We start from the raw sequence: 60948 nt of genomic DNA, 5'->3' as shown, positions 1-60948 counted from the left end.
ACTTTAAGCATGTGAATACAGGATCAGTCTGTATAAAATTATCTTATTTCTCTTAGTATTTGTCACCTGTGCCTTGTGTGTCCATTTTTGAAAATTATGCCTGTTTCCAGTTTTCTTTTATTAGGAGCTGGAGCAGTAAAATTGAACAAAAAACCCCATCAAAATTCTAGGTACCTGTATATGAAAGATATTAATGGAAAAACTAAAGGAATTTTTCACTTCCACAATTAATTAATAGAAGATTTAAGTCTAAACATAAGAGACACTTATATTCAGGTGACAAAACAAGTCATCTTAAACAATTCACTTTGGAAATGTCCAATAATAAACTAGACATTTACAGAATTGCATGTCTAGCTTACTAGATGTCTATCGATCTTTCACGGAGGATCCTGGTAGATCTATTATTTCTATAGCTCCTGCCACCCAGGAGGGTGAACTAGATGACCTCTTGAGGTCCCTTCCAGCCCTCCTCTTCTATGGTTCTATGACCATTTGGCCTGAATTTCTGAGGTGCTCAGCACCCAACATTCCCATTTAATTCAGTTGGAATTGTGGGTGCTTGGTACCACTCAAAAATAGGCCTTAAAGTTCCTAGATGTCGCTTCAGGCACCTCCTATTTTCTTCTCATGTACTATTATTTTACTTAAAAATAAAAAATGTGAGCGCCAATAAATCAGTTCTGGTCCTGAAGAACTTAACACAAAAGATCAACAATGCTGCTGAATGCCAGAGGTGTACAAGCCTGAAAGCCATCTTTGTTTAGAAATTAAGTTACCAAAAGGCAGGGTGCAGTGATTTTAATGAAGAGCTGGGGTATGTCATTTTTTGAGTGCAGTACTCTGCAGCCTGTGCTTAATGTAAATGCACTCTAGTGGCCCAGTATACAACTACTACTAGTAGAAATAACAGAAACAACACTGTTTCCTTTCAGTGCATCCCAAAGGGGCTAAGCATTTAGGGTTCAAATGGACGTTTTTAGGATCACCCAGACCAGTAATGTGTTCTGTCACCACTTGCCCTGGAACCTTGGGTGCCTTTATACTGTGCAGCTTTGGTTCAGGTCCCTGAAACCAGCAGCCAGCCCACAAGCATGGTCTCACCCTGGCTTCCACCAGCCTAGTTACTCTTTGAAGGATGACACCAACAGTCCTTCTAGTCCCAAGACTCCCCAGTCCCATCCTTCTCAAGTGCTTAATTACCAGACGTTCAGACTTTTCCCCTCTGGTTTGTCATCCCTGAAGGTGTAAAACCAGCCTCCATTTATCAACTCACTTTGGCACACACACTCCACACAGTCTGCACGACAGAGACCTGTTTGAGGTAAAAATAAACTAAAGGTTTATTTAACAGAAAAGCCACAGATTCAAAGATGCAGTAATAAGGGAAGCAAACGCATGTAAGTTACACAGAAACTAAACATAAAAACACAATATCAGGCTTTATGCTTCTATACTAGATAAAATCCCTTTTCTAAGACAAGTTACCTATTTCTTTGAACAGTTTCTTAGTGTACCCCTATCCATAGGGGGATCCAGTGTTCACACACAGCCTCCCACCTCCAAGACTGTACCTCAAGTTCTGGATATCTTCAGTTTATACCCCTCCATTTTAAAGATTTTGCAGTTTTTCCCCCTCAGCCACTATAGATATTAAAAGTGGAGAAAACACCTTCATTTCATAGTTTTCACAGAATCATAGAATCATAGAATATAAGGGTTGGAAGGGACCCCAGAAGGTCATCTAGTCCAACCCCCTGCTCGAAGCAGGACCAATTCCCAGTTAAATCATCCCAGCCAGGGCTTTGTCAAGCCTGACCTTAAAAACCTCTAAGGAAGGAGATTCTACCACCTCCCTAGGTAACGCATTCCAGTGTTTCACCACCCTCTTAGTGAAAAAGTTTTTCCTAATATCCAATCTAAACCTCCCCCACTGCAGCTTGAGACCATTACTCCTCGTTCTGTCATCTGCTACCATTGAGAACAGTCTAGAGCCATCCTCTTTGGAACCCCCTTTCAGGTAGTTGAAAGCAGCTATCAAATCCCCCCTCATTCTTCTCTTCTGCAGGCTAAACAATCCCAGCTCCCTCAGCCTCTCCTCATAACTCATGTGTTCCAGACTCCTAATCATTTTTGTTGCCCTTCGCTGGACTCTCTCCAATTTATCCACATCCTTCTTGAAGTGTGGGGCCCAAAACTGGACACAGTACTCCAGATGAGGCCTCACCAATGTCGAATAGAGGGGAACGATCACGTCCCTCGATCTGCTCACTATGCCCCTACTTATACATCCCAAAATGCCATTGGCCTTCTTGGCAACAAGGGCACACTGCTGACTCATATCCAGCTTCTCGTCCACTGTCACCCCTAGGTCCTTTTCCGCAGAACTGCTGCCTAGCCATTCGGTCCCTAGTCTGTAGCTGTGCATTGGGTTCTTCCGTCCTAAGTGCAGGACCCTGCACTTATCCCTATTGAACCTCATCAGATTTCTTTTGGCCCAATCCTCCAATTTGTCTAGGTCCTTCTGTATCCTATCCCTCCCCTCCAGCGTATCTACCACTCCTCCCAGTTTAGTATCATCCGCAAATTTGCTGAGAGTGCAATCCACACCATCCTCCAGATCATTTATGAAGATATTGAACAAAACCGGCCCCAGGACCGACCCTTGGGGCACTCCACTTGATACCGGCTGCCAACTAGACATGGAGCCATTGATAACTACCCGTTGAGCCCGACAATCTAGCCAGCTTTCTACCCACCTTGTAGTGCATTCATCCAGCCCATACTTCCTTAACTTGCTGACAAGAATACTGTGGGAGACCGTGTCAAAAGCTTTGCTAAAGTCAAGAAACAATACATCCACTGCTTTCCCTTCATCCACAGAACCAGTAATCTCATCATAGAAGGCGATTAGATTAGTCAGGCATGACCTTCCCTTGGTGAATCCATGCTGGCTGTTCCTGATCACTTTCCTCTCATGCAAGTGCTTCAGGATTGATTCTTTGAGGACCTGCTCCATGATTTTTCAGTGGGAGTTCCCAGAAGTTACCTACTACAGGACAGGCCTAACAAAGAAAATAACAGAACGCCACTAGCGGTCACCTTCAGCCCCCAACTAAAACCCCTCCAACGCATTATTAAGGATCTACAACCTATCCTAAAGGATGACCCAACACTCTCACAAGTCTTGGGAGACAGGCCAGTCCTTGCCTACAGACAGCCCCGCAACCTGAAGCAAATACTCACCAACAACCACATACCACACAACAGAACCACTAACCCAGGAACTTATCCTTGCAACAAAGCCCGTTGCTAATTGTGCCCACATATCTATTCAGGGGACACCATCACAGGGCCTAATAACATCAGCCACACTATCAGAGGCTCGTTCACCTGCACATCCACCAATGTGATATATGCCATCATGTGCCAGCAATGCCCCTCTGCCATGTACATTGGTCAAACTGGACATTCTCTACATAAAAGAATAAATGGACACAAATCAGATGTCAAGAATTATAACATTCATAAACCAGTTGGAGAACACTTCAATCTCTCTGGTCACGCAATCACAGACATGAAGGTCGCTATCTTAAAACAAAAAAAACTTCAAATCCAGACTCCAGCGAGAAACTGCTGAATTGGAATTCATTTGCAAATTGGATACTATTAATTTAGGCTTAAATAGAGACTGGGAGTGGCTAAGTCATTATGCAAGGTAGCCTGTTTCCTCTTGTTTTTTCCTACCCCCCCCCCCAGATGTTCTGGTTTAACTTGGATTTAAACTTGGAGAGTGGTCAGTTTAGATGAGCTATTACCAGCAGGAGAGTGAGTTTGTGTGTGTATGGGGGTGGGGGGGATGTGAGAAAACCTGGATCTATGCAGGAAATAGCCCGACTTGATTATGTAAAGAGTTGTCACTTTGGATGGGCTAGCACCAGCAGGAGAGTGAATTTGTGTGGGGGGGTGGAGGGTGAAAAAACCTGGATTTGTGCTGGAAATGGCCCACCTGTTGATCACTTTAGATAAGCTATTACCAGCAGGACAGTGGGGTGGGAGGAGGTATTGTTTCATATTCTCTGTGTGTATATAAAGTCTGCTGCAGTTTCCACGGTATACATCTGATGAAGTGAGCTGTAGCTCACGAAAGCTCATGCTCAAATAAATTGGTTAGTCTCTAAGGTGCCACAAGTACTCCTTTTCTTTTTGCAAATACAGACTAACACGGCTGTTCCTCTGAAACGTGAAATTAAAGGTTTGTCTACCCTGCCGCCTGGAGTGAGCTTCCCAGCCTAGGCAGGCTGATGGGCTTGCACAAGTATACTAAAAATAGCAGTGTGAACATTGTGGCTCTGGGGGAGACTCAGGCTAACCACCCGAGCTCAGACCCAGGGGGCTAGGTGGGCTTAAGAGCTCAAGCTGCTGCCCGAGCCATTACATCCCACACTGCTATTTTTAGCCTGCTGGCTCAAGCCCTGCTAGTGCAAGTCTGTCTACCTGGGCTGGGAGGTTTGCTCCAGCTGCAGCGTATACATATCCCATCGGGTCAATTGTGGTTTTGCCACAATCCCTCTATAGTGGCCAGCATGTAGGTGTGATATCTCAGGAGCAGAACAGGAAGCAGATTGTGACACTCCGAGTCATCATTTGCCTCATGATTTCCTCCTGCTCCACAGGGGTGCGTGTAAACCTGCTCCAGCCCCTAATTCCTGGTGTGGCATACATCTCCTGTTGCGATGGTGCAGCTGGCCTGGCCTGCATGTATTTGGGTGGGGACAGGTGGCACTGGCGATCCGCCCTCTTCCTGCCCACATGAGCCGGGGGTATAGAAACCCTGTGGGGACTTCTCTCCCATCTGTGCTACTTGTGATATGGGTCATGTGGGTTGGCAGCATGGGACACAACCTAGTTCTACACTAATAAACTCCTGAATAGAAAACCATAGGGTTTGGAACACTACTAGACATTGCCTGTACAATCCTAAAAATTAGCTGAAAGAAAGGAACAGCTTTCATACTATAATGCTACACTATTTAATAAAGTCTCTAGGATTTCAACCAAGAGGTCACTGATGTTGCATACAAAAATATTTAGTTTTTAAAACTATATGAACTTGACCAGATGCATGTAGCTTGAAGTAAATCTTTGTTTCCTTTTCTGTAAAAAGGGAGAAAGTTACACAGAGGAATGTTATAAACTGATTTCAATGGGAACAGGAACAGGCTCCAGATTATTAATTGTTATGTGTATTAAAACTAGTGTATGGAGGCTCCAACTGAGCTAGGTCCCCACTGTGCTAGGCACTGTGCATAAGCCTACTAAGAGACAGTCCTTGTCCCAACGAGCTTAAAAACTAAATAGATTAGACTGACAAGTGTGGGAAAGGGAAGTATGATTAACCCACTTTCACAGATGGGTATAGAAAGATTAAGTAACTCCCACAAGGGCATCAGAATTTTCTACCAGGAATTATAAGGAGGGATTCTACTACGCTAGGAATGAAACCCAGCTCTTGAATCCCTGTCCAGTGCCTTTAGCACAATACCATTCTTCCTCTCTAAATTCATTTAACCCCTGACCTAAACTAGACAACCTCTGCATCACTAGAAAACACTGCACCTGAGAGTTCCAAATTTCACATAAAATAATCAGGTGAAACACTCAGTCCTTGACTATTCATTGTCACTTTTAGAACAGAAGTTTTAATGATTTAAAGTCAAATCCCAAATCTCAATCTGGTCTCAGAAGAAGGCAAGGAAAACAGCCCTGAGAAACTGCTACAGTTGAAGATAAAAACCCTGAGTCTCCAGTGCCTTGTACCTTGTGCAGTCATTTATACCTGTGCAAAATGGAATTGAATCACTATCATTTTGATTTAGTAGCATTTTACATCCACTTTGCACATTAGGTGCAAGACAGTGTAGAATCAAGCCCAAAGACTGAAAACTCAACACTATTTTTCTTTCTTATTAACATAAACACATAAGCAAGTCTGTTTACATAACATAACACGAGCAAGTCTGTTTACACTGTCTAATTCCATACACAGCCTCTATAACTTCCAGTCACGGGTTATTTTTATGCCTCTACGATGTAATTAATCTATTTATGCTGGTAGTGTGATGATCCAGTTATTGGGTACCATGCATGCAGTACCGATAGATTGCTTCATAGCTAAACATGCATTATTAAAAAGGAAATAAAAATGCATTAGCCTGCTGTCATAAATATAAAGGGAAGGGTAAACCCCTTTGAAATCCCTCCTGGCCAGGGGAAAGCTCCTCTCACCTGTAAAGGGTTAAGAAGCTAAAGGTAACCTCGCTGGCACCTGACCAAAATGACCAATGAGGAGACAAGATACTTTCAAAAGCTGGGAGGAGGGAGAGAAACAAAGGGTCTGTGTATCTGTCTATATGCTGGTTTCTGCCGGGGATAGACCAGGAATGGAGTCTTAGAACTTTTAGTAAATAATCTAGCTAGGTATGTGTTAGATTATGATTTCTTTAAATGGCTGAGAAAAGAATTGTGCTGAATAGAATAACTATTTCTGTCTGTGTATCTTTTTTGTAACTTAAGGTTTTGCCTAGAGGGGTTCTCTATGTTTTTGAATCTAATTACCCTGTAAGATATCTACCGTCCTGATTTTACAGGGGGGATTTCTTTATTTCTATTTACTTCTATTTTTATTAAAAGTCTTCTTGTAAGAAAACTGAATGCTTTTTCATTGTTCTCAGATCCAAGGGTTTGGGTCTGTGGTCACCTATGCAAATTGGTGAGGCTTTTTATCCAACATTTCCCAGGAAAGGGGGGGTGCAAGCGTTGGGAGGATTGTTCATTGTTCTTAAGATCCAAGGGTCTGGGTCTGTAGTCACCTAGGCAAATTGGTGAGGCTTTTTACCAAACCTTGTCCAGGAAGTGGGGTGCAAGGTTTTGGGAAGTATTTTGGGGGGAAAGACGCGTCCAAACAGCTCTTCCCCAGTAACCAGTATTAGTTTGGTGGTGGTAGTGGCCAATCCAAGGACAACGGATTTTGTACCTTGGGGAAGTTTTGACCTAAGCTGGTAAAGATAAGCTTAGGAGGTTTTTCATGCAGGTCCCCACATCTGTACCCTAGAGTTCAGAGTGGGGGAGGAACCTTGACACCTGCTTATTTCCAAACAATGTTTTTAATAACATAAGCAATTGTTGAAGCAAAAATATTGTCTCATTTTGTATTTTTAACCAACAAAGAAAATGCTCTGGGACAAATTAAGACAATGGTAAACAGATAGATTTATGCAAACACATATGTAAACTCTGGAAACAGGTATGTTTAAAGGAGGACATCTCTTCATTACCACACTTTAGAATAACGGTTAGAAGTACATGCACAGTCCTATCTTGTGTGCAGAGGGGCTGGAAAAACGCACAAGTACTGGCCAAAGCTAATGGAATAAGGGAAAATACACTGTATACAATACAGGTTTCAGAGTAGCAGCCGTGTTACTCTTGAGCGAAAGCTTATGCTCAAATAAATTGGTTAGTCTCTAAGGTGCCACTAGTACTCCTTTTCTTTTTCTGGATACAATACACTTCATGACCCTGCTCGTGAAACTTGCAGAAGCCTCCTCTATGGATATTTCTAAACTTGAAGCTGGAGGTGTGGTTCCCATCTCAAAGAGACATACCCATTCTAGCTCTCATCAAACTACCGTGCTAGAAATAGCATGCAGCCATGGTAACGTAAGTGGAGGGACAGGTTAGCCACCCTGACAATGTGCCTATGATTTCTGATGAACACGTACATGGGGCAACTAGCCTGTCTGCTGTTCATATTGCCACAGCTACATTCTATTTTTTAGCATGCTAGCGTGATGAACCTAGGTATGTCTCCTCGAGCCACGAATCACACCCCTAGCTCCTCATGTAGATGCAACCTGTTTCTACAGAGGCAGGGGCGGCAGGTAACTTTCCACACCATCATTTCCCTGTGAGAATGTAATGCATATGCAAATTCTGACAACATCAACCTTATCTTACATACAAATGCCACGCACATATTGAAACTGCTCCGAAAGGGGGCTTGTAGTGTCAGGAGACCAAAGGATCTTAAGGTGTGCTGCTTCTCTTTTGCCTCTCTCCCCTGGAGTTTGCACTGTAGGCTCCGGGAGCATTCCCCCATTTCTGAATGTCTTTTGGAGGCTACACCCTCTGATTGCAAGGGCTGGATTTGTCCACCACAGTACAAACAGAATGATCAATCAGGAACTCTGAGTTTCAACTTGCAGAATTTCCATTCCCCTCTATGGGTTTTTCCCAAGGAGAGGATGATTTGGCTCTATAATTTGAACACCACCTACTCTGACTTTTTTCTCAAGGGCACAGAAACTTTTTGAGCACCAAAGTAAATTCTCTGCTTTGCAGTTAACTGGGTGACTCATTTTACTATTAGCATGTGGGCATAGATAAAGAAAGAATGAGGGTTTCAAACAAGTTTCCAGTATTGTTATGGCATGACATATCTTCATGTGCATATGAGGAATGTTTGATGTCTTATATTTCTTCAGATCCCAAATCAACAAAAATAAGAGTAGCCACCATGAGCTGTATTCCCAGAACAATATTGTCAGTAACTTGCAATGCTGATATGAGAATTCAGCTCAAAAATAGTTTCAGTTTCACTGTAGAGAAATGCCACATGTAATCTTTCAGATCTCATTTCTTTTTTAAAAAACTCTCCAAGATTTTTTTAGAAAGGTGAAAATTAAAATGGTGGAAATGAAGGTAGACAGTTTAAACAGAATTTCCAAAAGCTTTTGGTACAAGAAAATAATTAATACACGTGGAAAAAAATATGGTTAGGGTAACACAATTTTTCATGCATTATAAGATGTACACAGCTTTATACATGCATGTTTTATACAATAAAATGAACAAAACCTGACGCCTATTATGATAGGGGGCCCGCTTGAGTGAATATAAACTTTTGTTTGAAACAGGGCCAAACTCTACTTACTTCACACATGCATGTCATCCACTGACTTTACCAAGATACCTTGCTTGAGTACATAGGCCTGGAATGAACCTCCTGAGTCACTGAATCCAATCCCTAACAATTTCAGGCAACCCCGTCATACAATCCCATTTATAAATTTAATCACGCACCATTTTAAAACTAGCTATGTTTTCTGCCTCCATTACTCTTATGGGACGGCTCTTCCAGAACCTCACTCCTCTGATGGTTAGCAACCTTCTCTAATTTCCAGCCTAAATTTACTCATGGCCAGTTTATGCCCATTTGTTCTTGTGCCAATGTTGTTATTTAAGTAGTTCTTCACCCTCCCTGGTGTTTACTTCTTGATGTATTTATGAAGAACAATCATGTCCCCTCTCAGCCTTTGTTTTCCTAGGCTAAACAAGCCATACTCTTTTAGTCTCTTTTCATAAAAGTCAGGCCTTCTATTTCCCTGTTTACCCTAGTAGCCCTTCTCTGCACCTGTCCATTTTGCATTCATTTTTCTTGAACCTGGGTGGCCAGAATTGTACACAGTATTCCAGATGAGTTTTACCAGTGCCTTGTATAATGGGATTAATACTTCTCTCTCTCTACTGGAACTGCCTTGCCATACACATCCTAGGATCACATTTGCCTTTTTCAGAGCTGCATCACATTGGTAGCTAATAGTCAGCCTGTAATCAACTAATACATACAGAAATTTCTCCTTTTCCACCACTTCCAACTGATGAGACCTCATCTTATAGCAGAAACTCTTGTTATTGGCCCCTAAATGCATGATCTTGCACTTTTTAATATTATTTTTCATCCCATTTCTATTACTCCAAACCTCAAAGCAAGCAGGATTTGGGCCAGATTCATAACAAACTAATTAACTTTCTGAATGCTATTTTACTATTCCCTCCTTAAATATTCATGAAAGATACAGTGTATGTATTTAGTTCTATACCGTATGATTAGGAGGCTTTTCAGAACAAATCTCTTCTGGGATCAAAAAAAGACATGCTATTTCCCTAAAATGTTACAAATTTGTTGTACTGGCTTGAAATTACTACTACAATTCTAATGTTAAAAAGGAACAGACTACTTTTACTATACATTTAGCTGATACAGAAATGTTTCAAAATATCTCACTGATTAGTGTTACTGGAGAAGCTGCCTATAGAAGTCACATTTAGAATCATATAGGAGCATCGTGATATACACAGAGATACAATGTGTCCGAAAGATCAGATAATTGCTAACGTGGGATTTTCATCATAATGGCTACAGCTTTTACAAACAGCACATATTTAAACAAAACCCACACAAATATAATTGCTTTGCTCAAAGCTAAACCAAATTACTTATAGTAATACTGTAAACCCCAGAGCCTTTGTTCAACATGTTAAACTTACCTATCAATAGAAAAGAATGAAACAGAAAATTAGAGATCACTTTGCACTGTGGCCTTGTGATGGGGCGTATAAACCCTGAACTAGAATTGAAGGGGTTAAAGAGCAACTCTGACCTACAGAGCATGCACCAGCTAGAGGTGGAATTTAAAAGGGAGCCAATCAGCTCAGAATTGGCCTGACAAATCAGGAAGAAGGACCTGCCTTGGGAGTGCCTGAAGAAGGATGCTACAGAAATCATCTCTGGTGGAGCAGGAGCCTGCTTAATGAGCCCAGAGGGGCTGAAGGTGCAACTGATACCTTTTCTCTTATGACTTAGTGACAGACTGGAAGCCTTTGACAAGAGAGTGGGTGGTAGGAAGTGGCCCAAGGAGGAAGCCTTAGGCACTCCTGGGTGCTAGACATTTGGTAATGCTTATAGGTAAGGCTACGTTTTAGTCACAGGTATTTTTAGTAGAAAAGTCTTAGACACGTCACAGGAGTAAACAAAAAATTGCGGCCTGTGTCCAGTCCATGACTAACTATATAACCCTAATTAAAACTTTGGCGTGGGTTGCTCTGGGGGTGGTGGTCCAGGGGTGCCATTGGTGCTGGGGGGGGCCCAGGACCCCCGCTGGTGCTAAGGGAGGGGGAACTGGGCAACAGCACATGACCCCGCTGGTGCGGGGGGGAGAACAGGCGGTAGCTCACGGCCTGGGATACCCACTGGTGCTGGGGTTGGTGGGGGGGGTTGGCAGGGCTGATAGGCTCCCTACCTGGCTCTGCATGCCCCCACAGCTCCTAGGGGGAGGGAAGGCCAGGGGGTTCCGGGAGTGCTGCTCCTGCCACAAGTGCAGCTCCCATTGGCCGGGTACCACAGCCAATGGGAGCTCCAGCTCGGGCAGCCTCTGAGCCTCACCAGCTGCTGCACAAGTCACAGAAAGTCACGGAATCCGTGAGTTCCGTGACAGACACGCAGCCTTACTTATAGGCCCTAGGTTGGACTTCAGTGGAGTGGGAGGGCCTGGACTCCACTGCCAACTCATTAAGAAAGGCAAAAAAATCCCTCACCTTTTAGACTCACCCCTGGAGGTACAAAAGGAAGGAAAGGATTTATACCTTTTGCAAACCCTGGCTGGGATTTGACACTTATGAGGTGGGCCATGTCAGACTGGAGGGAGAGAGGACTGAGTTGTAACCTGACTGGAGGGTTGAGTCAACCCCCACTAAACGACAGACTAACACCAGGTCTGAAGATGGTCTAGGGGAAAGAGTAGAGCCTAACTCCCTAAGTACTGGGCAATGCCACCTGCAAACACCCACTCCCACTCATCATGTTCTCTATAACTCTGGTGGTTGCAAAAGTATCCACTAGCAAAGTACAGCAACATCATACCCTCTTAATCACAAGACATATCAACATTCTTGAATGGGCATAAACCTCTAATACTAAATCATGATGCACATCCAATACTTTATCGGTGGAGAGTATCTCTCCATCTTGGATAGTTCTAACCCATTTATCCCCAAAGCACGAGTCCTGTACAGCTTATTAGAAAGCACTAACAATGTCCACTAGGTTATTACCCCCCTTCCATGGTGGATATTTTAGTTTGGTTGCATTTTACTGTGTTTTTTTTTAATCTCATGCACTGTAAACTCTTTGAAACTCCTCCAGACAAAATCACACACTCCTGAATAGTGCAACTGATTAGATTATAAAAGCTAAGAATTTCTGTAGTAGGGTCACTTATTATACATTGCCTTCTCTAGCAACTACATAGCAACATGTATATTAAAGCAACAAAAATAAAACAAAATCTGCCTCCCAAAAAACAACCTCATCCCTGCCCCCCCCCCCAAAAACAAAAAACCCCACAGCCAAAACAGTCAATGCTCCCCGACAATATCCTCTATGCAGGGTGCCTTCTTAGCTGATATAAAGCTAGCATAAGGGCTCTACATCAGCCCCCTGATTTATGGGTGGATCATGGGTGTGTTGAAGATGTGGCTGGAGTGCACTGTAGGATAGCTGTTCTTTGTCTGATAGCCACTGATGGTTATGGAAAGCAGAGCATCATTTATAGAACTCCTGAAGCTGCTCTATATTAGGGGCCAGGCAGTTTCTTGCACAGCCCTAGAATGAAGGGAGCACAAAGGTGACTTATAATTTGGCTACTGAGAATCAGGTCCATTGATTTACTGGAGAATAAAACTTGATCAGGTACTGAAACATTAAAATTCTGAGGCTGATAAAAAAAGAAAAGGGAGGGGACTTTATATCCTTTCTGAAAACTGTCTTCCAAGAACTCAAACACACCTGATAATTCTACTTCTACTAAGAGTACAAATTGCACTGCCTTTATACAACTGTCATATACAGCCACAAGATATTTATTTTTCCTAGATCTTGGATCTGGCACTTTACGCTCAAATATATGCTCGGAGTCCACTGAAGCATGACTTTCTTTTAAAAAAAAAAAAAAAAAAATTAAAACTATCTTTCCAGAAGAACTCTTGGGGTTTTTCTTTTAAAAATGTTTTGTAATTTACTTGCCTTCTTTTTATCAAATATTATCAATTGGTACAACAGATACTGTAACACACTATTCTTATTTTACATGCTTTTTTTTTTTAGAATGAAAAAATTAGTTGGGATAGATTTAATCTACTAATCACAATATACAGTTTAAATTGGAGGCAACAATTTTACACCCAGCCAAAGTGTCAGATAAGTTTCATATACAACAAAAAATACCTGTTTTGTAATCTTAAAATCACATTGAGACTCATAGATTATACGAAGACAATACCTGGTGCTGATTTAGATATGGACAATCTTTTGCTTCTAACTCATTGGGTATTATTTGTTCAACTCATGAAATGAGAGGAAAGATAATTTAAAGCTAAACACACACATTTAAGGTAACTTTGATTTGTTTAAATAAGCACGCAGTCAAGGCTGAATGTGCAGCCTTTATTTTGTCCCTTTGCATATATGCATGCAGTGCCATACAGTTTCTGGGCCTTTCCTTGCTACTCCCAAAATGGTCAGAGGGATTATTGCTGAGCAATTTAAGTTCCTGTCCCCACAATCAGAGGCTAAGCATATTGCCTTTTCAATATTTTCAGCACCTCCCGAAATAAGAGGGACATTTTTTGAGGCTCTGACTATAATGATTAGTGCATCTATCATATCTAACTCTCTTTGGATCATGGTGCTGTACTAAATTAGGCTCCTATTTCCTCTTAACAATCAGTTTGTATCTCATAATGATGTCTGCTCTTCTATTACATATATTATCACAAGAGTTCCACTATACCATTCCAGGTGCCTTGATTTACATACTACTATTAGGTGAACTGATCTATCACCATGGTGTTTAATTTAATTTATATACTGGGAACACAATTAAATTTAATTTGTCCCCATACTCTACTTGCTATCTCTGTTGTGAATGCCTAAATAGTGTCAAGGCATATTTAGATATTTCTTACAACTTAATGCAAGGGTTTGTGGGATATAAACACGAGCTAAAAATCACTCATCTCTTAATTCTGTCTTTTCTCTCCATCTCTTTTAGAATGCTTTTTTTCCCCAGGATTTGCAATTTAGCAGTTCAGCTGGAGTCTCGTCTAACATTTGAATGAAATGTTTGTTTTATGGAAATCTCCATTATATTGCCTTAGGAATATTGCCAGATTACATCTCCACCTCATTTCTGCTGACGCATAGGTCTTTATTCAAACCTTTGTGTCATCTTGTTTAGACTATTGTTGTAGAGCCCTTTTATGCTGTTTTGCCCTGCATGCCATTAATAGACTTCAGCTGGTACAAAATGCCACAGCTAGAATTCTGCTTGGCATCTGATAGTAAGAGCATAACTCCAGTTTTGATCAGTAGACACTACGTAAGTGTTCTTATTTAAGGGCATAGGTGTATGGACCTAGACAATCTGCAGTATGTCAAGAGGCCATGCAATGTTACACTATGAAGATTTTTGATTAAAAAGATTACAAAAAGAAAGCAAATATCTGAAACCACCAAAGGAAGCTTTATCTCCAATCTAGATCTAACCTCCTCAGCCCCCAAACAGTGCTGAAAAATAAGCAGTTTCCAAAGGAGGGGTGATTGACTCCACGCAGACAACATGAAATGTAAAAGTATACGAAGATTTAGTCTGAGACTTTAAATGGCCAAGTTATGGAAACAACAACAATTAGTCACAAAAATGAAAATGTTCTTTTTCTAATTGTAGCATTACTAAATCCCTTGTGAGTGAGTCTGTCTATATTTTCCTTGTTATGTTGTCTTACATACTTATGACAAAATCTGATTTCATTGGTAAAGCCCCCCTTTCACGCTGATTTTGGGCTCACAGATGTAGAGCATGTAAATCCACATATTTTCTTTTCACAACCTTGCTATAACAAGGCAAACTTTGGTCCCTTAATTCAGCGGGAATTTTGTCAGTGATTTCAGTGGGATCATGGGACCAGGGACTCTGACGTGAAATTGAGGTTGGATTATCTAGATTAACACAGTATGCCAATATCTTCTTCAGTCATAAATGAATCATTCAACTACCTTTTGGCTTTACATTGAGGGGAGACAGGGTAAGAGATATTATACGTCCCCCTCCCTATTCCCTTGTATAATATTAAACACTCAAAATTCAACAAGTCCTAACTAATCCTATTTGATTATAAATATTGCTGTTTAACTCTCTGCTTAGTTGCTTAAATCTTCACTTAAGAACAGATGCAATGATTTTAAAATGCCCTCTGTTTATTATCATTTAATACATAATTATAGCAAATTTTTAACTGATCAATTTTGTGCAGAGTACTTATTGCAATATGTTCTGATTTTTGAAAGGCAATGTGCCTGATAATAGTTTCCAAAAAAGTTATGCAACTATTGAAAAAATAATCAGAGTCAATATTTCTAACAACGTCATTTCAAAACCTAGTGCTAGAAGGTAATAGCCTGGTATTGCTACATATAAGGAATCAAGATACTATACAACCTATTACTTCAAGCTTGAAGAGAAACAGGCCCCATGTGCAGTAGAAGCAATACTGTGTTAGCCAAAATCATATTTAAATATTGTCCTTCTAGTAAGGATGGTTTCAACACTCTGCCTGGCCAGTGTTGACCAAGGAGAACTGTTTTACAAACTGTGCTCTATATTAGGTCAGGTTTCTCTTCCAGGGTAGACACTGTCCTAAATCCAACAAAAATATTTGTAGTTTCATACCAGCACTTGTACTCTAGACTCTGCTCCGGGACACTTGCTTGTTTTCTTTGTGGTATACTCCAGTTTCTTCTGATTCCTTAATTTATCTTCTACCTGGAGTTTTCACCAACTCCTCATCCTTGTAAGATAACCAGAAACATGCAAAGGAAAAGAATAAAATGATTAATGAAAAATAAAACCCTTGAAATATAAAATCTTGAATATAACCCTAATAAAAAGAAATGCCACAGTTGCAGGAGTGGGAAAGGACAAGGATGAAAGATTTGAAACAGGAATGTACCAGAACACACAGCAAAATATTTTTAAACTGAAAATATTTAATGGATGCACATGCTGCTTACTCATCACAATATAATTCTCTACAGTCTATTTGCTGCCATTCTTAATTAACTGAGTGAAGTTCAGAACTCAGTTAAACAAGAATGGTGGCTATCCAGCAAGTTGATAGGGTCCCATGCATTGTTTAGGCATTGGAACAAGTTTGCCTCCATATTTGGTACAGACCCAGGGATCAATATGCACATACTTGGTGGAGTTCCTAGGGAGAATTCCTACAGAAATGGCAGAGTGAGTGAAGCAGGAGCATCAGGGCTTCCAGCCAATACTCCACAACGTGCATGAGCCTCAGTGCATACACAACTGTGGTAGGAGGGAAAAGTCTAGCAGAAGCAAAAGCACAACAGCAGCAATGGGGTCATGTGACACCTCTGATTATTGGGCTAAACTGTCACCATCATTAATTCCAACAGTTTGTCTTCTCACCTAAGGAGAGCGCCAAGAGTTGCAGAAGACATCATACAAAAGAGGTGTGATCTTCCCTAAATTACAAAACTGTCCCATACCAGACACTCAGGAAACAGCTCCAGTTGATATGATACTCAGTGATTCCTAAGAAATGTCTTCCATTTGGGTAGAAAAGCATAGGAAACTGTATTAAGGCCCAAGTCATATTTTAAAGAAATGTTTGGGTGAATACAGTAGGTCCCACTCACTCTAGTGAGCCTGAGTAATCCTGTTTGTTGAGATATTTTAAAAAATGTTTCTAAAATCTTTAATTTGAAGTATCTTGGATTTGTTTCTATTATCCCACTCTTCCACGTGTGCCTTCTCACCCCTCATGCATGAACTCCCTCCACAAACTAATCCATAACACCACTGCTGTGTCCTCCTCAAGTTCCATAGGCATCTGTTGTGATGACTATGGAACACAGATGGCTGATAATGGTTAGGAAGGTGGGGAGCTGGGACAGCTTTTAAAAACAACCTCCACAGCACTTTTGTACCTACAAATTACACACCCAGCCAGTCTATGAAAGACATGGTGGTATTACTGTTGCCTCTCCTAATCCCAGTTTGTCTATCACACCCATTTGTTTAGACTGAAAAGTCTCTGGGACAGGGACTTCCTCTATATTTGTAAAACACCAACCTCAGGTTGGGGGACTTAAGACACTACTGTAATATAAATAATAATTACAAGCAAAGAAAGTTAAAAGAGCTCAATCTTCTTTGTGTGCATGTACGATACAGCCTTCACTGACATCACCATATAATATTTTTCCAACACCTATCCATTCAGTTAATGGTTGGTTATTCAAATTTTTTTTTAGTTTTCTCATACAGTGTGCAGCCTCAGGCCTTATTTACAGCACACAATCCAAACCCTGCACTAAATACTAATATTAAACTTTCTCTTACTATGTTGCTGATTGTTATAACATCTGAAGGCTTCACAAACATCAATAAATTTATCTTCAAAACATGCTGTGAAATTAGATGATATTATTATCCCCATTTTAAAGATGGGGGAAACTGAGGCACAGACAGATTTAAACTCAAAATTGTCAACAGGTTCCTCCAGCAGCAGAATACGGACCCTGGACTTCAGAAAAGCAGACTTTGACTCTCTCAGGGAACTGATGGGCAGAATCCCCTGGGAGAATAAGATGAGGGGGAAAGGAGTCCAGGAGAGCTGGCTGTATTTTAAAGAATCTTTATTGAGGTTACAGGAACAAACCATCCCGATGTGTAGAAAGAATAGTAAATATGGCAGGCAACCAGTTTGGCTTAACAGTGAAATCCTTGCTCATCTTAAACACAAAAAAGAAGCTTACAAGAAGTGGAAGATTGGACAGATGACCAGGGAAGAGTATAAAAATATTGCTCGGGCATGCAGGAGTGAACTCAGGAAGGCCCAATCACACTTGGAGTTGCAGCTAGCAAGAGATGTTAAGAGTAACAAGAAGGGTTTCTTCAGGTATGTTAGCAACAAGAAGAAAGTCAAGGAAAGTGTGGGCCCCTTACTGAATGAAGGAGGAGGCAACCTAGTGACAGAGGATATGGAAAAAGCTAATGTACTCAATGCTTTTTTTGCCTCTGTCTTCACAAACAAGGTCAGCTCCCAGACTACTGCACTGGGCACTGCTGCATGGGGAGGAGGTGACCAGCCCTCTGTGGAGAAAGAAGTGGTTTGGGACTATTTAGAAAAGCTGGATGAGCACAAGACCATGGGGCCGGATGTGCTGCATCTGAGTGTGCTAAAGGAGTTGGTGGATGTGATTGCAGAGCCATTGGCCATTATCTTTGAAAACTCATGGCGATCGGGGGAGGTCCCGGTCGACTGGAAAAAGGCTAATGTAGTGCCCATCTTTAAAAAAAGGGAAGGAGGAGGATCTGGGGAACTACAGGCCAGTCAGCCTCACCTCAGTCCCTGGAAAAATCATGGAGCAGGTCCTCAAGGAATCAATTCTGAAGCACTTAGAGGAGAGGAAAGTGATCAGGAACAGTCAGCATGGATTCACCAAGGGCAAGTCATGCCTGACTAATCTAATTGCCTTCTATGACAAGATAACTGGCTCTGTGGATGAAGGGAAAGCAGTGGACGTGGTATTCCTTGACTTTAGCAAAGTTTTTGATACGGTCTCCCACAGTATTCTTGCCAGCAAGTTAAAGAAGTATGGGCTGGATGAATGGACTATAAGGTGGATAGAAAGCTGGCTAGATCGTCTGGCTCAACGGCTCCATGACTAGTTGGCAGCCAGTATCAAGCAGAGTGCCCCAAGGGTTGGTCCTCAGGCTGGTTTTGTTCAATATCTTCATTAATGATCTGGAGGATGATGTGGATTGCACCCTCAGCAAGTTTGCAGATGACACTAAACTGGGAAGAGTGGTAGATACACTGGAGGTTAGGGATAGGATACAGAGGGACCTAGACAAATTAGGGGATTGGGCCAAAAGAAATCTGATGAGGTTCATCAAGGACAAGTGCAGAGTCCTGCACTTAGGATGGAAGAATCCAATGCACCGCTACAGACTAGGGACCGAATGGCTAGGCAGCAGCTCTGCGGAAAAGGACCTAGGGGTTACAGTGGATGAGAAGCTGGATATGAGTCAACAGTGTGCCCTTGTTGCCAAGAAGGCCAATGGCATTTTGGGATGTATAAGTAGGGGCATTGCCAGCAGATCGAGGGACGTGATCGCTCCCCTCTATTCGACACTGGTGAGGCCTCATCTGGAGTACTGTGTCCAGTTTTGGGCCCACACTACAAGAAGGATATGGAAAAATTGGAAAGTGTCCAGCGGAGGGCAACAAAAATGATTAGGGGACTGGAATACATGACTTATGAAGAGAGGCTGAGGGAACTAGGATTGTTTAGTCAGCAGAAGAGAAGAATGAGGGGGGATTTGATAGCTACTTTCAACTACCTGCAAGGGGTTCCAAAGAGGATGGATCTAGACTCTTCTCAGTGGTAGCTGATGACAGAACAAGGAGTAATGGTCTCAAGTTGCAGTGGGGGAGGTTTAGGTTGGATATTAGGAAAAACTTTTTCACTAGGAGGGTGGTGAAGAACTGGAATGTGATACATAGGGAGGTGGTGGAATCTCCTTCCTTTGAGGTTTTTAAGGTCAGGCTTGACAAAGCCCTGGCTGGGATGATTTAGTTGGGGATTAGGTCCTGCTTTGAGCAGGGGGTTGGACTAGATGACCTCCTGAGGTCCCCTCCAATCCTGATATTCTGTGATTCTATGAATTTGGGGTACCTACTTGAGATACCCTAAAAAATTGGACCCTGGGTACTTGGCACATTATAGCACTCTTTATGTTCCAAGTACAGCTCCATTTGGCTTCAGTGGCAGCTGTGAGTGCTTTTCACTTCTACAAACCTGGCTATAAGTGTCTCATATTGGGCACCCAGGAAACAGGAATATACAGTTAGCGGCCAACTCAACGTTTTCCTTAACATGACTTATGGAATCATAGAATAACAGAGTTGGAAGGGCCCACTGGAGGCCATCTCGTCCAACCCCCTGCCCAGAGCAGGACCAATCCCAACTAAATCATCCCAGCCAGGGCTTTGTCAAGCCTGACCTTAAAAACTTCTAAGGAAGGGGATTCCACCACCTCCCTAGGTAACGCATTCCAGTGTTTCACCACTCTCCTAGTGAAAAAGTTTTTCCTAATATCCAACCTAAATCTCCCCCACTGCAACTTGAGACCATTACTCCTTGTTCTGTCATCTGCTACCACTGAGAACAGTCTAGATCCATCCTCTTTGGATCCACCTTTCAGGTAGTTAAAAGCAGCTATCAAATCCCCCCTCATTCTTCTCTTCCGCAGACTAAACAATCCCAGTTCCCTCAGCCTCTCCTCATAAGTCATGTGTTCCAGTCCCCTAATCATTTTTGTTGCCCTCCGCTGGACTCTCTCCAATTTCTCCACGTCCTTCTTGTAGCGTGGGGCCCAAAACTGGACACAGTACTCCACATGAGGCCTCACCAGTGTCGAATAGAGGGGAGCGATCACGTCCCTCGATCTGCTGGCAATGCCCCTACTTATACATCCCAAAATGCCATTGGCCTTCTTGGCAACAAGGGCACACTGTTGACTCACATCCAGCTTCTCGTCCACTGTAATCCCTCGGTCCTTCTCTGCAGAACTGCTGCCTAGCCATTCGGTCCCTAGTCTGTAGCGGTGCACTGGATTCTTCCGTCCTAAGTGCAGGACTCTGCACTTGTCCTTGTTGAACCTCATCAGATTTCTTTTGGCCAATCCTCCAATTTGTCTAGGTCCCTATGTATCCTATCCCTACCCTCCAGCGTATCTACCACTCCTCCCAGTTTAGTGTCATCCGCAAACTTGCTGAGGGTGCAATCCACACCATCCTCCAGATCATTAATGAAGATATTGAACAAAACCGGCCCCAGGACCGACCCTTGGGGCACTCCACTAGATACCGGCTGCCAACTAGACATGGAGCCATTGATCACTACCCGCTGAGCCTGACAATCTAGCCAACTTTCTACCCATCATGTAGTGTACCCATCCAGCCCATACTTCTTTAACTTGCTGACAATACTGAATACTGTGGGAGACCGTGTCAAAAGCTTTGCTAAAGCTTTTGACACGGTCTCCCACAGTATTAATACTGTGGGAGACCGTGTCAAAAGCTTTGCTAAAGTCAAGGAATAACACGTCCACTGCTTTCCCTTCATTCACAGAACCAGTTATCTCATCTCAGCCCTGGTCTACACTAGGACTTTAGGTCGAATTTAGCAGCATTAAATCGATGTAAACCTGCACCCATCCACACGATGAAGCCCTTTATTTCAACTTAAAGGGCTCTTAAAATCGATTTCCTTACTCCACCCCTGACAAGTGGATTAGCGCTTAAATTGGTCTTGCTGGCTCGAATTTGGGGTACTGTGGACACAATTCGACGGTACTGGCCTCCGGGAGCTATCCTAGAGTGCTCCATTGTGACTGCTCTGGACAGCACTCTCAACTCAGATGCACTGGCCAGGTAGACAGGAAAAGAACCACGAACTTTTGAATCTCATTTCCTGTTTGGCCAGCATGGCAAGCTGCAGGTGACCATGCAGAGCTCATCAGCAGAGGTGACCATGATGGAGTCCCAGAATCGCAAAAGAGCTCCAGCATGGACTGAACGGGAGGTACGGGATCTGATCGCTGTTTGGGGAGAGGAATCCGTGCTATCAGAACTCTGTTCCAGTTTTCGAAATGCCAAAACCTTTGACAAAATCTCCCAGGGCATGAAGGACAGAGGCCATAACAGGGACTCGAAGCAGTGCCGCATGAAAGTGAAGGAACTGAGGAAAGCCTACCAGAAAACCAGAGAAGCGAACGGCCGCTCCGGGTCAGAGCCCCAAACATGCCGCTTCTATGATGAGCTGCATGCCATTTTAGGGGGTTCAGCCACCACTACCCCAGCCGTGTTGTTTGACTCCTTCAATGGAGATGGAGGCAATATGGAAGCAGGTTTTGGGGACGAAGAAGAAGATGATGATGATGAGGTTGTAGATAGCTCACAGCAAGCAAGCGGAGAAACCGGTTTTCCCGACAGCCAGGAACTGTTTCTCACCCTGGACCTGGAGCCAGTACCCCCCGAACCCACCCAAGGCTGCCTCCTGGACCCAGCAGGCGGAGAAGGGACCTCTGGTGAGTGTACCTTTTAAAATACTATACATGGTTTAAAAGCAAGCATGTGAAAGGATTACTTTGTCCTGGCATTCGCGGTTCTCCTAGATGTACTCCCAAAGCCTTTGCAAAAGGTTTCTGGGGAGGGCAGCCTTATTGCGTCCTTCATGGTAGGACACTTTACCACTCCAGGCCAGTAACACGTACTCGGGAATCATTGTAGAACAAAGCATTGCAGTGTATGTTTGCTGGCATTCAAACAACATCCGTTCTTTATCTCTCTGTGTTATCCTCAGGAGAGTGAGATATAATTCATGGTCACCTGGTTGAAATAGAGTGCTTTTCTTCAGGGGACACTCAGAGGAGCCCATTCCTGCTGGGCTGTTTGCCTGTGGCTAAACAGAAATGTTCCCCGCTGTTAGCCACAGGGAGGGGGGAGGTTGAGGGGATAGCCACGCGGTGGGGGGAGGCAAAATGCAACCTTGTAACGAAAGCACATGTGCTATGTATGTAATGTTAACAGCAAGGTTTACCCTGAAAGAGTGTAGCCACTGTTTTATAAAATGTGTCCTTTTAAATACCGCTGTCCTTTTTTTTCTCCACCAGCTGCATGTGTTCCAATGATCACAGGATCTTCTCCTTCCCAGAGGCTAGTGAAGCTTAGAAAGAAAAAAAAAAAAACGCACTCGCGATGACATGTTCTCCGAGCTCATGCTGTCCTCCCACACTGACAGAGCACAGACGAATGCGTGGAGGCAAATAATGTCAGAGTGCAGGAAAGCACAAAATGACCGGGAGGAGAGGTGGCAGGCTGAAGAGAGTAAGTGACAGGCTGAAGACAGGGCTGAAGCTCAAATGTGGCGGCAGTGTGATGAGAGGAGGCAGGATTCAATGCTGAGGCTGCTGGAGGACCAAACCAATATGCTCCAGTGTATGGCTGAGCTGCAGCAAAGGCAGCTGGAGCACAGACTGCCACCACAGCCCCTGTGTAACCAACCGCCCTCCACTACAGCCCAAGTTCCATAGCCTCCACACCCAGACGCCCAAGAACACGGTGGGGGGGCCTCCGGCCAACCAGCCACTCCACCACAGAGGATTGCCCAAAAAAAAGAAGGCTGTCATTCAATACATTTTAAAGTTGTAAACTTTTAAAGTGCTGTGCTTAAAGTGCTGTGTGGCATTTTCCTTCCCTCCTCCACTACCCCTCCTGGGCTACCTTGGTAGTCATCCCCCTATTTGTGTGATGAATGAATAAAGAATGCATGAATGTGAAGCAACAATGACTTTATTGCCTCTGCAAGCGGTGATCGAAGGGAGGAGGGGCGGGTGGTTAGCTTACAGGGAAGTAGAGTGAACCAAGGGGCAGCGGGTTTCATCAAGGAGAAACAAAGAGAACTTTCACACCGTAGCCTGGCCAGTCATGAAACTGGTTTTCAAAGCTTCTCTGATGCGTACCGCGCCCTCCTGTGCTCTTCTAACCACCCTGGTGTCTGGCTGCGCGTAACCAGCAGCCAGACGATTTGCCTCAACCTCCCACACCGCCATAAACGTCTCCCCCTTACTCTCACAGATATTGTGGAGCACACAGCAAGCAGTAATAACAGTGGGAATATTGGTTTCGCTGAGGTCTAAGCGAGTCAGTAAACTGCGCCAGCATGCCTTTAAACGTCCAAATACACATTCTACCACCATTCTGCACTTGCTCAGCCTGTAGTTGAACAGCTCCTGACTACTGTCCAGGCTGCCTGTGTACGGCTTCATGAGCCATGGCATTAAGGGGTAGGCTGGGTCCCCAAGGATACATATAGGCATTTCAACATCCCCAACCGTTATTTTCTGGTCTGGGAATAAAGTCCCTTCCTGCAGCTTTTGAAACAGACCAGAGTTCCTGAAGATGTGAGCGTCATGCACCTTTCCCGGCCATCCCACGTTGATGTTGGTGAAACGTCCCTTGTGATCCACCAGAGCTTGCAGCACTATCGAAAAGTACCCCTTGCGGTTTATGTACTCGGCGGCTTGGTGCTCCGGTGCCAAGATAGGGATATGGGTTCCGTCTATGGCCCCACCACAGTTAGGGAATCCCATTGCAGCAAAGCCATCCACTATGACCTGCACATTTCCCAGGGTCACTACCCTGGATATCAGCAGATCTTTGATTGCATGGGCTACTTGCATCACAGCAGCCCCCACAGTAGATTTGCCCACTCCAAATTGATTCCCAACTGACCGGTAGCTGTCTGGCGTTGCAAGCTTCCACAGGGCTATCGCCACTCGCTTCTCAACTGTGAGGGCTGCTCTCATCTTGGTATTCATGCGCTTCAGGGCGGGGAAAGCAAGTCACAAAGTTCCATGAAAGTGCCCTTACGCATGCGAAAGTTTTGCAGCCACTGGGAATCGTCCCAGACTTGCAACACTATGCGGTCCCACCAGTCTGTGCTTGTTTCCCGAGCCCAGAATCGGATTTCCACGGCATGAACCTGCCCCATTTGCACCATGATGCATGCATTGGCAGGGCCCATGCTTTCAGAGAAATCTGTGTCCATGTCCTGATCACTCACATGACCGCGCTGACATCGCCTCCTCGCCCGGTATCGCTTTGCCAGGTTCTGGTGCTGCATATACTGCTGGATAATGCGTGTGGTGTTTAATGTGCTCCTAATTGCCAAAGTGAGCTGAGCGGCCTCCATGCTTGCCTTGGTATGGCGTCCGCACAGAAAAAAGGCGCGGAATGATTGTCTGCCGTTGCTCTGACGGAGGGAGGGGCGACTGACGACACGGCTTACAGGGTTGGCTTCAGGGAGCTAAAATCAACAAAGGGGGAGTCTTTACATCAAGGAGTATTTCAGGCAGGACTTCACGGAGGGTTCCAATAAGAAATGGTGCACCTAAGTTATTGTTCTTATTGGAACAAGGAGGTTAGCCTGGCCTCTGATTGATACATGGCTAGATTTACCTCGCTGCACCTTCTCTGTGAGTGACTGCAGTGTGACCTAGAGGAATGAGTCCCCTAGACAGGGGAGGAGGCAAATGAGTACAAAACAAATCTGGTCTATTTCTTGTTTTGATCCACTCCATCTATCTTTTACATCTTTGGCTGGCAGCAGACGGTGCAGAAGGACTGCATGCCATCCACATCTCATGGCTGCCCGGCAGAAGATGATGCAATAGGACTGCTAGCAATCCGTATCGCCTGCCTGCTCACCATAAGACGGTTCAATAGGACTGACTGCAGGACTAAAGAGAATGACCTGGTCAAGTCACTCCAAATTTAGTCCCTGCGCCCATGTCTGTCCAGGCGCTCCCAGCCGACGTGGCTAGGAGCACCTCGGACATGATGATGACGGCTACCAGTCGTACTGTACCGTCTGCTGCCACAAGGCAAGGGGTTGCTGCTACTGTGTAGCAATGCCGTACCGCGTCTGCCAGCACCCAGGAGACATAGGGTGAGCGGGCTCCAGGCTTGCCGTGGTATGGCATCTGCACAGGTAACTCAGGAAAAAAGGCGCGAAACGATTGTCTGCCCTTGCTTTCACGGAGGGAGGGAGGGAATGGGGGCCTGACGATATGTACCCAGAACCACCCGCGACAATGTTTTAGCCCCATCAGGCATTGGGATCTCAACCCAGAATTCCAATGGGCAGCGGAGACTGCGGGAACTGTGGGATAGCTATCCACAGTGCAATGCTCCGGAAGTCGACTCTAGCCTCGGTACTGTGGAAGCACTCCGCCGAGTTAATTCACTTAATGCACTTAGAGCATCTTCTGTGGGGACACACACACTCGAATATATAAAACCGATTTCTAAAAAACCAACTTCTATAAATTCAACCTTATTCCGTAGTGTAGACATACCCATAAAAGGCAATTAGATTAGTCAAGCATGACTTTCCCTTGGTGAATCCATGCTGACTATTCCTGATCACTTTCCTCTCGTCTAAGTGCTTCAGAATTGATTCCTTGAGGACTTGCCCAACATCACCTAGTAATTCTTTGGCAGAGGCAGGAACAAGCTCCATGCTGGGAACAAGGGGTTCAGAGTGCGGGAGAGCTCAGAGTAGGAACAGGGGCTTGGGGTGCAGGAGGGGGTGTAGGCTCTGGGGTGGGGCCATGGATGAGGGGTTTGGGGTGCAGGATGGGTCTCCGGGCTGGAGCAGGAGCTTGGGGTGCAATAGGGAATGGGGCAGGGGGTTGAGGTGCGGGAGGGACTCAGAGCTGGGGCAGGGGGTTTGGGGCACAGTTGCCAGCTTTCATGCGGTAAATAAGCACCCCAACTTTCACGATAAGCCAAAAATCAAGCTAATCCCATTTCAAAACAAGGCCAAAATAAGCCAATCCCTAAGAACCCCTACACTCTATATGACTAGATCCCCCTGGCATGCAGTCTGGGACTGTGGTGGGCCTGCTATGTATCCCTGACTCTCTCCACCCCTTGCCCCTGCTTCACGGGAGCTGATAAAAAAAAAAGAAGCAGCAAGCTACAAGCCAAAAACTAGCCAACAAGCCAATTAAGCCAAAAACAAGTGCAATTTCTATGTTTTTTTCATGGGTTTGGCATGTCTGGTTTGAGGTGCAGGCTCCAGCCAGGCGGTGCTTACCTTGGGCGGCTCCTGGAAGTGGCCAGTCTGGTTCCTAGGCTCAGGAGCAGCCAGGTGGCTCTATGTGTTGCCCCTGCTTGCAGGCAGCGTCTCCGCAGCTCCCATTGGCTGTGGTTCCTGGCCAATGGGAGCTGTGGAGATGGCAGTCGGGGCAGGGGCAGCACGCAGAGACCCCCTGGCCGCCCTTGCACCTAGCAGCCAGACTGGCCGCTTCCAGGAGCAGCGCGGAGCCAGTGCAAGTAGGGACCAGACTTTTAGTGGCCTAGTAAAATCTCCCAGATTGCTTTCAATAGTCACCAGGCAGACTCCCGATTCCGATGCCGATTCCGGCAGACTCCCGGCCAATCCGAGATTGTTGGCAACCCTATCTTTGGGAGATAGTAAGGACTGATTCTTCAGATTACCTCATCTTTGAGGGAACATTGAGAACTGAGGATCTATACAAGTAAGTTTGATTCCCCTTATGGAGCTATATTAGAGGCTCAAAAAGACTTTGGCAAACACTTAAAACATGATAGAAAACCCCCACTAATTTACTATTGAATCTTCGTGCAACGAATAGTAAACCAGTATTATTGCAGAAACAACAAGGAGTACTTGTGGCACCTTAGAGACTAACAAATGTATTTGGGCAAAAGCTTTCGTGGGCTAAAACCCACTTCATCAGATGCATGGAGTGGAAAATACAGTAGGCAGATTATATATATATATATATATATATACACGCACACACACACACACAGAGCACATGAAAAGATGGGAGTAGCCTTATTTAATTAATAATATTATAATGGGTCTAATAGTGTTCTGATTTCCCTAGAATATGGATCACTTTGAGTACACAGTTCTCTTTTTCCTGTGGTGCGGGACCGGCTATAGAAACACTAGTTAACAGGCTGGTGGTTCATCTATACAAACATATACATCTTTCTTTTTAATTTATCCTCTCACCACTTCAGGTGTGGAGGATGTCCACCAATTTCTGCCACTTATTTTGCTCTTGCCCTGGTCTCTTCAGATTCCTGAGTGTTATGTTGATGGATCTGGCTTCTTTCACTATCGTTCTGTGTAATGTTTCTCTAGATCACCCTCTTTTGCTCTTCTGTAATATTTGTGATTAGAATGGCCACAAAGGAAATCTCGTCAATGAAGAACATCAAGTTACAGAGGAACACTTCAGCTAATGAAAGACATGATCAATTTCCCATACGCCTCATACACAACTACAGGAAAATGTGCGTGTCACACCAAAACTCAAGAAAAATTAGACTCACCCCAGCAGAACACCACCAAAAATGAATCAATATGTATCATCAGTGAAATAATCACACCTCAGAGAGGGGCGGTATCACATATGTGACAGTTTAGGGCATCGGTCTATGTAAAACTTATGTATTCGGATTGATTTTATTAACACTATGTATATAAAGTGACCCTCAGTGTGTACTGAATCAGCCACTTGTTAGCAAAGACTGGTCATGTCTCTCACAAACCCTATCTGGAAGCTGCTTCAGGACAATCAAGAAGTCATTAACGCTGAATGCCTCTAAGTTGCTAGAACAATGGTTACTCTAAAACAGGGGTAATCCATTATTTTTTGTCAAGGTCCAAATTTCTTGGACAAGGTCTAGTCAAGGTCCAGACGCCAGAGAAAATAATAATAATAATAAAAAAAATGGTATAACTAAATAAATAGATTTTGAGGTCAGTTCAAAGGCATCTGGTGGTCTAGATTTGGACCCTGGTCCGCCTATTGGCTACCCCTGCTCTAAAGAGCATATGACCAGGCTAAAGGAAGCTGGTTCTTCCAGGTTCCCTGAAGGGGGTAGGGTTGGAGCAATAAACAATTCTGAGTAAAAAAGAAACTGGCACAAGTTCTAACATGCAGAATTCACCTTGGTTTGAATGAACAGAGCCAACTCAGATTTTTTTTTTCCTTCTGGGATACCAGAACAGATTCAATAGGAAGGCACCATCAGTTTGAAAGGAAACTTACTCTTGAAATTTTGAGCAAAGCCAGATGTTATAGAAAAGCCCCATTGAAACCAATAAAAATTGCTAAAATCCAGCCTCTCTGAATTCAATGGAAAATCTCTTGTGAAACCAATGGAAAATTTTGCATCTTATTCAGTGTTGTAACAAATACAAATTAAGATCCAAATTTTCAAAAGATCATACACAGAAAAGTGCACACATCAGTAAGGGATTTCAAATGCACACATACATAGGACATCAGGCATTGCACTTGTTTATGTGTATGTTATTTCAAATGCATGTGCATTGGTCATTGCAAACACACACTTGAAAATTTGGGCACATGTGGGAAGGGGGGAGAAAGCTCATCTAAATCTTATTGAAATAAAAAGTTAAGATTAAAAAAAAAATCAAAACTATCGGTCTGATTTTGCTGGCTTGCAAAATCAATTCTCAAGGAGGGAAACTATAAATTAAGCAATATCTAGTCAGGTTACTCTTTAATTTTATTAAAATATAATGTGCTTATTGCCATTCAGCTACCATAGGTGCTTGTTTACATAATTAAAGGAAATAAATTCCATAAAATCATGAAAACAAGAAATATTCCTAACTTTCACAGAAATGTAGGCTGGAAGGGACCTCATCGAGTCCAGCCCCCTGCAATGTGGCAGGACAAAGTAAACTTAGATCATCCCTCAAAGGTATTTGTCTAACCTTAGAAACCTCCAGTGATGGGGATTCCACAACTTCCTTGGGAAACCTATTCTAGATCTTAACTACCCATATAATGAGAAAGTTTTTCCTAACATCTCCCAGGCTGCAAATTAAGCCCATTACAACTTGTCTTATCTTCAGTGGACATGGAGAACAATTGATCCAACTGTTCCTTCATTGTGACTAGATACCCAAGAGTTAATCCTTAGCTGTGAAGAATAGCTATGATTTTCTGGCATTAAACCAGAGCCTGGATGTTATTCTGATGCTGTTTTTCCCTCTTTGGTGAATAATGTTGTTACACTTGCATTAACTACTAGTGATGTTTCTGTAAGGGACTCCTGGGACTCTTATCCTCTTGTCTCATTTCCAGTAAAGCAACTACTCATCCTTAACACCAACACGATCCCCACTGGATAAAAAACAGAACTCAACTCATCTGGCTGTCTGATCATTGGCTAACTAGCACTGAAGTGCCACCTGAACAGTATTACACTTTATTTTTATGGCAGCAGTCATTTTAGATACTCACTACTGCTTGGGAAATTCCAGATCTTAATAAAGTCTTGATCCTGACCAAGGTTACTATGCCCTACCACAATATCAAATAATAAATAATAATAATAATAAATATAATTAATTACATACACGTGACTTCAAACTGCAGGTATTATTTATATATGTGAATAGAACAATGGTTCTCAAACTCTGACCTATGGACCACCAGTTGTCCACGGAATTTTTGCTCATGGTCGGCAGAACAAAATATTTTGAGAACCAAGAAGTGGGTAACTGGGGAAGGTGGAAAGGGGAGATGGTTCCATAAGAGGGTCTTTTTCACAAGATGGTCCACAGGATGAAATGCTAGAAAACTACTGGGATAAAAATATTTGTAACATCCTAGTTTCATTTCTTATATAAGTCCAAGTTCCACAGCCCTTACTCACATGAATAGTCCCACTGAGAACAGAATTGAGTCCAACATGCTATTCCCACAGGTCACCAAAATATAAATGTAATTAATATGGGTATACCACATCACACACCCATATTAACTGTACTGATTGCATGTATATTGAAACCAACTTGCTTCTTTTCTACACGGAATGCAAAGACATTTTCTAAAAAAACGTAATCTTTTATACTAAAAATAATGTATACAAGAATACACCATCTTAAAATTCTAAAGAGAAATCATTTATGTTCTGCTTAATGATATCACCAGAAACCCTCAATGGCTTTATATCTTTGTATGAGAGAGTTACTCATCTATATGTTCAGACACCAAGTTGTTCACTTTTACTGCAAAGTAAATTGGTGGTGGGGGAGAGGTTTTGTTTTCTGTTACAGAACAACATGTGCAGGGAATACATTACTCTTGAAAGACTGGAAACAGCAAGTTACAGCCTAAACCATTCTAGTAGGCAACTCTTCTAGTCCTGAAAACTGACCCAAGAATTGCAATAATTTAAAGATATATAAATGTAATATGTATCACTATATTGTAAATTCACATATTTCCTATCCTTCAGAGTAGTACCAATAAAAAAAATCACCCTTATAAGTATAATATGAAGATAAATTGTCTCTCTACAATATAGTCATACCACTGTATTTGGTTTTATATAGCCTTCTTTTCATAGTCAACATATCCCAAATCCCAGTCAGAGTAGCGCAGGACATTTTGTCCATAGAAACTCATTTTGGTTTTGGTTTTTAAACAAAGTTCAAATTTTAATTTTCTTAGGGTTTAATTTTGTCATCAGTGACTCCTGTGCACTTGCCCTTGTAGTTATTGGAGCTTCACAGGAGTCACCAAGGGCAAAATTTAGGCTTACTTGTTTTCATTCTTATTATTAACTATTTGTTTAATGCTATTTGTCTTTTATAATGCTCTGGTGCTTGGGGAGAACACTCTTATCCCTGCAGTAAAATGTTGTGGGTTTTTTTTATTTTGTTTTGAGAAGACTTGGGCAAATTCCTAAACCTAGAATCACTTTTAAACATTTATATTACAGCATCACCTAAATGACGAACTGAAAAGTTGTTAGAAAAAGCCATATGGGTGGCCAACAATTAAAAAAATATATATCAGGGTGAACAGATTGTTGGTGTGCACTACAGAGTATAAGTGAATTAGGAAACAATACTGAGGCTTCAGTACTCTTTGAGAGTTGAACAACTCCCAGCAACTTCCATATACAATTTTTAAGCCCCTCAGAGAGGAAGGCCTTTTCTCCTTGAGTCTCCACAGTAGTGCCTTTTGGGCAAATAAGATTATTATTGTACTTCAGGCAAAAAGGTCACAATATAGTGGTTTGAAACAGGGACATTTCCATCCCTTTCTGTCCTTAATATTCCTCATTGAAAAGTTCTTCATGAAAAACAAATTGCTGGACAAAGAACTAAGAAAACTGCTTGCAAGTGCAGTTCAATAGGTCTTCCAGTGCGTCTTGCAGGACATGGTACAGGAGAGGCCACTATGGCTGAATGAGTGGAGAACAGAACATTAAGGACATTTGAAGGGCAAAATTCTGCAGTGAAATTATACTCTATAAACGCCACTGACATCAGTAAAGAGGCATAGGGTTTCAGTCAGTGCAAATTTGCCTGGAAACTGCCAATATCTATTTGTTGGAAAGAAGAAAGCCTCCAGTCCAGAGTGATGGAACTGAAGATAAAGAAATTTAAGAGGTTCGTTCCAATTAAATTAACATTTAAAAACTAAATGATATGAACTTGCTACTGAGCTCCAATCAGTTAAAAATAATTGTATAGCTTATGCAACTCTACACTAAGCCTGAGGAAACCCATTTAAAAAAAAACCTCTCTCTCTCACTTGGCACCAAGCAGAATAAGCCTACAGTGCAAACATGGAGCTCCAACACTCATGCAAATGGACTGTGGTATCCAAACATCTTCAAGGGCTGAAGGGTTAACTTTTTTCCTCTTTCCTATTTTCTTTGTTTAAAATAACCAGTTTGTTTCCATTTGTATGTCACACATCAACCCAGCAAAAGCACTCCAAGTTTACAAATACATACACTTTAAGGTAATGGCATAAAGGAAGAAAATTATTTAGTCTCAGAAGATGACAGAACAAGCAGTAATGTCCTAACCCTAAGGAACAAAAAGGTGTGGGTAGCTATTAGGAAAGTTCTTGGGGACTGGATGGATTTGGCAGTTAGTAATGGGAAATGAGCATTTCACCTTTAGGTTACCGGATCAAATGGGAACATGGTCAGTTGTCACTATAAATTGTTACCATATGAGGACTGTTCAATGTTTTATACGTAAAAAGAGATGGTGGCAGCAATAGTTCAGTCCCTCCTTGACAAGTGAGAATATGTATCCTGCATATCACAAAACCACCACAAAGTTTTCACAGCCAGTTTTCATAGAGAGAACAAAGAATGGAGATTGAAACACCACTCCTCCCAATACGTGCACTTAAAGGTTGTCTTGCCACATGATTGAGGTTGCTGCCTGTGCTATACCTCTTCTGTTGATAAAGGGCTTCAGCCTCAAAGGCTGTCAAGCTAGCACTTTTCATGACCACTACAGTGATTGAAAAAATAGTTAAGAAAAGGTACAATAGAGAACTGGACTATCAAGGGAAATGGTCAAGGCACCAATACCACAGAGATTCAAGAACAGGTTAGATAAGGCATTAACAGGAATGATGGAGTGAATGGAGAATGGAAGGTGGAAGACTCTGTTACACAGTGGTCTTTTCTGGCCCTACTCTCCATTATATTTTGATTTATATTTGTAACTAGCAAAAGAAATTAAACCTATTTTAGATATAATTATTACATTGCACGACATGTAGGAACTGGCAACAAGTATCTTCATTTAAGGAGTTTGTTGACAAACAATCCACAGACTAGTGTGTGTTCTGTGGAGAATTTTTTCTATAGATGTTAAAATATTGTATTTTTCCCAGTTTTGCCTCTGGTAGTGTTGCTGTCTATCATAGTAGTCTGAACTTTGCTTTGGATCACTGCAGGTATCTAGCAAGGGTCTCTAAAGCAGGAACGGGGGTGAGGAAAGTGTCTTGTTAATTTTTTCCAGTGGGGAGGCTGACTACTCATTTCCAGTTTTAGGTAGCTGGAAGAGATTTACATGACGGTGCTGTGGCATGAACCATCAATGGCACAGAGTCTGTGAAGCAAGTGGGAACATTTGATACCTCATAAGCAAGATTTAATACTTCAGACTTTATACTCAACATTTCTTTTAAAGAAATAGGGAGGGATGGGGTTGGTTTAAGGTTTGGAATATCACGGTGTGTATCCTATTGAAAACTATGCTTCCCTGATATAAGACAATAAAAGCAACAGGATTCAAAGTTCATCTGACACTCCCCTTTTATCTGCTTTCTCACACCACTTTACCCCCATTGTTCTTTGGGTTCTGGTATGTAGAATATAGCAATCTGCCTACCAATCCGAAAAAGAGTGTTATGCTCTATCTTCCTTAAACCCACCCATGAATTTGGCACCCTGCCATTCCATCTCACTTTATCCTGTGTATTTTACAATGAACAGAAGAAAAAAGTGGAGCAGATAGTCCTTTTATACTGCTTTACTGCTAGTTTTCTTAGAGCAGTTCCACTTTTGTGCCAAACAGTACCCAAATAAAATATGGATTTTCTTCTTTTTGTCTGTTTGTCGATGTTTTAAAGAAAATTAAATGAAAGAAACGTTGATGCAGCATTAATGTTGGTAATTTAAACATATCAAACTAAATTTTCCACTTCTGTGTTAACTTGGCCATATTGCACACTTATTTCTGATGAATATTTTATTCATTTAAATATACCTCCTGTTGTTTAATGTGTCCAATATTGCTTAGCTACCACCGCTATGCAGACTAACCCTTGTTAACTGCTGAACTTCCTGAGTTTTGAGTGTTAAAATGATTAGAGTGAACGCTGAATTAATCTAGTCTTTTTACATCCAACAACTACACTATTTGTTGATATAGAATTATCTATGAAGTGCCAGTGTGTTCACCTCTGTATGAACACAGAAGATGGCATGCCCCCTCTCTCCTAACAGTAATGTAGGAGACACTAACAGCAACCCTGTCCATGAACATGTTTGCTTTCCTGCCCTCTTCTGGAGAAGAGCTGCAGGTATGGAGCTCAGCCCATTAGAGATAAGATTCCAAATTCATAGCCGTGAAAAATGTGTCAAGGACTATGAAATCTGGTCTTTTGTGTACTTTTACCCTATACAATACATATTTCACAGGGAAGACCAGCATTTTTCAAACTGGGGCTCCTGACCCAAAAAGTGGCTACGAGGGGGGAGGGGGGCGTCACGGTATTGCCACCCTTATTCCTGTGCTGCCTTCAGAGCTAGGTGGCCAGAGAGTGGCGGCTGCTGGCTGGGCACCCAGCTTTGAAGGCAGCGCCCCACCAGCAGCAGCGCAGAAGTAAGAGTGCCAATACCATACCATGCCACCCTTACTTCTGCGATGCTGCCTTCAGAGCTGTGCGGCATAAAAGAGTGGAAGCTGCTGGCTGAAGGCCCAGCTCTGAAGGCAACAGCACAGAAGTAAGGTGGCAATACAATACCATGCTACCCTTACTTCTGCACTGCTGCTGTTGGCAGTGCAGCCTTCAGAGCTGGGCTTCCAGCCACCCACCACCGCTCTCCACCACCCAGCTATGAAGAAGGCAGTGCTGCTGTCAGCAGCAGCACAGAAGTAAGGGTGGTAATATGGCAACCTCCCTACGATAACTTTGCGACCCCCCCAGTCCCATTTTGAGTCAGGACCCCTACAGTTACAACACCATGAAATCTGAGATTTAAATATCTGAAATCATGAAATTTATGATTTTTAAAATCCTATGACAGTGAAATTGACCAAAATGGACCATGAATTTGGTAAGGCCATAGAAATAAAGGATGTACAACGACCAGACAAGAGGGTGGGGGTTTAAATAGAGACTGTTTAAATGGACACACACACACAAACATATACACACACACACCCCACAGTACTTATGACACAGTACTTATGTTTTGTATTGCAGGTGCCTGAATGTGTACAGTGGAGTTGCATCTTATGCGGGGGTTAGGTTCTAAAGTCAGCATGTAAGGCGAGAATCGCGTATAGTCAAATTACCCTTGAAAATCCCTTAAATCGGCCATAAAACACAGTATACTGTACATGGTTTTGTGTATACAACCCTGTACAGTAATATATATAAATGTATATAAAAGAGTACATATGCAAAATATAATTTTACAGTACTGTATTTTTAATTACAGAAGGGTAATTACAAGGGTCATCAGGGCGTGATGTCGATCCAGGTGACGGAGAATTGGGTGATGGAGAGCTAGTCATAGACGAAGTGGTTGGCTCTGGTTCAGCTCGAGAAGTTGATTGCGTAGGCTCATCTGCTGCTGGTTGTTTTTCCTTGAAAAACACGGTGATTGGCAACTGTCGCTGTTGTCTCTTAAGCTGCTCGAACGTTTCTTGATACAGTCTCAAATTGTCCATAATACTACATGTGATTTTGAGGCTTCGTTCCACAGAGGGATCGTATTCAGAAATTAAATCATTCAAGTGTTTCGCTGCTTGGAACATTTCAGCAAATTTATGAAGATTCCAACTTGCTGGCTCTTCCTTTTAGTCATCATCTTCTGTAAATGATTTTATCAGTTCCTACAACTCTTCGTTAGTCAAGGTTTCTCTACGGCTCTCAAATAATTCTTCAATTTCTTCCTCAAGGATGTCGACGAAGCCATCACCACCCCCTTGTCTGGCCACCTGAACAATGCGTTTCACTTCTTTGTCAATGGTTGGGAAACCCTTAAAATCATTCACACGTTCTTTCAATAGGTTTCGCCAACATGCATTGACTGTTTCATGCTTGATTGCATCACTTATATTAAACAGGCAATGGATGCAATCGGCAATGTTGAAGGACTTCCAACACTCCATCACATTAAGATTGGGATCAGCATCCATAGTGCTATGTATCCGTGAGAATGTAAGCCTCGTGTATGTGGCCTTGAAACAGCAAATCACGCCTTGGTTGAGAGGTTTGAGGTGGTATGGGGGGGGGAGAGAAAGAGGACTTCAACATGGTTATGCGCAAACCAGAGTGCCGCAGGGTGGCCAGGAGCATTGTCTATGATCAGCAACACTTTAAAGTCAAGTCCTTTCTCTACAAGGTACCGCATGACCTCCTGAATGAAACACTTGTGGAACCAATTCAGAAATAATGCTGCTGTTACCCAAGCCTTTTTATTTGATTGCCAGAACACAGGCAGGAGATTTTTGTTCTTGCCTTTTAGGGCACAGGGATTTGCAGCCCTGTAGAACAAGCCCGGTTTTATTAAATGCTCAGCCGCATTGCCACAAAACAACACGGTCACACTGTCTTTAGCTGCTCTGAAGCCAGGGGCTTGTCTTTCTGATTTCAAAGTGTAAGTGCGGTTGGTCATTTTTTTTCCAGAAGAGCCCAGTCTCATCAGCATTAAAAACTTGTTCCAGAAGATAGCCCTTTTCTTCTATGATTTTCTTTAATTGTTTGGGGTAGGCTTTTGCTGCCTCTTCATTGGCAGATGCAGCTTCACCAGTAGTTTGCACATTTTTGAGGTTGAAGCGGTTCCTAAAACTGTTAAGCCAATCTTGGCTGGCTTTGAATTCCTTCTCATCAGAAGGCTGTCCCTCTTCGGCAGGAGGTTTGAACAGCGCATAGAGGCTAAGAGCCTTTTCTCACAACGTGTTGCCATTGATAGGCACGCATTACGGTTCACATCTTCCAGCCATAAGTTTAATGCCTTTTCAGTCTTCACTAAAGTCTTATCACGCACCTGGCTCATCATCTTAGCAGTTATTGGAGCACTTGATGCCACGGCTTGACGAATTTCTCTCTCTCAAATCTTGATGGCACGGATGCTAGATTCGTTGTGGCCATATTTACGCGCCACGTTGGAGACCGACATATCTATTCTCAATAAGTTCAACACAGCCAGTTTTTCCTCCAGTGTTGGAACAGATTGCTGTTTCTTCGGCTGGGCACCAGATGAACTAGTTGGCTCTTGTTTAGCGGCCATGTTGTATGAAAAATACGTACAGTATCTTTAAAGCCTAGAATCACACTCAGCATGGCGAGATGCTCACACTATGAGAGGCATGCAGGAACTGAGACCAACTGAGGGAACGACAGATTCACGTCTCCCATCTCACGCTCACTCCGGGGCATACGGTCATTGAGTGGAATCACCTGCACTATTTATAGGTATCTTGTTATTTTTCTTTTTTATTTGCCGAGTGCGTATAGTTGAATTCGCATAAGTTAAATGCGTGTATGATGCGACTCACCTGTACAGCATTTTCCCCTGCTATACTTGGCTGCTTCATTCTTGAATGCAAGTTGGCATCACAGGGAAGGAGAGGAATTGTAAATTTCATGTTACCGCCTCCATACAAGAAGACAGGAGACAGAAGTCCAGGAAAAGGGGAAGGTATGCAAATCGCATTCCAGAGAGAAGCTGTATACTAAGGACCCAGTAATAGTCTCAGTGGAGCCAGTGGCCATCAACTTTAAAGGGAGCAGTATCAGACTGTAGTTTATGTAAGAGTGCAACTGTAGCACATTTATTGAGTAAATTGGCTCAGCTTTTCCCCAAAATATAGAATGCTTGGAACAAACTTTTATTTTGAAATAGGTCAATTATTTTGGCCTACAACCAAAACCCTTTTAAAAAATCTTTGTATTTAACAAAGAATGTCCTTGGCCTATGTTTTACAGATATATAACTATACAATTTCATATTTTTCCCTGTTCAAATCTGATTTAAAATATACTGCTTCCTGTCCTGCACCCCAAATATCAATGATGAGATATTGGCAACCTTAATATCATTTAAGATAGTAAGGAAATCAAAGGGTTGGTTAGTTCATAAAGGCACAGGTTACCACTCTTTTCTGACCGTGCCAAGAAAATAACAGTTTAGTGTCGCAAGACTTTCTCAGCTCATGACCTAGCCTCAGGAAACCGGGGTGGGTTTTTGAGTGCAAAGTACATCCTATCCCCCTCCCACTGTTTCAGACACTGATCCTTCACTGTCAACAACAATGTATTTTGTGTGTGTGTATGCATGCACACATGTGTGTGAGAAAGATGATTCACCAGCCTTTATTCCATAGAGATGATGATTCATTCAGTCATCTCCAGATCATACTAACATACTAAACATGCTCAATAATAAAGCAAAAAACAAGTTCTTAAACTTTTGTGCTCAAACATTTATTTTTTAAAGTGAGAAATATGCAGAGTAAGAGGAAAAAAATGTGCAATGAGGAAATACAAAGGGCTGTATTTCACTTCCACCACAACCATTGGAAAACACACCCAACAGTATGCATAAAAAGAGCTCATCAGTTTTGCCTGGGGGCTCAGACAGGTGTGTCTGCCAGTTCTGCACTGGCTACATCCTTTGGGCCATGACTAGTCCCCCTATCCCCAACTACTTGGAGAGAGAAATGCACAGGAGTAGCTCTCTGTGCAACAGAGGACTTCTGTCTCTCCTCCTTATATAATAATCCAACCTAATCAAAACGGAAGCCAACGACGCTGCCATGGAGCATTAACTAGAGATAATTACCCTAGAAACAGATGGTCTGAACCAGAACCTATTGCTCACTAACTAGCCACCCAGGCTCTTTTGCTAGGAAAATCCTTGGTGGAAGCACACGCAGCAGCCAAATGCAAACCTGCTTGTTACCAAACAGCGAATGTGCTGCTGCTGCTCTCAGTCCCCAGCTACAAGCACCACAAACTGCAGCAGCTTCTTCCAAACGCATTTCAGGGTCTCTCTCTCTCCCCCTCTCTCCAGCCAGACATCTCAGCTCGCTCAGCCTCTGCCCGCCCTGAAACAGGCTCTCTAATTAAAGGGAAATGAGGGAGAAAGTTACTCTGTGGCTCTCTGCTCCAGTCCCTTGGAGCCCGTCACCTCCCTCCTGCCTCGCTGCTGCTCTTCCCTGCAACATGATTCAACAGCAATGTCACGTTAAGCAACTTGTTACGACACCTGCTCGCCCCCCTGCGCCCCAGAACCGGGCTCCCCAGCCCCCTGCTCGGGCGTGCGGGCAGACGGGTCCCTTACCTTCCCTCAAGAGGCCCTGAGCTTGGGGGGGAGCGCGGGCGGGCGGCAGGTAACGGTAGGGCGCTCCGGAGCGGGCGGGCGGACGGGCGGGGGAGGAGGCGGCTGCGGGAGCCAGCCGGGGGAGAGCACGGCGGAGCGGAGTGCGAGGGAGCGGCGCGGGGGGCGGAGGAGTTTCCCGGGCTTGTTTACGCATTGCTGCCCTGTTCCGCGCGCACCCCGCACGCTCTGATTGGACACAAAGTGGGGCACAGCCTGTCGCCGCCCGCCTGCCCTCCGAGCCACGCCGCCGCTCCCTGGCGCTGGTCCCGGCCGGTCGGGGCTGCGGAGCGGGGCCGGGGACCGCTCTAACCGCCCCGCCCCAGGAGCTGCCCGCCCCGGCGCCGCAGATACCGAGGCGCCCGGCCGCTGGGGCCCCGATGAGCGTGTGCACCGCGGCTGCACAGGCCCAGTAGCGCAGGGAAGCCCCAGCAGGGCTGCTGCCGCCCTTACCCGGCCAGCTGCCTGGCTGAGGCGCCCCGGGCCCGGAGCGGGGCGGGGAATGGGGAGAAGGCTGCGCGTGCTGGCGGCGGGGGGGGGGGGGTGTGCTGAGAGCAGATGCCGAGGGACACACGAATAACCCGCCGGATTTTGCATTCTGGGCTGGACACTGAGAGAGACACGTCTAGCGGGACAGAGTCAAACCCACCCTGAGTATCTGCCCGTATGCTTGGATTGCGTCCCGGTGTGCTCGGCGTGGCCCCCTCTTCCGGAGCTGGAGTGTGTAAACCATCCATGTTTCAATCTATTTATCTGTCCCCTCCAGTTATGGCTCTTGGAATAAACCACATCTCTCCCTCTGCTTACTCCGTAAGGGAAGCAACAAGTCGTCACTACACGCACAAGCTTTTACAAATTGATGAAGAAAGCAAGCTCGGTTACAAGTTCTGATCCACATTACTGCTTCGGACAATGGTAGCTTCAGGCAGCCCTTGGTTCTTTTTCCCATAAAATGACAAAATAGTGCTTTGGAAAACAGTCGCAGAAAAATGCCACATCAGTCTCCCTTATCTCCCATCAAAAGCCCATTCAGAACTTTAACAGTGAGGGGGGTTGTTATTAGTGCTGTTGTGTTGATTGTGACCCTGGCATTATGGGTGATAATTTCTAGTGTTAAAATCAAGGAAATAATGAGCTCTTAATAGTATAATTTGAGATGACTAAATTATCTTTTAGTTAAAGCAACTCAGATTCCTTCCCCATTCTCCCTCCCAGCTTTAGATGATGTTTTACAATTGCAATAAATACAGTATCCCCATAGGTTTCAGAGTAACAGCCCTGTTAGTCTGTATTCGCAAAAAGAAAAGGAGTACTTGGGGCACCTTAGAGACTAACCAATTTATTTGAGCGTGAGCTACAGATCACTTATTGATGTTCTACATAGGGTGTAGCTCTAATAGAAGTCCCATTTTGTTATTTCATTGGGTGCCTTTGGAGTTTCAGTGGTGTCAGTTTCTCAGTATTTCCTTAGTTTTACTAGACAAGTATTCATGTTCCTCCCACTAATAACAGAAGCTTGGGTGGGTGAGCTTGCAAGTGAGCAGTTACTGGGTCCTCATCCTGTGGCCTAAGACTGTGGTTCTCAACCCTGGGTACATCAACTCATTTAGATATTTACCTAGTTTTACAACAGGCTGCATAAAAAGCAGTAGCGAAGTTAGTACAAACTAAAATTTCATACAAATAATGACTTGTTTATACTGCTTTATATACACTATACATTGAAATGTAAATACAATATTTATATTCCAATTGATTTTATAATTATATGGCAAAAATGAGAAAGTAAGCAATTTTTCAGTAATACTATACTGTGACACTTTTGTATTTTTATGTCTGATGTTATAACAGGGTTCAAAAAAAAGAACTAGATAAGTTCATGGAGGATAGGACCATCAATGGCTATTAGCCAGGATGGGCAGGGATGGTGTCTCTAGCCTCTGTTTGCCAGAAGCTGGGAATTGGCAAGAGGGGATGGAACATTTGATGATTACCTGTGCTGTTCATTCATTTCCTCTGCGACACCTGGCATTGGCCACTGTCAGAAGACAGGATACTGGTCAAGATGGATCTTTGGTTTGATCCAGTATGGCCATTCTTATGTAAGCAGGTGAAAATTCAAGATAAATCAGACTCCTGAAATGGGTACAGTAGACTGGAAAGGTTGAGAGCCACTGGCATAGGGCATCAAAGAGATGGGCCTTGACTGTAGGTAAGCAGAAAGTGTTCTAGGAAGAAAGAGTTTGTGAGGCCTTCAAGACTTCTCTCAGAAGATGGGAAAATGTTAGATGGTTTTTACCTTCACTATCAAACCAAAATAGATTAGCAGAAGATCAGAATAAAGGACTCCTCTCAAGACCTGACTCAGTCTCATTCATTTCTGTCTAGCTGTGGACACACCTCTTCTAACTAGCACACAGGTTGTAGCAGATTTTCCAGATAAATCAAATAGGGATGATTTCTCTCTTACCTGCTTAGTAACAATCCTCAGCTGCTATAAAAAGTTTTCCCCTTCTGCACTTCCAGCATTGCCAAGAGTGCTTTCAAGCATGGGTAAGTACTTATTTTAGTAGTAGCATCCGATTTGCTCTTCCTGAGGATACAGATGACATCCATGGCGATTCTGCAAAGATTCTCTCACAGCTATTTTTGCTTCTATCAGAGCATGCTACCTTTGATGGTTTGGGTAGCTTGATCCATTCAGGCATCAAAATAATCATTTGAACATAGCAGAGAATCACATAGAAGATCAGGGTTGGAAGGGACCTCAGGAGGTCATCTAGTCCAACCCGCTGCTCAAAGCAGGGCCAATCCCCAATTTTTCTCCCAGATCCCTAAATGGCCCCCTCAAGGATTGAACTCACAACCCTGGGTTTAGCAGGCCAATGCTCAAACCACTGAGCTATCCCTCTACCCCAATCCTACCTGCATGTGTATGAAGGGCCTGGATTTATAGGTCAGATTAATGTTAATCTTGACTGTGGTGTCATCTGTTTAGTTGTAATTAAATCTGGTAATCAGACAGTGGTATCAGCACTGCCTTTGGTTCCTGTGAGCAGATGTACACAATGGGTGTCATCCTATTTCATAATAATTTCAGTGAACAATATATCCAGTTCTTTAAGAAATCAAAAGACCTCGCTGAAATAAGCTAGGCTGTTCACACATCTCAAAGATCTTGTTTCAGGCTATGTGAAAACATATGAACTGCTTACACTCAGTGCATATTTTCAAGATTTCCTCTGAAACTGTAACAGCTGGAGACAATTTTTTTTTTTATATGAAAGCTGAGATTGTGGAGTACAAACAGCAGCATGGGAGAGGTCCTGGGACACTGTACTGCTGCCCCAACTGGAGCTCTGTGTTTGTTGGGGGCAAGAGGGAAAAGAAAATTCTCCATGAAACAGACAGAAATTTGATGCGTTTGCCAGTCAGCACATCCTCAGCTGGCTATGTTCCTGTGTACCCATTTTCCAGCAGGACACACAAGTCCCCCCTGTACCTGGGGACTTGTGTGTCCTGCTAGAAAATGAATGCTCAGCTAATTGTTCTGAGAACTCCTCTATATTTTGACCCCATATTACCAAGTGGGTGGGTGCAGTCAATGATGAGGAGCACCCTTAAACTATTTTTAGGAATCCAAGCCAGACAGTAACAACAAGCTGAATGACTCTTGCAAACACACAGTCCAATGCAGCAATTTGGGGCCAAAATTTTAAGGCTTCTAAACCTAATATAAAACAAAATCCAGCATCACAACCGTCATTCTCCCGAAGATTCTTTGACTAACTGCTTAGACCATGGTTGCTGGAACATCCCCTGGGGTACTCACAACAGCTGCTACAGTACAGATGCTGATCTATTGGGGCATCTCAGAAATTCAAGCATGCTGGTCAGCCCACAAGTATGCAGTCTGAGCTTTGGAGCCTTTCGCTTCTTCTCCTCTCCTAAGATAGAAATTTTTGATAGGAGCCAACTGAGGAAGGGGGGCAGCTGGGTGAGGCCAAAGGGCTGTCAAGAGATCTCTTGTTCAGCCTTCCCTCTGCCAGTTCTAAAACTGGACCCTGTTTTTAATTCTGCTGTTTGCTCCCTGCCACTCTCTGTCTTTCATTCAGTATTGCTTTGGCTGGAGAAAAAGGGAGGAGCAACAGGCTGCAAGAGCAACTTCCTCTTCAAGGCAACACTTTGTGCTGATGCAAAGGACTTCATTCCTCTGTCAAACACTGACTATGCAGTGCCCCTCAGAGGAATAAGTCATGACCCCCAAAGGGGGCTTACAATCATATTTGATTGTTGATTTAAAAAATACAGTAATAGTGCCAGGTGTCCATATATTACAACCGTTCCACTTCTGTCTTCAACTATGCTCCATTGTAGCTTTCTCTGAAATTGCTTCTAGTTCCACATGCAAGGCCAGTTAGACAGACAGGACTGCAGGGTATCAATGTGTGGATGAGACAATAGTGTTGGTAGGAGGGATTTAGGTTTATTAGGAACTGGGAAATCTTTTGGGAAAGAAGGAGCCTACACACGAAGGATGGTCTTCACGTAAACCAAAATGGAACCAGATTGCTGGCATGTAAAATTAAAAAGATCAGAGTTTTCTAATTGTTGGGGGGGGGAGTCAACATCTGTGGAGAAGCTCATGGTTCACTCAGATCCTTTCTATGGAAAGGATTTATTAAAGGGATACTCTATATCCTAGTAAAGAGGAGAGGATAGAAGTTGATAAAGTACAGGTAGGAACTGAATATTCAAACAAAAAAGAATCCCCTTCAATTACATCATACGAAGGCAGATGATTAAATAAGTGCTTGAATACAAATGCTAGAAGTCTAAATACTAAGATGGGTGAACTTGAGTGCCTGGTATTAGATGAGGATATTGATATAATAGGCATCACAGAAGCTTGGTGGAAAAATGATAATCAAGGGGACATGGTAACAAAAGATACAGGAATGAGAGTAGGTCATGCTGGTTGGGGAGTGGCACTATATGTGAAAGAAAGCAGAGAGTCAAATACAGTAAAAATCTTAAATGAATTAAACTGTACCATAAATCTCTATGGATACAGATGTGATGCTTGAATAAGAAGAGCATAGCAGCAGGAATATACTACCAACTACCTGACCAGGATGATGATGAGGACTGTGAAATGGAGGAGATTAGAAAGCTAAAAAAGCAGAAAACCCAATAATAATGGGGTATTTCAACTATCCGCATATTGACTGGACATACATCACCTCAGGACAGGATGCAGAAATACAATTTCTAGACACAATTAATGACTGCTTCTTGGAGCAGCTAGTTCTAGAACCCACAAGGGGAGATGCAATTTTTTATTTCGTCTTAAGTGGAGGATCTCGTTCAAGAGATGAATACAGCTGAACTGCTCAGTAATAGTGACGATAATGTAATTGAATTTACAAATACCAAAGAAACCCACCACAGTAGCATTTAACTTCAAAAGGGGGAACACCACAAAAAATGAGGAAACTACTTAAACAGAAATTAAAAGGAACAGTCACAAGAGTGAAATGCCTTCAAGCTACATGGAAACTACTTTAAAAACACCATAACAGAGGCTCAACCTAAATGTACATCCCAAATAATAAAACAGGAAGAGGACAAAAAAATGCCACCGTGACTAAATAACTGAGTAAAAGTGGCAGTTAAAGGCAAAAAGGCATCCTTTGAAAAGTGGAATTCAAAAGCCTACTGGAATAGAGCGAGACTCACTCCTGCGGTGCCTCCTGCTGGTCTCTCAGGGAATTAGCTCTTCCAGCCTCCAGAGTGCCCTCTGCAGGTCAGTGTCCCCCTTGCCGCTGGCCCCTGTGTCCCTTGCCGCTGGCCCCTGTGCCCCTTTCCCTGGCAGTGCCACACAGTCTCCGGGTCTCCCCTCCCCAGGGAGCCCCCACCCACTATCACCACCTTGGCTCAGTCTTTCGCTACTGCCTAGTCACCATCTAGCCCCTGTCACTGGTGTGGACTGTAGCGTATCAGCCAATCATCACAGGCAAGGGGGGTTTGGACCTGCTGCCTCTGCCTATCCGAGGGCTGCTCCTGCAACTGTAGTACCCTTTTTGGCCTTACACTAGGCCTGCAGCCTGGGGGGTTTCCAGGCCAGAGCTCCCCAGCTCCTCTAGCCTTCCCCCAGCCCTGCTCCACCTTAGGTGCCCAGGTACGCTTCCCCGGCAGCCAGGCCCTTCTCCCTCTAAAGGCAGAGAGAGACTCTGTCTGCTCCTGGCCCACTGCCCTCTGATAAGGGCCAGCTGAACCCTGATTGGGGCATGGCCACATCTGAGCCTGCTTCCCCCAATCAGCCTGGGAACTGCTTGCTCCTAGCCACAGCCCTCTCCTAGGCAGTTTTAAGCCCTTTAAGGCCGGAGCAGGTGACCATCCCGCTACACCTACTGAGGAAAATAGTAGCATAAAACTCTGGCAAATCAAGTGCAAAAGTATAATTAGGCAGGTCAAAAAAGATTTTGAAGAGCAACAAGCAAAGGACACAAAAACTAACAACCACCTTGTTGGGGACACTGGGGCATGGCCACTAGGTAACTCGAGGGGATGGAAGACCACGAGTGTCGATGAAGCCCCCTCGTATTAGGCCCAAGTGTCCTTGCCCCCCCCGCCTGGAAGCACTCACAGCAGTTATGCTGAGGATCTGCAACAATATGTTGCAGAGTCAGACTGCCTGAAACTAAACAAGGCCAAACAGGGCAGATATGGAAGAACAATGCTGAATAAAGCAGCTTTATGTATAGTTTAACAAATGATACAAAAAACAAGGGAACTAGCTGGTAACTGGATTGGCTGGCTATATGGATACTTAGGGCAGCTTGCTATTGGATAAGTATGCTGAAGAAAGGATGTATAAAAGCCTGTGTAACTTCCTGCTCTGGGTGCAGGATTTGAGATTCTATTCTCCCTGTACCTTTTTGCAGCTGCAAATAAACTTTTCTGCTTCTCCACCCCGTTGTGATTATTGGGTGAAGCACACCGGGTAGCGAACCAGCCCCTGCTGTTGTTTTGCCTCTCGGCACTGGGTGCCGGTAACAACCTTTTAAAAAAAAAATACATCCAAAGCAGAAAGCCTGCCAAACAGTCAGAGGGGCCACTGGATGATCAAGGTGTTAAAGGAGCACTTAACGAAGAGAGGCCATTGTGAAGAAGCTAAATTAATTCTTTGCATCCGTCTTCACTGCAGAAGTTGTCAGGGAGATTCCCACAGTTAAGTCATTCTTTTAGGTGACAAATCTGAGGAACTGTCACAGACTGAAGTGTCAATAGGTAGGGGCTTGGAACAAATTGATAAATTACAAAGTAATAAGTCACCAGGACCAGATAGTGTTCACCCAAAAGGAACTCAGATATTAAATTGCAGAACTACTAACTGTGATATGTAACCCAGTGCTTAAATCAGCCTCTGTACTCAATGTCTGGAGGATAGCTAATATAATTCAGATTTTTTGAAAGAGGCTCCAAAGGCGATTCTGGCAATTACAGGCCAGTAAGTGTAGCTTCAGTACCAGGTAACTTGGTTGAAACTGTGGTAAAGAACAGAGTTATCTGATACATGTATGAACATGATATATTGGGGAAGAATCAGCATGGTTTCTGTAAAGGGAAATCATGCCCCACCAGTCTATTAGAATTCTTTAAAGGAGTCCACAAGCATATGGACAACAGTGATCCAGTGGATATAGTGTATTTGCACTTTTCTGAAAGGTTTTGACATGGTCCCACACCAAAGGCTCTTAAGCAAAGTAAGCAGTCATGGGATAGAAGAGAGAAGGTCCTCTTCTGGATCAGTAGCTGGTTAAAAGATGGGAAACAAAGGGCGGGAATAAATGGTCAATTTTTACAATAGGAAGAGGTAAATAGTGAAGTCCACCAAGAATCTGTACTGGGAACTGTGCTGTTCAACATATTCATAAATTATCTGAAAAAGGGGATGAGCAGTGAGTTGGCAAAATTTGTTATGTGAAGGGGTAAATGACACTTCCTTATTCGCTTTCTCCACACCATTTGTGATTTTGTAGACCTTTATCATATCCCCCCTTGGTTGTCTCTTTTCTAAGATGAAAAGTCTCAGTCTTTTTAATCTCTCCCCACATAGAAGCTCTTTCATGCCCTCAATCATTTTTGTTGCCCTCCTCTGTACCTTTTCCAAGTTTAATACAACTTTTTTGGAGATGGGGCACATTGAGCAGATGTTTTCAGAGAACTATCTACAATGAATCCAAGATCTCTTTCTTGAGTGGTAACTGTGAATTTAGACCCCATCATTTTGTATGTATACTTGGGATTATGTTTACTTTGTGCTTATCAACATCGAATTTCATCTGTCATATCACCCAGTTTTGTGAGATCCCTTTGTAACTCTTTGGAGTCAACTTTGGACTTACTTATCTTGAGTAATTTTGTAATTTGTGAAGGCCAAAAGCATAGCTAGGTTCGAAAAAGAACTGGATAAGTTCATGGAGGATAGGCCCATCAATGGCTATTAGCCAAGATGGCCAGGGATGGAACCCCATGCTCTGGGTGTCCCTAATCCTCTGACGGCCAGAGGCTAGGACTGGACACAGGGGATGGGTCACTTGATAATTGCACTATTCTGTTCATTCCCTCTGAAGCATGTGGTTCTGGCCACTGTCAGGAGACCATATACTGTGCTAGATGGACCATTGGTCTGACCCAGAATGGCCATTTCTTCTGTTCTTCAGTACAGATCTTCCTAAATGAAACATGTGGTAGCATCAATAAACCTGAGAGACTGGACTGGATTCTTGAATGGATATGAAGTATGCTGTGCAGATTGCTTAGGATGAAATGAATTCATTTCTGGGCTCTGCGGAACAGCAGGTAGGGTATGGAGTGACTTGCTGGGCTGGACTTGCAATATTGGCCCTAAAGACAATCTTTCCTGACAGGTTAATTGATTATTGTTATTGCAGTGCAGAGGTCCTAGAGGCACAATGTTAGGATGATTGGGCCTAGCAGCTTGGCAAAGAGAAGGGGAATCTCTTAATTTGCTCATCTATTTAGGGCATTCTCCCTTCTGTTCTTCTGGGGGCCTAGTGCTGGTGCTGGTTTGCAGGGTTGCAATGTTTGTTGTGGGGGTTCTTGGCCATCCCCCTTCTATCAAGTGACAGATGCTAAGGGTGCACCCTTAGTCCCCTGCCCTTGAGCAACAGCTTTGTGTTAATGTTGAAGTTGAGTTGAGGTTTTGAAGAGCCACTGAACAGAGAGCTGCAGTTTTGCTCTGAACTCACTGGGATAACTGTTCTGCAACTGCCAAGGGGCAAGTTAATGCCAGACAGACCCATACTGAAGGACAATATGACAGCATACAGTGTGGGAGGGAGCTTGACACAATGGGGAATCATTTCTTAAAGCACAATAGAATTCACCTGTAGGAAAATAATCTTTTCACCCAGCAATTTAACTATATTTTGTCATTACCTATAATCAGGGCCGTCCCTAGCTATTCTGGGGCCCTACACAGCTCCCCGTGCAGGGGGGTTGTGGGGGCCCCAGGCCTCCATGGGTGGGGGGCGGGCTGGTTTGGGAGGCAGGGAGGAACCGGCCCCCCAGGACCCACCGGCAGCACAACAGCTGCACTTCCCGCTGCTGGTGAGTGCAGGCCTGGCCCTGCTGCAGTCCTCAGGGGTGGGAAGGGGCAGGGCAGGGGTGGAGCAGAGGCGGGAAGGGGGTGGAGCAGAGGTGGGGGCTTTGGGGAAGGGGTGGAGTGGGGGTGGGGCTGGGGCTGGGGCGGAGCAGGGGTGGGAGCCCTGGGGAAGAGGTGGGGCAGGGGCTGGAGCAGTACGCAGCTGCATAGGGCACCAGGAAATGTGGGGCACCAAATTTCCTGGGCCCTACGCAGCTGCATACTTTGCGTATGGGTAAGGATGGCCCTGCTTATAATTAGAATTTTAATTATTCTCTGCAATTAAAGACCAGCCCAGGCTGTTAAGTTTGGCCACAGAGCCAAACTCCCAAAAGTTTGGAATGGGAGGATGCTGGATTCCAGGTCAGTTCTATCTCTAGTGGCAATTGACTGAAACAATTTGAGATTCTCATTCAACTAATACAGTTTCACTAGAAACAGCTTCCACTGTATAAAATATTTCCATAGTTATACCTGGACATATGCTGCATCTAAAATGACTGCCTAGCTTGTGATGAAGTACAGTTTAGAGGAATAGGGGCAGCTCTGGAGCTTACCACTTTACACTTACCACTTTACTGGCCCTTTTAGTTAATGCCAGTAAACAAGGTTCTATCAATTCCTTCTATCAACCATACTCTCGGTTTGAGTTTTCCTAGAAATCAGTAAGCTAAATTCAGAATAATCGTTTAAATGTTTAAGCGTTGCAGTCCTCAGGGGTGGGAAGGGGCAGGGCAGGACTTTTATAAGTCACGCATCAGTCTTCTCTTATCTACAAAATATATACCCTGGTATAGGGTATTTCCCACATATCTTCAGCTGAAGAAAAAGATACACAATGTATTGTACACAATGCACCATTCTTAATGTTTTATCTTAACTCAGGCTAACCTGAGCCAAATTCTTCCTTGAGTTATCTTAGAGTTGTATATGGCCCATTTATTTAGATGCAAATGGTACTCAGTTATGATTAGTGGGTGGGTGGGAGATGTATTATTTTACATTTATAACAACATGTCATCTGCAAAGCTGCTAATAAATTTTTGGGAAACATTTCAAAGTTCAACTTAAATTTAAAGGAAAGAAACGTATAACAACAGTTCACTTGTTTTCTTAGCATCTTCTCCATTCGCTTCTTTGGATTTCAGACCATTTCAAAGGCATTTCCTTAGAATACCTCATGGTTATTTTCATAACTAACATGATGTACATGTATCTGCCACCCAGTGCTATAATGGCAATACTAGGAGTCTGTATACTATGTATTATGTACAATGCAGAGGAACATTGTAGGGTCACAACTTTCTGGATCTACTGTAAGAGTTCTTGGCTTCCGAGTCCCCAGTCCCATGCGCAGACCTATTTCATTTTCTGGATCTCCTGCACTGGCACAAGTGCTGCAGTATCTGGTTTCTATTTATCTATCCTGTATATGACCTGAGAGCCTCACAATCTTCAGTCTAGTTATCCTCACAACACTTCTGTGTAGTAGGGATGTATTATTCTCATTTTACAGAGGGGGAACGGAGGTAAAGAGAAACTGAGGGCATTTAGGCACCTGAAGAGGCAGATAGGCACCAAAGTCCACCAATGTTATTTTTAAAACTGCCACTTAGCTGGTGCCTAATCCCATGGACACCTGCTTTCTTGCTCACTGGAACCACAATTCCTGAGCAGTAGAAAAGCCTAAGCATTGCTGCTACCACACAGCCAATGGCCACAGCTTTGAGAAACGGGGCTTATACACAGGGACAATCACAAACCCAGCTAGCAGTACATCTGAACAGTTACACGTGCCACCTCTCAGCTCTCTTGCTGACATGGAGCTCCCTGCGTGCCTAATTGACATTTATACTAGGCTGTGGCACTCCTATCTCATTTCCAGTGGCTGGTCATGTAGAAGTGCTTGGGTCAAGCTTAACACGTCACCTGGGACTGACTGCAGGTGTTAGGTGGAGTGGCAACAATGAATGTGCTTAAATGGCGGCAGGAAAGTGTAGGGTGAGCCAGAAACAGCAACTGAGAGTGAGCCAGAGATGTATGTTGTGAGAAAATGTTTAGTTAGACAGGGATAGATTGTAAGTTAGTGGGTCAGGGGGTTAGTGTGGCACCTACAGGGAATAAGAGATGTGTGTTGGGACAGTTTGGGTAGTTATGGAAATAAAGAAGTATCTTCATAACAAAGATTTGGGGGAAGTGGTGGTCAAGTCCATGGGAGTGGGGGAAGGAACAGGTGTTAAGTGCACACGGCTGCTCATTTTTTACCTTTTTTTTTTCCTTTGGCACCCAGTAACTGTCCCTGTACATTCCGGTTCTCTGCTGTGTTGTGGGGCTTACTGGTGGAGATGTGCTGGGACCGGGGTCACTCATCACTGCTTTGCCCTTTCTTTAATGTGAAGGTTTTGGTGGAGGGGTAACCAAAACACAGGGCGCAGGTGACCATTATTGTCACTGTTTGAATGTGGATCAGCAGTTTCACCCTCAGAAGTAGTGGGTATTTGAGAAGTTGTCCAGGTGTCAGTATCAGTTTCAGCAGAGGTAGACAGTCCAGTTGTTGTTGTCTGTGACAGACATATTGCAGGCTGTGGTGTTGGATCATATTAAAGAAGTTCTGTATTAAAATCACAAATGAGTTTGATTCCCCAGAGTTTAAATTCCAGGGTATTACTAATTAAGAGGTCTCTTGGTTTTTGGTACTGTTTCTCTCCCTCTATGTGTGAAACTTGCAAGCTGCTAATTGTGTTAGTACATTCTAAGACAGAGTCTATTCTCAAAGCAATTCACAGAGAGAGAGACTCAAGGCAATACTCTAACAACAGAAACAGCACCCAGAGACTCCCCACGCTTTTGTTGTATTAACAATTGTGATTAAAATAGAGATAGAGGATATATGTGGATGGATGCTTGGTGTGGATAATAACTGAATGATCAGGGAGGTGCCAGCCTAAGAATCCAGTGTCCATTGGCTGAAGAAGGCGTCAAGTGGAAATAATCAGAGGACCCTACCCGGAGGGCAGACTGGAATCCACCCAACAGCCTCAAGAATGGGAGAACCAAAGAACAAGATAACATCTTGGAGCCGTCAGGAATGTGCTATCTGCTGATTGATTGAGCAACAGCATGATGAAGCAATTCCCATAGACTGGCATAGGAAGAAATTCCTATAAAAATAGACTCTAAAAAGTGAGAACTTTGGGGTCTGATTCTGCAAACCAACTTCCAGGAGCATCAGATGAGCATCTGACAAGGCCCTGCTCCCTCCTCATGTCCAGGCCACCTGGCCAGTGGCTTGGCATGAGCAACTCTAAGGCTGGTAACTATGATAACAACCTTGCAGAACCTGTGTGTGTGTGTATGTTTGTATGAATGAATGTGTGAATAAATATGAGATTGAATGGAATGTTATAACTATAACTAACTGCTTACTATGATTCTTTCTGTATTCACAATAAATGTGGTATTTTGCCTTTTTTCCCTTTAATAAGATCCTGCTGGTTTTTATTTTATTGGTACAACAGTGGTAGGGGGACTGGAGCACCAAGCCTATGTGTGTGTGTGTGGGGGGGGGGGGGATGGGACACAGATGATGGGTAGAAAGGCACGGGGGGTCTGGGGCAGATAGGAGTACATATGGGAACAGGAGGAGGTAGAAGGACAGAGGCAATTGGTTGGGGAGGAAGGGACTGACAAACATTGGTACAAGTGAGAGTATGAAGGTCATGAAAGGTGAAGCAAGTGGGTGCTGGTATGGTAGATGGTAGTGGTTGAGCGGCTGGGCAGTAAGCAACATTTTGGCTAGGATTGTTTGAATTGATTCTGCAGTGGGGGAATAGTGGGGAGGATGGGCAAAGCACTTTCATGCGCTTGGGTCTGAATCCATGCACTGATGAGTTGGGAAGAATGCCAGATGCCTGACACTGGGTGGCCATTAGCATGATTGCCTCTGCTATCTTTTTTTGCAGTCTGGCTGTCCTGCCAACCATGCAATGCAAAAATGGCCTCTTTAACTCCACACAGCCTGTCACAGCTCATGCAGCTCACATCACTGGATTTATTCTAATAGTCCAGCACACCTTTGAGCCATCCATCTTGCTCCACCTTATCCATGAAACTTCCCACACCAGTGTGTCATTCTGGTTTGCCATGACCTCTCCAAAATTCTCTCAGTCGTAATGCGGGTGGGGTGGGAAAAACTTCATGAGCACACTGCAGTAGGAACTGATTTCTCTCCGGGTCTCTCTCTCTCTCGAGAGAGAGAGTTATCAAGTTTGTTTGAGGGTCATTTAGGGATATACCATGAGCCAAATATTACATCTTGTCCCCATCTGTGGCCACAGGAGGTGGAGGACCGTGGCAGCTACTCTCAGAGGTGATGCAGGTGCCCAGTGAAGAGATGCTAGTCCCAGTTCCCTGTTGCTGGTGGCCAGAGCAGATGTGCTTGTGCTTGTACAGGCCCAGCCAGGTTGTAGCCATGTGGTGCTGGTGGTCCAATCCCAGTGGGGCACCTCCAAGACTGTGTTAAAAGCAGAGTTTCTTGGTTACTGTCCATACAGGTCTCCAGTGGTGGCATATCTGAGTTGCTGCCCTCAGAGGGGATCTCCAGAGGCGTTGATGTCTCCCCCTCTGACAGTTCCTCCTTATGGTGATAGGTTGAACCTGAGGTCTATAGCTCATTAGAATGGAGAGCATGGGGGAGGAGGGTTGGCTCCACTTGCAGAGATAGTGTGCACAAGGCATACATTAATGTATCTGAACATTCTCCATTGCAGTTCCACGAATCCTGACCCATTGCACACATGGTGCTGGAGTCAGTGAGCCCAGCTTGATTGATGTGTGATCTTGCAGACAGACTGCAATGGCTAATTCCAAACTCCTCTCCCGGAATGGGTGCACAGAGCGGGGAAACTTGTTCAATCCCAAACAGGAAGCCTGCAGCAGAGCAGTGAACTGAACCTGGTACTCCTGAGTACCAGGCTAGTGCCCTAACCAGTCCCTCATATTGCAAGAAAATAGATGAATCCAGGGAAAAGAGGCCAAATCTGTTTTCATTGCTATTTGAAAACATAATGACAAGTTATTATTATTAGCTTGAGATTTTCAGAGAGATTGTAGACACAATATTGCCACCCCAAAAATCATGTACGCCCCCACCGCATCATGAAATGGGCTTGACAGTCATAACATTTTTAAAATAATAAATGTTGGGTTGTTTTTATTTTCCCTTCGTTTTTGAGCCTGTAGAGTTTGTGTTTTCAAGTTTTACTTGAAAGCACAAGGGCTAGAAACTTATTTCTTTAAAAATTGAAGCTGAGATTCTTATATATTTCACTTGACTCCAGCTGCTGAGGCTTTAAGAAAAACACCAAATATTGTGAGACTCACAATAAAATCACAAGAGTTGACAACACTGCGTTCCATTAATTGTAATGCAAGATATCTAAATCTCTATATCTTTGAAAATCTCAATCTTATATTAAGTTATTATTATGTTAAATTAAGTCTACATTTTGGGTCTAATTTGCTTTACAGTTTCCCAGTAAAGTCTGCATATGTCATAGAGAGGATCTTTTGGCTGAAGACTCATTTTTCTAATTATACTTCTTTCACTTCCTCTGATTCTATTTCTGATAGTGTGGTAAGCCGTTGGGCTACTCCCGAGGGTTCTGTTCTGGATCCCATGTTTTTAACATTTACATGCATGGATGATAGCTTTAATTTTATGGATTGCCTAATTACGTTCAACTGGCATCACTCCCATCTTCAGCTCCTCTGATAATGTATCTTTGGTGACTCAAGAACATGAATGCGGTTTTCAGCTGTAAAATTTGTGGTTGGCAAAGAATTTTTTAAAACTAAAGAGCAACAAAATTAAAGTGCTCAGGTTTGATGCTATGCAATTGCCAGTTTCTGTTGTCTTTGGTTACTTTTCCACTTGGTGTTCACTTCTGCCTTTCAGATACACACACTGAAAGGCAAAATATAGCCCATCAGGGTACAGTAATATTTAGGATCATTGAATCAGTATCTGGATGTCACTTTAGGCTCAAATCAAAAAGTCACCAAATGCCTGCCCTGCCCTCTCAGGAATATTGCCAGGATACATCTTTGTCTTTCCATAACTAACCTGGAAACAGTAATTTATGGCTTTAAAACCTCTAAAATTACTCTCTCTACTTTCCTGTTGGCTAGAATGAATGGCAACCTCCACCCAGAATTTGGCTACCAAGCTATTCAACTACCTAACCTTGGACTAGGGCTAGCCCAGCATCAAACTCCTGATTTAGAGCCTTTGCAGTGGTTTAAAACATTTTTACTTCAAAATTTTGCTTTTGACTTTTCAGGCTCTTTGGGGCTACTTTCCTTATCTACCTCAGATTTAATAACCTCCTTCATTCCACTATGATCCTTCAGGCAGGAGTTCTCATCTGTCTTGTTGATCAGCTGGAAGCCTGTAAAGGCACCACCTTTGCTTTCAGTGTTTCTGACCTATGGACCAGAGTTGTAGTCCCTCGCATTGCAGAGATCTGAAATCAATTTTAAGACTAAACTGAAGACCTCTGGTTTTAGCCTGGCATTGGGTGGATGTTTTTAGTTTGATTATTGTTTTATTTTATTTTAAGTGCTGAGAGATGGTTAGGTGTGAACTATACTATTTGGTCTTGTATCATTCACAACTAAAAGAACCAAACCCCCTCTTACTTATGGGCTAGACTGACAGAGCTTTCACTCAGCTGCACAGGAGAGTAACTGGGACTGGAACACCCACTCACCCACCCAATTCCACTGCTCAGCGCTGCACAAATTGTTACTTCTCTGGGGAGGGTGGAGAGTAAGATCTAGTTGCCAGTTACTCCCATCCAGGAGGAAACTAGGGGAGCCCTGGCTCAATCACCCCCTGCTTGCCAACAGTTTTTCAGAGGGCAGTTGAGCTAATCCACAAAAGAGCAGAAATAATTTACTCCCACCCCAGACAAGGGGGGGGAGCAGCAAGGAGGAAGGAATTGTGACTGAGTTACAACTCATTCTCTGCGCTGCAGAGCGCGGCTGTGCACTACCCCTTACTCAGGGCACTTTGTACAGTCCAGACTCATCAGATTTTAAAAGGCAATTTAAGACTACCAAGGCTCTTCTCTCAGGCTTTTAGAGAGGGGGTGGGCATGGGCTGAAGTCCAGGCTGTGTGCAGTGAGCATGGTGTTCTGCAGCGGGAGGATCACAGGGTATTTTATTTTCTTTCATTTTGGGGGGTGATGCATATATGTTTTGTGTATTTGAGATATGATAAAGGTGTTTTGAGCTTTGCATAAGCACCTTTTAATGTTTATATACTTAATAAATACATGAATAAAAGATGCACATTTCTGATGCATAGCCACTGTGCAGATCAAAATATGAACATTCCTCATGTTGGAGGTTCTCTGTTAGGGATTTTTGCACAAGTGCAACAACACTGTTGCAAACCGTTGGATTAAACATGCTGCCCTATGTAAAGAGGGGCTTGTATTGGTGCCATTTACCTACTCCTACATTTGGGAGTATTCACAGTTGGACTCAAATACAAAGCACAGCCCTAAGTACTAGTTTTCACACCTTTTTTACAGCCTTGACAGCACGGCATTCTACTTGAATGTTCTAATTAAAGTGTAAGGAAGAGCTATGCATTACATAGCTTTGTGGACTATGAACTAAGGTATACAAGAGCCTGTGTAACATCAGTGCACTTTGTAAGGGGGATAGAGAACAGATGACCAATTGAAGAATGGTTGTCTGCAACTACCTCCTAAAATGGGACAGAGAATTAACAGATTGCTTCTGGAACGGCTTTAAAATAGTATTTAATATATTAACCAATTAAAATGTGTCGAGTGGCAGGACTTTGTCACAAAACACAGGCTGAAATTCTGACACTTTGGGAATCAGGTGATGTATTCAATATGAGTTTCAGCAAGGGTTTCAGGATCATTGTGCATAAAATGCTAACTTTTCCAAATACTATCTATCCAAAACACATGCAAAACAATGTACATGTGACATTTAGAGTCTTGGTTTTGTTTATGATAAAGAACAAACTTCACACAGATGAGTGTCTGGGCATGTCTGGGGTTTTCCTGTGTTTTGATGCTTTGGTCTCCAGCCAGATTTGTGAAAAAAAGAAACTAATGTCTAGAAATTATGCTAGAATACTGCACTGGATCTTGCAGCTATTTGATCAGTCAAATTGTATATGTTATTACTTGTCCACACTGTTTAGGGGCAGGCATTTTAAGCATAAGGAGACATTTAATTTGGAATATTCATTGTAGTATTTTATTATTAGACTATTAATACTATTCTTTTATTGATATCTTTGTTACATTTAAAGAAAAACTTCAAAACTTTAAAGCGACACTTTTACTCACCGTTTCCCCACAGGACAGTGACTATGTCTTCCCTTAGGTTTGTCAAGCTTCTAACATAATAGGACCGTGGTCCTGACTGCACCCTCTGGGTATTACCATACTAAGTATAAATAAAATAAAACAAACTTGAAAACAAATTATTCTTATATGAACAACAGATGCCTTTAGCCAGGTGTAGTGCAGGTGAAGGGAAGTTGAGAAGAGGAAGTATTATTAGGAGAAAAACAAATGGTTAGGGATTTTACAGCAATGGGACATTCCCCTCCAACCCACGTATGATAGAGTTAGACATAATCTGAAAGCGAATCACAAAACTGTGGCAACAGTTCTTGTAAATGTTACAGCTTTGTGAGCTGTCCTTCTGTTTTGTCCTGCAAAAACCCCATCCTTTCAGCCAGAGTAAGGCATAGAGCAGGCGCTTGGCATAAGCAGACTAAGCAATTGTTTAGCGCCCCAAGCGGCTCAAGGGGGCCCCCTGTTAATTATTAGTATATTTGTGTGTGGGGGCCCAAAATATTCCTGCTTAGGGCCCCCAAAGGGCTAGCACTTGCACTGGTAAGGCAAGCAGGATTTAGCCCTCTGTACACCCTATTCATGTGCAGATTCATCCCACAATTCTCTCAAAGTTCATGCAAACTACTTTAACCTAAGGGGGTGAGGAACCCATAAACTGGAGTTTCGCCCTTCTCTGTGCTAACTCAAACTAGTATAGTTTCTAGGAATAGAGATGTAATCCCAACAGAAATATGTATTTTCGATTTCTTGTCTATGCTCCCATCCTATCTGAACAAGGGCCCAATACTGCAAGATACTGAGAGCCATCGACTCCCGCTGAAATCGGTAGAAGTTGAAGAGCTCAGTAACTCACACAATGAGGTACCATTTGAAGTTTAATGGGGTTATATGATCAAACTTAGCATACTAATCAATTAATGAATGCTAACTGGCCTGCCAGGAGAAAGCTGGATAGTCAGATGTAAATTATTATTTTTTGCCAGCAAAAAGTGAATTATCTGTGTTACTCTGCTTTGTTTAAATCTGAAGTCTAACTCAACTGAGCATCTCAGGTCCATGATGGGAAGGAGCATGGACTGGGCAGGGCAGGGCCGAGAGGTGATGTTTACATACCAACTCCCCTTTAGCCCTGAAGAACTTGTCCAGAAAGGTAGCAGCCCCCAAGCTCAAGCCATATTACTTTTTCTGGGTAGCCTGGACACCATGCCCAGTCCAATGCAGCTATGTTGCTAGGGTTTTGTGTGCATTGGGCTGGAGCAATTGTGGGGTCACTAGGCCTCTGTGCAGATGTCCATGGCTGTCTGTGCTGTGGATTTCCAGGGATCCACCAAATTTGAAGGCAGACCTCCCATGCCTTTTCCAATGGGATGCCAGGGGGAAAAGGTACAGGAGGCAAACCCCACCAACTAATGGAAAATTTAGGGTGAGAGGCACAAGAGACTCCTGATGAAGGCTCTCTTAGAAGAAATTACCTCTCATGGCTTTTTACATGGCAGGGGCAACAGGTTGGCTCAGAGATTTTGAAGAAAGGAGACACATTCAGGAAGACATGGCCCACAGCACTTAAGATGGCTGTAACTTCACAACACAATCTAAATGGCCATGTACAACAGGGTATTTTTGCTGTACTGGGCCACCACATAAATAGCATGAATGTATTTTTGCCTCATGTGTCCCTTCTGTAGAAGTGCCCAATGGCACTATCATTTGGATTAAAGAATCCATATAAACAGAATCCTAGAAAGCAGATATCTGGGAGTTTTATGCTGTAGCCTTTTTTTTTTTTTTTTACCTGTAACAAACTTATCCAAGCAGCCAAAACATTTATTATTAAGAGTTGTAACAATTACCAAAAATATATTTTAAAAAATGAATATTAGTAAAAGGTTTGCTTACTGGGGGTAGTACACTAGTATACTTTCTTGGCAAGCTTAGAAAAGATTTGTCTGAGAGATAAGAAAGTGGAATTTGACAGACTATTCTTTGTTTCTAGATCAGAATGAGTAACAGGATATTTTGGTTTATGAAATGCACAAAAGAATTCCCCCACCGTCTGTAAATTCTCACTCACTAAAATAAAAGACTCAGTAACTGCTAATCAATTCAGCTAAAACATGACATTTTCAGAATTTAATTTGTCAAATATTCAAAATCAGGGACTATGGCATCCCCCACCAATATGTTCAGTGTAGTTTGTTTTTTTCAGATGTTTGGTTTATTTAACAGAATATTCTGTCACTTAATAAAGGGTTCCTAGCAAACAATGAAAATTCCTCAGTCACACATATCTGAATGCCATTTCCCCCCAACTCTGGGTTGCTCAGGGTTTGTATCTTTGCAGTTAGATTGGAATTTTATGGCATATAACCAGAGAAGAGAAATCACAGGCAATCTGTATTTATTCAGGAGAGGCATATCAGTAGGTTCCACTACACCTTAGATGTATATTTTGAGGATTTTACAGCAAACACCTAATATCCCTTGCCCTTTCAATGAGTTTTCAAGTTCTCAACTCAGCTCCCCAACTTCCTACTTTTTCATGTGTTATAAACATGGCCACTGAGAGGGTTTGGTGACTGCTTGATCTTTCCTGATAAGATGAACACATACATAGATTGGTTTCAGAGTAGCAGCCGTGTTGAATGCATCCAATGAAGTGAGCTGTAGCTCACGAAAGCTTATGCTCCAATAAATTTGTTAGTCTCTAAGGTGCCACAAGTACTCCTTTTCTTTTTACATCCATAGATTGTCATCTATGCCAGATATAGAAAGCAGAATTATGGAACCAAGCTGCCTCTTATTTTAATTAAAGACACTTAGAGAACCTCCTGTTATGGGTTGGATAAAAAGACCCTCTCATTAGTTAAATTGAAAGTAGGGCATAGCATTCAACATTTTTCTTACCACTACCCCAGGCGCTACCAAGATTGTATTCAGCAGGAGGTGTCAATGGTCCTGCAGTCATTTGCCAACATAAGAGTACTATAAAAGTTGTCAGCATAAGTAGAAACCTTTTAGTAACTGACAGACACTAAGTGGCCAACAGAAAACTGAAAAACATTTTTTTTTAGAAACACTCCAGCTTTTATGTAATAATTTCTTTGTACTTTCTCCCTCCTTTTTAAACCTCTGGGACTCCTGCATGAAAATAGCATCTTCATTGCTTAGGAATTTCATTTCTCCTGGTGATTTTTCCTCACCCACAGGCATGATTACATCCACCGCAAACTAATTGTGATATCACAAACACAGAACTGGGGCTTCAGGTGAGAAATAGAGCTAGTCCAACAACTACTACATGTTCATGCAAGTTTTCTTTAAAAAAAAAATAAAAATCTCTC

General features: G+C 43.3%; 1 long non-coding RNA gene across 1 annotated transcript; it reads right to left on the bottom strand.

The window, feature by feature from the left end:
* Positions 1–372: 372 nt before the first annotated feature.
* LOC142072811 (uncharacterized) lies at positions 373–39969 on the bottom strand. The gene is made up of 3 exons (XR_012669390.1): positions 39487–39969; positions 15630–15747; positions 373–1315 (listed from the first exon to the last, which is right to left on the bottom strand). It is a non-coding gene; the product is annotated as an uncharacterized LOC142072811 (long non-coding RNA).
* Positions 39970–60948: the final 20979 nt, after the last annotated feature.

Source organism: Caretta caretta, chromosome 7, assembly GCF_965140235.1.
Source record: "Caretta caretta isolate rCarCar2 chromosome 7, rCarCar1.hap1, whole genome shotgun sequence".
Classification (NCBI taxonomy): domain Eukaryota; kingdom Metazoa; phylum Chordata; order Testudines; family Cheloniidae; genus Caretta; species Caretta caretta.
This window is presented reverse-complemented; position numbering and strand designations above follow the sequence as displayed.